This window comes from Arvicanthis niloticus, chromosome 19, assembly GCF_011762505.2.
Source record: "Arvicanthis niloticus isolate mArvNil1 chromosome 19, mArvNil1.pat.X, whole genome shotgun sequence".
Lineage (NCBI taxonomy): Eukaryota > Metazoa > Chordata > Mammalia > Rodentia > Muridae > Arvicanthis > Arvicanthis niloticus.
In genome coordinates this window covers 38,643,342-38,715,430 of record NC_047676.1, presented here as the reverse complement: position 1 = coordinate 38,715,430, position 72,089 = coordinate 38,643,342, and the positions used below count along the sequence as shown (strand labels likewise).

General features: G+C 36.0%; 1 long non-coding RNA gene across 2 annotated transcripts; it reads left to right on the top strand.

Moving 5' to 3' along the window:
- The first annotated feature begins 28,525 nt into the window (after positions 1-28,525).
- On the top strand, positions 28,526-65,526 carry LOC143435081 (uncharacterized). 2 transcript variants are annotated; one of them, XR_013105061.1, is made up of 4 exons: positions 28,526-28,606; positions 29,378-29,473; positions 31,818-32,279; positions 56,878-65,526. It is a non-coding gene; the product is annotated as an uncharacterized LOC143435081 (long non-coding RNA). The 2 variants fall into 2 exon arrangements; XR_013105060.1 differs by lacking the exon at positions 56,878-65,526 and having other exon boundaries at positions 31,818-33,689.
- Positions 65,527-72,089: the final 6,563 nt, after the last annotated feature.

Sequence of the window (72,089 nt, the reverse complement as noted above, 5' to 3'; positions counted from 1 at the left end):
ACTCCCTCCCCCCACACACACACACACATTTCCTCATCCCATTCTTTCTTTTCCTTGCCAATCTTTGGACAGCCCTTTCTTCAGTCTCTTCTCCATTTTTGTCTCTGCAGTTCTTTTAGACAGGAATAATTCTGGGTCCAGAATTTTGACTGTGGGTTAGTAACCCTGTCCCTCCACTTTAGGTCCTGTCTATCTACTAGAAGTGGACTCTTTGAGTTCCCTTTCCCCAGTGATGGGCATTTTGGCTAAGGTCATACCCAATGAGTTCTGAGAGTGTCTCACCTCCAAAGTCTCTGGTACTTTCTAGAGAGTTCCCCTAATTTCCACTCCTCAAGGCTGCTAATGTCTACTCATTTTCTTGGCCCTCTGGGTTTCTCTCCTGTCCCCTCCCACCATATCTGATCCTGTTCCCCTTTTTCCCCTTCCCCTTCCACCTCCCACCAGGTCCCTCCCTCCCTCTGCCTTCCATGATTATTTCCTTTCCCTTTCTAATTGGAATTGAGTGTCCTCACTTGGGCATTTTTGCTTGTTACACTTCTTACAGTCTGTAGGTTCTATAGTAGGTATTCTGTTCTACTTGGCTAATAGGCACTTTTCAGTGAGTAAGCATGTCCTGTACATACAGTAAGTATGTCCTGTTACATATGTACATATGTACATACAGTAAGTATGTACATACAGTAAGTATGTCCTGTTAGGTCTGAGTTACCTCACTCAGGATGATATTTTCTAGTGCCATACATTTATTTGCAAAATTCATGATGTCCTCATTTTTATAGCTGAATAGTATTCCATTGTGTAAATTAATCACATTTTCTAAATTCACTCTTTGGCTGAGGGACATCTGGGTTGTTTCCTACTTCTGGCAATTACAAATAAGTGTGCTATTAACATGGTGGAGTATGTGTCTTTGGGGTATGGTGGGGCATCTTTTGGGTATATGCCCAAGAATGGTTGGTGTAGCTAGGTCTTCAGGTACACCAATTTCCAATTTTCCAACTTTCTGAGGAACCCTCCAAATTGATTTCCAACGTGGTTGAACCAGTTTACAATACCACCAGGAGGAGTGTTCCTCTTTTACCATGTCCTTGACAGCATGTGCTGTCACTTGAGTTTTTGATCATAGCCATTCTGAATGGTATGAGGTAGAATCTGAAGGTCATTTTTATTTGCATTTCTCTGATGACTAAAGACTTTGAACATTTCTTTAAATGCTTCTTGGCCATTCAGAGTTTTTCTGTTGTGAATTCTCTGGCTCTGTATCCCATTTTTAATTGGATTATTTGGGTTTTTGGAGGTTAACTTATTGAGTTCTTTATATATTTTGGATATTAGGCCTCTGTCAGATATAGGATTAGTAAGATGTTTGTTTGTTTGTTTGTTTATAACTGGTTGATTTCTGCCATGAATCTGACTATTGCCTGCCTTCTTCTCCTCTTGGTATGTTTGATTCTTTCTGTTCTAGAACTTTCAGGTGTTGTTGTTAAGGTTCTTGTTTAGGATCTCTCCAACTTCTTTGTGAAGACATGCAGTGATATGAATTTGCCTCTTAAAGTTGCTTTCATCGTGTCCCATAAGTTTGGGTATGATATGTCTTCATTTTCATTGAATTTTATAAAGTGTATGATTTTTTTCTTTATTTCTTTCCTGATCAAGTTATCCTTTTGCAGAGCTGATCTTTTTCCACAAGTATGTGGTCTTTCTAGTGTTTTTGTTGTTATTGAAGTCTAGCCTTAACCTTAGTGATCTTATAGAATTCGTGGGATTATTTCAATCTTCTTATATCTGTTGGTGCTTGTTTTATGTCTGATTATTTGGTCAATATTGGAAAAGGGTCTATGAGGTTCTGAGAAGAAGGTGTATTCTGTTGTTTTGGGGTGAAATGTCTAGATATCTGCTAAATCCATTTGGTTCATGACTTCTGTCAGTTTCACTGTGTCTCTGTTAAGTTTCTGTTTCAAAGACCTGTCTGTTGTGAGAGGGGGATATCCCGCTATTGTGTGAGGTTCAATGTATGTTTTGAGCTTTAGTAAAGTTTCTTTTACAAACATGGATTCCCTTGCATTTGGGGCATAGATGATCAGGATCGAAACTTCCTCTTGGGGAATTTTTTCTTTGATGAATATCAAGTATCCTTCCCCATCTCTTTTGATAACTTTTGGTTAAAAATATATTTTATTGCAAATTAGAATGGCAAGACTAGCTTGTTTCTTGGGACCTTTTTCTTTGGAAATGTTTTTCTAACATTTTCCTGTGTAGTAGTGTTTGTTTTTCTCATTGAAGTATGTTTCTTGTACACAGCAAAATCCTGGATCCTGTTTGCATATCCAGTCTGTTAGCCTATGTCTTTTTATTGGGCAATTGAGTCCATTGATGTTGGGTGCTATTAAAGACAAATGATTGTTACTTCTTGGTATTTTTTTGTTGCTGGAGGTGGTATTATTTGTTTATTATTCTCTTCTTCTCAGTTTGTTGTCAACTGCTTAGCTGAATGTGTTTCTTTGGGTATAATTATCCTCCTTTTGTTGGAGACTTTTTCCCACTATTCTCTGAAAGGTTGGGTAATTAAAAGATATTATTTAAATTTGGTTTTGTCACGAATTATCTTGATATATCTCCATCTATTATTATTGAAAGTTTACCAGGGAATAGTATCCTGGTCTGGCATTTGTGTTCTCTTAGGGTCTTCATGATATTTGTCCAGGATCTTCTAGATTTTAGAGTCTCTGTTAAGAAGTCAGTATAATTCTGATTGGTCTACCATTATAAGTTACTTGACCTGTTTCCTTTATAGCTTTTAATATTCTTTCTTTGTTCTGTGCATTTAGTGTTTTAATTGTTATACGATGAGAAGATTTTCTTTTTTTGGTTAAATCTGTTTGATGTTCTGTACGCTTCTTGTAAATTTATGGCTGTTTCTTTCTTTAGGTTAGGGAAGTTTTCTTCTATGATTTTGTTGAAGATGATTTCTGACCGTTTGAGCTGGGATTCTTTACCTTCTTCTATTCCTATTATTCTTGGGTTTGATCTTTTCATTGTTCACTTTATTTTCTGCGGGGTTTTGGGTTAGAAACTTTTTACATTGTTTATTTTCTTTGAACAATGTGCCAATATTTTCTCTGGTATCTTTTATGTCTTAGATTCTCTCTTCTATCTCTTGTATTCTGTTGGTGATGCTTGCATCTGTAGGTCCTGATTTCTTTCCTAATTTGTTGATCTTTAGGGTACCTTCCCTTGTGTGATTTTTTTTTTATTGTTTCTATTTCAATTTTTAGTTCTTAGACCATTTTGCTCAAGTCCGTCACTTGCTTGATTGTATTTTCCTGTATTTCTTTAAGGGTTTTATTCGGGTTTTTTTTTTTTTCTTTAATGGATTCTACCTATTTGCCTGTGTTCTCCTTTATTTCTTTAAGGGAGTTCTTTATATCCTCCTTAAAGGCATCTATCATCTTCATGAAATGGGATTTTAGGTCATCATCTTGCTTTTCATGCATGTTAGGGTAGCCAGGGCTTGCTGTGGTGGGAGAACTGCTTTCTGATGGTTCCAAATTGCATTGGGTTATATTGCTTATGATGCTGTGCTTGCCTCTGGCCCTCTGGTTCTTTCTGGTGTTGACTGGCCTTGGTATCTGGAATCAGCATCCTTGGAGGCAAGTAGAGCTCTGTGACCTGAATTAGAGCTGCTGTCCTGGAGGCAGGCAGGGTTATGTCTGGTTAAAATGGGCCTCTTGTGTTTCTGCTTAAAGCAGGCTTCCTGCGTTTCTGGTTACTGCTAACTTTCTGTTCCCCTGGTTACCATGGATATTCTGTGCCCTTGGTTACTGAGGACCTCCTGGGAGGCTTGTGGGCTGTAGCTTTTGGATGGGTATCAGGCTACTGCTCTGGCCCAGCTAGGTAAGGGGGCCAGAAGGAAGGTGAAGCTGGGTGCTGGGGGTGTAGTTCCTGTGTCAGCTATTCAGTGTGTGTGTCCACAGCTGGTGTGGTTATTTGGGTGAAATTCTCCCCCGTGTCCTTAGTCACTGCAGACTTCCTGGGATGCACACAGGCTGTAGCATTTGGTGGGAATCCTTCAGTTTTCTTCTGTCTTTCTGGATTATGTTTCTTTCTCCCAGAATTCATATGGCCTAACACTATCTAACTTTATTTTTCAAAACAAAAGACAAACTTTTTGTGCCATGAGTTCAATGGATAATGGGTAGGTCATTGCAAGCTGTGGCTGGGATTTCCTACAGGTGGCTTATGCTGGGGCTTCAAGGACAAGGAGTAGGGGGACATCTGAGGATTCTGATTTGGATTAGATTTGTCAGGGGTATTACCAATGTAGATAGGGATAGATCCTTATTTTATTTCTGCTGATGCTGTTAACAGTATATACCTGGCCAGTCACTGGTCCAGTTTTCTATCAAGTTCATCACCTAGTACCACCATTTATTTGATAACCCTTGTAACTGTCACCTATTGGGCTCACTATGGCCTCGGCAAGGATAAGAAACTGGTTCTTCTAGCTGTGGCGCTGATGAGCTCTCTTTTTTAGACTTAAGAACAAAGGTCAGGTGTTCATGTTTATTCTGCTCATAAACCTGGTGGTAGTTTTAGATCACACACCTCACACTTAGTTTGGAACCTTCCGGAGAAAGAAACATACAGAAAACTGGGAGGAGATACCCCATTTGTTGAATACTTTTCAGAATTTTAAGTGAAATTATCATTCTCTACCAAGTTATTTGTAAGATTTTTAGATGAATTTGACAGAATTGATCAAGGACCAAAGAATTTTTACTCACTCATGAAAACTAGCAGCATAAAGGAGATAGCCACAGCTCACTCCTAAGCAATGTGGGAGTTGGCTATCATTCAGCCAGGCAACTATTTATATTTTATGACTTACATTTCAAAAGATTAGTTCTTCAAAATCTCTGTTCATGAGAATATTAAAACCTTTTATCTAATTAGAAAATATTTAGCAAGCATTAATGTTATCTCTTTCTGCTATAATTGTCCATATAATTGTTTCATTATTCATCAAAGCTTATATTTTGATAATTATGTGTCTCATAAGTAAACATCTTCCATCTCAGCTCCAGCTGATGTAATGCATTTAGATAAATGACTTGTTATTGAAAGGATAAACACATTGGTGATGACTGTCTGGCTTTACTTATTAATATATCAGATAAAGTGGTTTTTGACATCCTAAAAGAAGTAATTTTGCTCTTTGTTTTAAAAATTTATTGTTTAGCATCTAATAAGCTGATTTCTGTAGTGAAGAGTAGAAACATTTGCTTTGTTAATTTGGCCAAGTGTGAGAGAACATGCTTTGATAACCTACAATTGACTTTCCTAAGATTGAAGCAAATATGATGTACCTTCAAGCTATGCTACAACCTTTGCCTTATTTTTTAAGCAGAGATATTTTCTAACTCTAAAGTCACTATAGACCTGTATCAGAAAAGAAACCACATGAGAAAATGCTCATGATAGCACACCAAATTCTGATAATCTGAAGATGAACTGTGTCCTACTCAAATGAAGCAACCTCTTATTTTATTTTTTTGTAAAGAAGAGTATGCAGTCACTTGTGCATTGTGTATGAGAATACTACTTGTATGTTGGGGGATATGTTCATGCAAGAGAGAGAGAGAGAGAAAAAGAGAGGTCAGGTGCCTCCTCTATTTATATTTAGAGACAGTGCTTTTTATTGAAGCTGGAGCTTTCCATTTCAGCTAGACTGGTTAGACAAGCATAGGAATCATCCTCCCATCTTAGCACTGAGATGACTAGAACACACATGACTTTTACTGGGTATGGTGGTTTGATTAGTAATGGCTCCCATAGACTCATGTGTTTGATTGCTTGGCCCATAGGAAGTGGCATTTTTAGGAGGTGTAGCCTTGCTGGAGGAAATTTGTTAATATGGGAGTGGGCTTAAGGTCTTATATGTTTAAACTAGACCTAGTTGGGCAGCCTCCTTCTACTACCTGTGGGTCAAGATGTAGAACTTTCCACTTCTGCAGCATCATGACTGTCTGCATGATGCCATGCTTCCTGCCATAATGATAATGGAGTGAGCTTCTGAAACTATAAGCAGCCCCAATAAAATAAGACACTGGTCAGATTCAGATTCTTATGTTTGTGAGGCAATCCATTTATTGACTGAGTTGTCTTTCCTTCCAACCAAGAGAAGGATCTTATAATAGAAAAACCATATCATCCTGAGTGAGGTAACCCAATCACAAAACACACATGGTATATACTCACTGATATTGGATATTAGCCTAAAAGCTCTCAATATCCCAGATACAACTCACAGACCACATGAATCTCATGAACAAGGAAGACCAAAGTGTGGGTGCTTTGACCCTTCTTAGAAGGGGTAACAAAATGCTCATGGGAGCAAATATGGAGACAAAGTGTGGGACAGAAACTGAAGGAGGGCTGTACAGAGACTGCTCCACCTGGGTATCCATCCCTTGTACATTCACCAAATGTAGACACTGATGTAGCTGCCAGGAAGTGCATGTTGACAGGAGCCTAATATGGCTGCCTCCTTAGAGGTCTGCCAGATTCTGAAATATACAGAGGCAGATGCTCACAGCTAACCATTGAGCAGATCATGAGGTTCCCAATGGAGAAAGAAGACTGAAGGAGCTGAAAGGGTTTTCGGCCCCATGAGGAGAGCAACAATACCAACCAACCAGAGCTCCCAGGGCCTAAACCACCAGCCTGGGAACACATAGAGAGGAACCCATGGCTACAGCTGTATATGTAGGGGAGGATGACAGTGTCAGGCATAGGTGGGTGAGGAAGTCCTTGGTCCAGTGAATGCTGGAAACCCCAGTGTGGGGGAAATTGTGGGTGGAGAGGTGAGAGTGGGGGGTGGATGCATATCTTCATAGAAGCAGGAGGGGGGATGGAATAGGGAGTTCCTGGGTTGGGGGGGGAAGGGGATTACATCTGAAATGTAAATAAAATGTCTAATAAAAAATTGAAAAAAGAAAAGCCAATAACTGAGTGAATCCTGCTATCAAAAAAAATACTAATTGTGGAGAGTATATTAGTATTGTTACCAGTGCCTCCTTTCAAAGGCTGTAAGATACTGTGCAGAGACTCACTTTATTCCAGTGCTGATGGGTTTTGGTGGTACCTATTTTGTTGTCTTTGCAGAAAACTATTTATGGAAAACCTTAGACTTTCAGTTTGTAGATCACTGCTATTTCTGTTTACAGTCTATTCAGAAATAGAAATAAATTGTTTGTAGTCTGAATAGTTGTCCCCACAAAACGACAATGCCTTAATCTTAGACCCTGTAAATATGTTACTTTATATAGGAACACATCATTGAAATTCAATTAATAAAAAGAGTTTGAGATATGGAGATCTCAAACTATTATCCTAGCATTTCCAAGTATATAAAACATTATCTCAAGAACACTTATGAGAGAACAGAGGGCCCAGAAACGGTGAACACCTAGAAAAATTATGCTGTTTGCTTAAAAGAACAAAAAACTAAAACAAAGCAAACCCCAAAAAACAAAGAAACAGAAAAACAAAACAATAACAAAAAACACTGGTTAAACTATTTATTAGTCAATTGATTTGAGCTGCCTCCTAGCATGGTACAGACTTTCCCTTAGAGAATATGAAGGGAGTAACACTCCTATAGACCCATTTCAGATATCTAAAATCTAAGTGTTTTATATACCTTTGTCTTATTTTAAAACATGAAGTTTGCGGTAAAGTTATTACAGGAAAAATCTACTTCACACAGACCTTAGCAGCCAGGAGAATTTACTTTGGCAGCAGAGGCTGATTCAGTCACTATGCTGTGCGATGTGCACACTCATGTTTGCATTTGTCTGATTCACATACCCAGGTTAGCAGTTTCTGTTTTAATGTTTGTACTGTTCCACAACCGTTATAACAGCTGATATAGCAGTGTATGCTTTCCAAGCCAGAAGGGCATGGATTGATGTTCTACAAGTTATGAAATACCAAAAATGTTATCCTGGGTAATATTACGTAAGGAATCTGTCACTGATAATCAAAGGAACAAGAAAGTATTTTTATAATACTCACAGAACTAATGAACTTAGGACCACATCTTGTCAAGGATCAGCCTTGGCTAGATCTAGTTTCTGAGAGGAGAGATGTCTGTGAGAGGTAAAGACATAGGACTCAAAAGTCATATCATGAGTCAAAACTGGCAGTCTATGTTTCGCTCTGGATAGCTCTCTAGATAGATTTTGGTTCTGCAGTCTGCTTGAGACAGCATTTTCAATTGTAATCTCTCTCTCTCTCTCTCTCTCTCTCTCTCTCTCTCGCTCTCTCTCTCTCTCTGTGTGTGTGTGTGTGTGTGTGTGTGTGTGTGTGTGTGTGTGTGAGTGTGCGTGCGCGTGCTAGTTTTGCTCTAGACACATTATTCTTTGTACTCTAAAAAACTCTTTGGTTGAGACAGCTGGCTTTTTGCTAGTAAAACTTCTAAAAGCTCTCTGGATAGCTCATGAATTTTCTAACCAAATTCTTGGCTCCTCTAACCAAGTCAGAAATTCTGTTAGAAAAAATTCTAAAAGTAATTCTTGGGTTTCCCAATTAAAATCAGAAAACCAGAAATAATTTTAAAAGAGAGCTATGTTTGCTCTCTAAATAATTCTTGGGATTTCTGACCATGGTCAGAAATTTGCTTTCTAGAGATCTTCAGAGAGCTCAGCTTTGCCAGGGTGGGGGTTGGGAGGAATTGAAAGAACTGCTATTTCTTTCTGCTAGCTTATCTCATGCAGACCAAAAACCCACATTTTAATTTACATATCAATTCAGTCATTTACTCCAGGTTCTCTATATGAATCAGTATTTCATGACCTTAGCCCCCTGACTCTTAGAAGACAGCAAGCACATTTTCTTTATTATTAACATTGCAAATGAATTCAGAGATCTGCCTGCCTCTGTTAAGCAAAGATGATAAACTAGCAGGGTGGGATCCCACTTAACCTTGCTGTGTCTTACACTGACCTTACATTTAGAAATCTGCCTGTCTTCGTGTCTTTCTGACAGGCTGGCTCATAGTGTAGCTGCTTCTCTTCCTTTAGATCTGTGAAGCTCCTTATATAATTCATATTGCATCCTTATGTTTTTAGATAGTTGAGAAATTGTATATTTTCAAACCCATATTTTTAGAGTTCGTTCTTTTCCACAGTCTCAACAGCTGTCATTAGCCACACATTTGACGTCTGGACAAGTGCTGTCTGTTTCTGATTATCATGGAATCATTATTGTTAACTCGGAGGACATTACTTGAAGGAGGAATGGAAAATATATGCATTGTTATACAAACAAGTGTTTATGCACACTGCAGCCACTGATACTCATGGTGGTCCATGCCCTGTTGTCCCTGTCCCAGGGCTGGAAGCCATGTCTCTTCATCCCCATTAAGGCCATGCCAGACTAAGCAACCCCCCTCTAGTTATTTTCATAATATGAATGTGTATGAATGTATTATACACATATTTAATATTATTTAATTCTTCATTTCATAAAACAATTATAGAAACCCTTAACCAAAGGGTTGGAATCCACTAAGTTTGCTGTTGCTCACTGTTTCAAATAAGTTTCATGAATTTCTAATTTTTTAAATGCTAGTCAACTTCATTGTATTATAAGAATAAAAATATATCAATCTATCATACCTACTTCTTAAAATTTACCAGTATTTCTTAATTAGGTACATAGGTGACTGTTTGAGTTTTACTTTTGGGAACTAATGTTCATCTTAAGCAACTGTTAAAAAATTCAAATATTTTCACATAATCTGTATCCAGGAATTCAGTACAAATTGAATAAAATATCCTAAAGCACGCGTGTGTGCGCACGCGCGCGCACACACACACACACACACGTGCACCCACACATGCACCCACACATGCACACACACACACATGCATGCACACACACACAATTTTAATCACCTTTAAAATTTCTAACAGGTTTATTTAGATATTTTAATTCACACACACAAAAAAAAATTAAGTAATTCAATGAAGCTTGACAAGCTGAGTTAGTTCCACAGGATCTACATGGTGAAAGGAGAGAAATGATTTCCACAAATTGTCCCCTGACCCTGGATACTTGTCCACCATCAAAATAAATAAATAAGTAAGTAAGTAAATAAGTAAATGAAATACATACACCACGCTTATATGGCTTATATGGCATTTTTAAATCGAGGCTATAGTACAGTAATTGTTAAAAATCTAAATATGATGAAATAGAATTTTATGTAATACTTTTAAAATAGACAACAGGTCACTCCATTTTTTTTTCTTTTCATGTAAACCATGTAGTATTTTAATAGCAGACTTGTGCACACATCCAGTGATAACAATCTCCATCAAAACTAAATCATCCTACCTGATGTTTATTGAATACAAAATATCCACTGCCCATTGCCAAGATTGCTACTGCTTCTTGTCTGAATGTCATACACCGCATTTCACTGAGCCTTCTCGGCCGTAAAGAACAGACTGTGAGAATCAGTCAATATTTTGTCATTTCAATATCACTACATTTGCCCACAAAATCCTACAGAGATGGAGATAAAAGCTCTAGGACAAGCAAAGGGGACCCTTTCCCTTTGCCACAATATATTGATGAAGTACTTCACTGAGGGGGAGATCTCATTAATTATTTGATTTACAGAAAAAGAGGGCAGAGAGAAGTGAGTGGCTGCCTAATACTATGATGTACCATCTTGAGACTTAAGATCTTTTAATGTATTCATCAGGGTACATCTGAAATGGGAATGAGCGAGCTGAATGGCTCCATTAATTTAATTGAAGCAAGCTCAGACAAGAGATAAAACATCCCAGCCTGCTTCTTTTCATGAGACATGAGTGCTGTAGTAAACAGGCATAGATCCAAACACAGCAAATAGAAATAAAGGTACATGGAACACTCCAGTGACTTCAAGGCCACGGGATCTCACAGATGCAGAGATGAATTAACCCTGAAGAGGCCTCTGGGCATACCACCAGGTCAGTACTGTGCAATGCCCAGCCTCTTTGAGAAACTGAATGACTCCGGGTTACATGTAAGTAATTTAGACTTCCAAAGGCAAAATTCCTTCCTAAAGCAATATGTCTGTTTATATATTTATTTTCCTTCTATTTCTTTTCTTTTTTTCTTTTTCTATTCTTTTTATAACTAAACATATGAGAAACTGAATACTCGTGGATGGCAGAGACAGAAGAGAGACACTGGACCTGCACTGATCTTAGAGTAGATTTAAAGGATGCTCTTCTATTTCAGGAATCTATGTTTTGAAATTTAGGAGTCAGAAAATTGTTTTATTCTTGAAGAGATTGGGGGCTCAGGGCCCTCAACATCTGTGTTTCACTGGGCAGCCTGACTATGCACAGTCATTAATTCAGACTCTTAATTTATAGGAAAAAGCAAATACTCCTGGAGACATGCAGCACTGAGCAAAGACTGTCTGCTACAAAGTTTATTATCTAAAACTATGGAGTCATTAATGTTCTTACTAAAAACTAATTCAAGAATCTGTAAAGTCTTTAAATATCCTCAGAGAGAAAACCAGCATGCATGCAACATTGAGTATAATCCTAAATTGTCATAAATATCAGAAAATTAACATAAAATGTGGCTGTACTATTTGTTAGGTATGAAATGAAGTCAGACATTGGATAATATTTTCATTTCAGAGAAAGTGATAGGCTTCTTCTTTGGGGATAGTCATCATGAATTGAGAACTTGAATCTAACATGAATTTAGAACTTGCCACAGGGAAAACAACAGGGATTTTTTAAACCCAGACACCAGCGAAGTTTTAGTGTTTTATGTCTGCATCTCAGTTTTTACACTACATATTGTTAACAAGTAAATGTTAGGCAGAAGACTATAATGTAGTGGTTAGAGTAGTTGATGTTTTATACTGTTTTGTTTTATAATACCTATGGCATATTTTATTCTCCCTTTAGTTCTGAAAGTATTAATAGTAAATAAGTATTAATGAGATGCATAAGTGTAAATAAAATCAGCACTTTAGCTCATGGAATTTTCTTTTTTCTTATTTTGGAAATTGTTTCATCAATAGAGTTGATTCAAATAAAATTAGTGTGGCTTATTATCACACAGAATATTTTGAAATAATGCTTCTTACTTTTTAGTTATAAAATCTCATCTTATAAATTCAATGTCAGGCCAGGTATATATCTGAGTGCCTTTTTTTTTCAGCATGTACCAGGTCCATGGATAGATACTCAGGAGGTAAATAAATAATAAAGTTGACAATTCACTGCTACAAATGATTTCCAAAGAGCTACTTTAAAATGTATGAGTGTATGAGTTACCTTCCAAATCTCCCAAATATTTGAACTAGAAGATGTGGAAGTTAGTAGGAGGCAGGATTTGGGTAATCTGGCATTTTTTTTAAATAGCATCCCACTTCAGAAAAGATAGAACACAGTTCTCTCTGTAAACCAGGAGGAATTTTAGCACCACCTCAATCACTGAGAGACTTTTATTAGTGCTATTTAATATAATTTATTAAATTTTCTGTCTCTACTTATATACAAGGTTGTTTACTGCCCAATAATAAATTAAAATTTAAGTATAGTTCTTCAGTCACATATGATTTTTAGGGGGATGTAGAATCCTCAAATTTATGTTTCATATGTTGAAACATGATGACCAGTTTTCAACCATTCTCAGGGAGCACCCAACATCGAGAGCAGAGTTGAGAGGAGTGCTGAGAGTTTTAATGACTTACAGAGTTTTTAAAAGCTATCATTTTAAGACACTTCTGATGCAGATTTGATTTGTCTTACTTAATTTGCTCCTGTATATGCCACTTTGACTAAAACAGCAAATAAAATAGTATACAATGAATAATTCTGTGTTATTTCTCAGCAAAATAGTTTAGTTACATTGCATCATTTATTAGAATACATATTAATAATCTTTATCTTAATAGTGCAACAATGATTTATATAGCTATATCTTGAAATAACTGAGGTCAGTTTTCCATGTCAGTTGGAACCACAAGATTAAGTCATTCCATGTGATTACATTAAAAAAAATACCCTTCATTTTCTGTATCAGGGTGGCCTTGAATTTGATCTTCCTGCATCAGCCTTCTGAGTGCAGAGGATGCCGGGCTGTCTGCATGCTTGGCTCCAGTTTGGTTTTATAAGATGCAATAATTTATAACTTAGTCCTGAATCATTACTTACATACTTTGTGTTGCTTGAGACAAAAGAACATAGTCATTCTGCAGAAGGTCTCCTCAATTAGTAAGTATTTTAAAAAATGTCATATTATACAATTATTTACAAGTGCACATGACAAAAATATTAATATAGCATATATTTGATGACACCATCTAACCATCGTCATGAGAAGTATATAAAACTAAGACTAGGGAAAGCATCAACTGTGCAGTATTTTAATTTTCTTAACCAATGTTTGCTGTGCATGTTAAGTGAACTGCATTAATTCTTGTTGACTACATAAATGGCCAAGAATCATTTTTTTAGGCTTTGTTAGACCATTAATGTCATTATCATACTCAGCAGTAATCAGAAATTTAGGAAAATAATTAACTTAATATCTAAATATGTTATCTTGTTAGATATTTTATAAAATATGATAAAATAAAGTAAGCCCTTAGAGTCAGTCAACCTAAGGTGAAAGAGTACTCAAATTGCCTATTTATTTCAGTTCCCTAGTTTGTAGATAGAAATTACATTAATTATAACATTAATATAATAATATGCTATTATTAATAATTGAGTAAACAATCTCAAGTTGTTGGTACATGTCATTAGTATTTCACAGGTAATTACATATTCTATTAGAAAACTAAGGGTACTATGAGACTACCTGAATAATGCATGCTGTTAATTCATAATAACACATTTTAGTTGAAATGATTTTATTGCTGTTACTGTATGCAGCTTTATAAATTGAAATCAAAACAATTAAAATAAAAATATTATGAAAAGAAAGATATAAAACAGAAAACTTTTTAACCCCATTCATATTTATCTTTGACTTTCTCTTTTTTAATTAAAAAAAATTTAAAGGTAAATTTATATTATGTGTGTATGTATGACTATAGGCCAAAGGGTTTTGGGTGCCTGGAGAAGCCAGAAGAGGGTCTCAGATCCCTTGAATCTGAAATTACAGGCAGATGTGAGCATACTATATGGTTGTGGGGAACAAACTTCTGGTTCTTTGGATAACAGCCCTTGGTGTTAAAGACTGAGTCGACTTCTGAAAAACTCTTTGAGAAATTTTCAACATCCTCAACTGTACAAATCACCACTACTTTGAGATGTCATCTTATACCTGTCAGAAAGGCTAATATCAGGAAAGCAAGTGGCAGCTCATGAGAACAAGAATGAGGTGTCAGGGGAACACTCATCAATTGATGGAGAGAGTGCAAACTTGTACAGTCACTATTTAATTCAGTGTGGCAGTTCCTCAGGAGAATGGGAATCAAATGCTTTTTCCCTACCACTGAAACTCTTTTGTTCAACCATTTTTATTGCTGTTCTCTATTTCTGATAGTCAGAAATCAGAAGCAGCCTAGATGTACCTCAACAGAAGAATGGGTAAAGGAAATGTGGTACATTCACACATTATCAGGTAAGTGAATAGAACTAGAAAATTCATCCTGAATAAAAGATAAACACGGTATATATTCACTTGCATGTGTTTATTAGTTGTGACATCAGTGATGATCAAGCTACAGTCTGGAAAACTAGAGAGGTTGGGTATATATAAAAGGAATAAGCCAGTATAGAGAAAGGGGTTAGGGCAGGTAGATCTCATTAGGAAAAGGAAATAGAATAGTTATGTATAGATGGGGAGGTGGGCTCAAATGGGAAGGCAAAGGAAGGAGGGGTGAGACAGAGAGGCACTAGCGAGAGATGTGGGGGAGAGACTGCTAAAATTAAGGACTATCTTCCTAAAATATATACAAATATAAAATCTATTGAAATGACATTGACGTATATTGAGAGATTAAGAAGTCCAAACTGGCAATTTCCTCTCACCACATGAAACTTCTAGTACAACGACTGGGTTAGGTTTAATTGAATTTCTGCCCAAAAGAGTCCCATGGGAATGCCCAAACAACCCAGGGTGTAGCCAAAACTATAGGTTGCATTCCACAGCCTGACAGCAAGCCCCACCGATGAAGACATTACTTACATAAGGCATCAAATATAGTGAAGTTGAGCTGGTGACTACATGGAGCCTTCACACCTGCATGCTGGTGACTTTGGGACAAGAAAAGTCCCTGGATGCTGCCAAATAGAAATGTAAACACCAACTCAGCTGCAAAACCCTAGGATCAACAACAGTTTCCTGTCTGCAAGATATGCATGTGCAATAGGGGCACAATACTTGTGGGAGTAACCAGCTAGTATCTGACTTGACTTAAGGCCTGCTCCATGAGATGGAACCCATATTCAATACTGCTTGGGTGATAATGAATCAGAGATTAGATAGCCCAAAGACTTAGTGTAAAATCAAATACTACTGGTCTAAACAAATTTAGGAATTCAGTAACTCTTAATCGTTTTCTGTTATACTCAAAGTTCAGTACCTTGCTCAGTTATCAAGAGAGAAGCTTCCTCCTGCAGCAGAATGGAATACAGAGATCCATAGCCACTGAGTGAGACACCTTGGAACAATCAGCCCTAAGTGAATGTCTCCTTCAAATATCTCTCCTCAGGTATCAGAAAAACCATAGAAAGAAGAGGTAGAGCCGGGCGGTGGTGGCGCACGCCTTTAATCCCAGCTCTTGGGAGGCAGAGGCAAGCGGATTTCTGAGTTCGAGGCCAGCCTGGTCTACAGAGTGAGTTCCAGGACAGCCATGGCTACACAGAGAAACCCTGTCTCAAAAAACAAAACAAAACAAAAAAAACCAAAAAAACCCAACCAACCAACCAACCAACCAAAAACAACAACAACAACAACAACAAAAAAAGCAACAACAACAAAAAAAAGAAGAGGTGGAAAGAATACGAGAGCCAGAAAAGTAGAAGACACCAAAGTACATGGCCCTTTAAATTGTTATGAGCAAAACTCATATGGGCTCGCACAGACTGAATGAGCATGCACAGGGCTTGCATGTGTCTACACTAAATTCTTTGCATATATATTATGGCTTCCAGTTTAGTGTTATTCAAAAGTGCGATTGAGTGAGTCTTTGATTCTTGTGCCTTCTCTTGGGCTCTCTTTCTTCTGGATTTTGTTGTTGTTGCTTGTTTGTTTTTGGTTTTGGTCCAATATGATGTGTTAGTTTTATTTTGATTTTATCTATTTATCTATCTCTATCTATCTATCATCTATCTATCTATCTATCTATCTATCTATCTATCTATCTATCCATCCATCTATCTATCTACATACATTACATGTTAGTATCCATTGGAAGCCTGTTTTTTTTTTTTTTCTAATCAGAAAGAGGGAATAGATTCAGAAGAGAGGGGAAGTCAGAAGCAAATGGAAGGAGGAAGAACCATAATTTGTATATATTATGTGTGTAAAATAGCTGTTTCAATAAAAGGGGGGAAGATGAGCTAAGCCATCTCTAGCACACACGTTTTCTCTTTAATATACAAAACGCTACTTTTTCACTACATAAAATTTGAGTGGCGACCTTATTAGAAAGAAACACACAGTTGTTGCTTAGGAGTTGTGTGAGGCTATCACTTTGATATCTACAATGATTGGTTGTCAACACTTGTTCTATCTTTCTAAACAGAGAGCCAGGATCTTGGAAGAATACTACCCAGAGAAGTAAATCAGCATCTTAGAACTGTGAATACTTAGGTATCTTCAGACAGATATATAAACAAATTAATGAGTCCTGAATAAAATTTGTTAAGTCTTAAAGTAATGACCAATTTCAGTTGATATCTGAGTTAAATATTATACAATTCAGCAGAAGACAGGAATTTGATAAGAGGTACTTTATAATGTACGAATCGGAGTCCCCTATGGCCTTCTAGTTTAGAAAGATGTAGTGAAAAATATATAAAAAAATATAAAAAATATATACAAATTATGGTTCTTCCTCCTTCCATTTGCTTCTGACTTCCCCTCTCTTTCTTCTTTTATTCTTTTGTGTGTAAACACAGAAGAAAGAATTTATAATATAGGTAAAATATATTTATGTGATTGTGTGTGTGTAACAACTAGTATTTGAAATATGTACATTCATAGAAACAAATCTTTAAATGAAAAGGTTTATTTCAATGTACTATACATAATTTCACAATTATCAAAGGAATACACCAACTTAAAACAAAAAAATAAAAGCTATTTTAATTGTGGTATTGTTAATTACTATTCAATTAGTCACTATGATAACTCACCAAATAGAAATAACAATAGTTGAAAATATAAATAGTAGAGAATATGTTTAATCAGAAAAAGAGAGATATTAATTTTTGCATTGTCCAGACTATAACATATCACCAGTGCTTAATTAGCAGTGTATATATTGTGGAGTATGATTTATTTTAATAGTCTAAAACATTTTATATGATGCACAATTTCTGTGGGATTCTCAATGTGTTGTATATGGCAATAGAGACATGTCTATCTAATGGTAAACCTTGTATAAATCTATATTGAAAAGATGTTTTATGGTGATAATTCTCAGAATTCTTATTGACTTGGTGAGACATCTTTCTAAAAGAGAGAGAAGGGTTTCTTGATTCACAAACATGTTTGATAACCAAGAGTTCTTCCTTCAGGAACCTGAGTGTGGTCATTGATTGTCCACACAGAAAGAAGTGTTAAGCAATATCTATCATTTTCCATGTGAAATGGAGTTAAATAAAAATGGGCAAACAATAAGAAAATTAGATGACAATATGACATCAAAGTGTTTATTTAAGAATAAATATCTTGAAAAATTACATATTATAAAAAAGCAGTTTCTACACAAGATGTCAAATATATCTTTAAATCTCTAATATTTTAAATCATTTTCATAAAAAACAATCAAGAAAATGATCTGTTAGCAGAAAATCACTCATATGTTAATTAAAAATATTAAAATTATTTATAATGTCATTAATTCAATTCTTTAAATGTTTAAAAAACTTTATAATCTCTGGCCAATATTCATGATAATCATGAATTTCACATAAAAATTCTGGTAATGAAGATCCAGAATATTTTAAAGTTACATCAGTCTTTTGAAATTAGAGTTAATTAGTCATTTACTATTATTGTTACTTCAATAATATACTTAATGTTTTTGTAATTATTTAACTAAAATTAAGATAACATATATGTATTCAATTGTTACTTTAGCAAAGCAAGATCATACTACTCAAGAAATTTAAACTTTTTATTTAAACTCAGAAATACGGTATCTCATAGTAATTTAGTCTGGGTAAAATGATAAAGCACACGTGACAACAACTTCCTCAAAGCATTGCTCTAAATTATTCTAGAAAAAAAAAATCATGACTGGCCCAAAGAATTTCTTCCTCATTTTGTAAAGTGCCTTTCAAAGATAAGAGGGAAAAACAAGAATCGTAATGTTGAAATGTGAAAGCAAGTGCCTACATGCTGGCAAATTCCCCTCTTAGATATGTAATAACCCTCTCATTCGGCATTTAAGTTTTTACTTTTCTGTCTTCAATTGTTACTCTATCTTCATATGTTGCACTGTTCTGAAGGCACAGTGGGTGCTCTGAAATACATGAATAGCAGAAATAAGCAAGCTAATAATATAGCATATTTTCCTACAGGTTCAGCTACAAAAGTAATATTGATATTAATCAGAAATCAAAAAACTAGAATTGTAAACCCTTATGTTTAGGACAAGAAGGAATAAACCAAGACTGTAGTACTTGGGCCATCTTACTTAATACTGGGATTGTAGGAAATTGCTCATATAATGGTGATTCTGTTTATTTTCCTTTGTAGTCTCTACTTGAGGTCATGGAGTTAAGCCCTTACGTTAGTATGGTAGGTATGAACAAAAAATCTTGAGGTTTTCCTAGTCTTTTCGGAAAAGACAAAGACACACACACACACATGCACACACACACACACACACACACACACACACACACACACACACACACACAAAATCACACTAAATTCTATAGAACTTGGTTCACAGAATCACTTCTAATTTGTATTGTAGTTTCTGTCTGTATGAGTATATTAAAAGTAGATACCAGAAGATATATACTAAAATTTATTACTAGTAACTTGAGCTGAGCAATTCATATATATACATATAATATATGTATACATATATATATATATATATGTATACATATATTATATATGTGTACATGTGTGTGTATGTGTGGGTATGCATATGTGCTCTCTCTCTCTCTCTCTCTCTCTCTCTCTCTCTCTCTCTCTCTCTCTCTCTTTCTGTATGTGAATCGTAGTGAAAAGTCTTTTATGAAGCCTTTCCCAGGCAAGGGTTGAGACAAATCCATGAATAAGAGATGGCAGAGAGGATACCTCCTAACTGCACAAAAGCTTCCTATCAAGACTTGAGTCCAGTGACCAAAGATGCTATTTGCTAAGGGCTGGAAAAGGATAACACAACCATGGAAATGAATATCTACCCACAAAATTGCCCACATCAATTTTCCTTGTACTTATATGTGACTCACCAACATAAGATATTTGAGTTCTCTTAGATAACTGTAGAGGAAGTATGATAAAGTCAGTTTTAGTGAAAGTGGTAGAGATTTCAGTTCTTTGTCTAAGGTTTCTAGCTTATATTTAAAAATGTTTTTGTGACATCCAAGGATAACTGTGCATAGTATTTTATTAAGGAATTAGAAGAGTTGTGTGAGTTATCCCTTGAGTAACGAGTCGCAAGCAATCCTTCCCAGCATTCATTTCTGTGCACTCTCTTAATGAACTACATGAAGTTTGACTGCTTGGTTCTGCAATTTCTCATTGGTTTACATGATGAGCTTATCACTAATGTGAATCCATTGTCCTTAGAGACAACGCCCTTGAGTTGTTGAACTACTGATTCCACTAGACATATTTTACTTGGCTTTTCTGAAGTGTGGCATTTGCTCTCTGTGTGTTTGTGTGTGTGTGTGTGTGTGTCCACGTGCATGAGTAATTAAGTTAGGATCATCTAGAAGAAAGTTCCTTTGCGAATTAACTCCTCTATTGTCTGGTTGAGATGCATTTCCTTACATACTCTCAGACAAAAACTGTCATGTTCTAGAAACCAGACTTTGCTTTAAGTCTAATTTATTAAACTAGACTTTAAGCAAGTCACAGTGCCCTGTTTTAGTCACGTATATAGTCACCGTGATGATAGGTAGGTTGAGAAAGTCCTGTTAGATGTGACGCCCACATGTTTCAAATCTTACTCTGATTTCTCCTTAATATTATGAGATGGTAGTTTTAGTTTTGGCATTTTTTTGTGTTCCATTTTCCTCCTGCTGGAATATTTTTCCATCAACATAGATGTGTTCTAAAATTGTATACTGAATGTATTTGCAATTTTAAAAGAGTAAACTGTTACCAAAGGAAAACAGTTTGCATTCAAATAAATATACATACCAATCAGAGTACTATGGACATGGGCACAGTGTTTTAACACTTGCTCTTAGTGTCCTTCAAAATTTAATGTGATAAATTTGAAATTTCAAAACCTTAAATGAATGAAAACTTTTATTATGTGAGATAGAACAGAACTGATAGATATGAAACAGATGAAAATTCTTAAATTCTATCATGACTATTAACATTAATGTGGCATAAAACAAAGTAAGTTGCATTTATTACATGAAATATTAAATTTTGTCTCAGTCTATCTTGGTTTTATCAATAATAAACATATTTAACTCATGTTTAATAACTAAAATTAAGTATGTATTATGTATAATTTAGAGATTTCTTTGGGAAGACAATATTGCTATTAACTCTGAAATAAAAATAGTATTTAAAGGCTTATGAAATTTTTATTTTTTATACATGATAATCTTTAAAGATCAATAAAAGCAAATTGACGAATACAATACAAATTAGTTAATTTTGAGTCATGGTTTCACTATTTAGATCAGTAGGGTAATCAAACTTGTAATCCCTCTGGCCTGATTCATTATACCCCTCCATTCGCAAGCATTGAAAAGGCTATGAGGCACTTGCAGACTAGCTGAGCGGCTTAGTAAAGACTCTAGGAAGCTGCCTGGAAGAAGCAGAGATGAGCAGAGCTACCTGGAAGAGACATCACCTTCCTGTTGCTTCACCTCAAATTTATGCAGGATACTGCATGTTTTTAGTTTTCCTGAGCTGTCACCTACCCATTCTGGGGTAGCATTTGATGATCCAGATGTCTTGCAGTTACTTCTGCTCCTGTAAGTAACCTCTCACCCACATTCCTACAAACAACACTCAAAATATTGGTCTATCAAGATGAATTTTGAGGTTATCCTTACTTTGGCCTGTCATTGTTTCCCTACCTAGGGTGAATATATGCTTGCCCATTACTCCCCGGGAGTAGGGTCACATAACAAGGCAAAATAATATTGAGACATGAAGCTCAGAATATCCACAATACAACTCACAGATCAATCGTATGAAGCTTAACACGAAGGAAGACTAAAGTGCTGATACAGCTTTATTTGTAACAGCCAGAAACTGGAAACATCTTAGATGTCCCTCAACCGAAGAATGGATAAAGAAAATGTGGTATATTTACACAATGAATTATTAGCTATTAAAAACAATGACTGTATGAAATTTTCAGGTAAGTTGATGGAACTAGAAAACTCATCCAGAGTGAGGTAACCAAGACCCAGAAAGATAAACATAGGGGAGGGAGGTTTTTTTTTTATATATCAGTTGTTTGTCAAGAATTTAGATTGGTCCCAGAAGGGTAGGTGTCAAGCTGTGCTTTAGAAACAAAACTGAGCATCCTAAAATATATGGGTAAAACAGTCTTCAAAGAAGGAAGAGATGGAGAGAGAGAGAGGACAGTAAAGATACTTGGGAAAGGAGTAGAGCTCAAGAGTGAGATATATTTAGAGAACATGGAACATTCTCCCTGTAATGACGTAGCTTACAAAATGTAATCTGTGCAATACTTATGAAAAGAATGCTGTCAGGTTGTCAGCCTGTACTAGAAATGTATGCAGAGTTCCTGCAACAAACATTTACATGGAAGGCCAACAGGACTGAAATCAGTTTTGACCTGTCATATTGCCTTAGTGTTTGGGGGTGTTTCACTCTGCCTTTACTTGATTAGTATTAATTTTTCCACATATATAAGGTTTCATTAGAAACCTTAGAAATGACCGTGTTGAGATGAGCAAAGTGAAGTTAAACTACAATATATGAAGTGGAATAAAAAGATCAATAAGGTACAAGAGAAATGCACTGTGGGAAAGCAAGCTGTAAACCTATGAAAGTATACAATCATAAATTAGGGTCACATTCATTACTGTTGTATAAAAAATCATATTTCACATTAAGTGTAAGGAATAGGAGAAAATTGAGTATATGTACAAAATTATTGTTTTCTCTTCCATAAATACATATTTTAAGCTACAAGGTACTAAATAGTTTTAGAACAAGTTCATATAAATAACATCTATGCATTTCAGGGATTTCATAAAGATTTTATGAGGTCAATAAACTACTTTCTTAATTATTAAGTCTGTTTTCTTTTCGTAGTAAGGTGCCCTAGGAGGTAAATTAATTGCTTCTCTCTATAGTTGTTCTCAGTGAAGCCACCGATCTGAAGCTAAAACAGATTATGCTAATGCCTTTAGGACATCAGGTATCTTATTTGATCAAATACAAATACTTTGAATAACAATGTTTCTTTAGAAACTTCATTTCCACTTTAATTTCACAAAACTAAACATAATAAGGTGGCTTTTACTATGTGGTGCTCAATGACTCCATGAAAATTTAATAGGATGAAGAAATTAAGCAATAAACAGGCAAATGATTCTTTATATATGCATTACTAAAGCAGCCTTCTGAAATGTATTTTCAGAAGACAACATGATAATTTAAATATGATGTTTAAAATATGTTTAACAGGTGAAGTAATATATCTTCACTTTTGTTGAATATGTAAAATGTATTATGTATTAAACCTATACAAACCATATTTCCACTATAATTTAATCTCATAAAAATGTATTGCTATTAGAGTACCCAAGGTCTTTTTATAAAAACATTTTTTAGTTTCTCTTTGATTATTATTACAATCGGTTGCTATGAAATCAAAGATTTCTGACATGATTATCAAAACACATCCTTGGATAATATAAAGAAAATGCATAGAACTTCAGTATAAAATTAAAGGCTTAAGTGAAAATTCTTAGTAGACTTTTAACTGGTAGAATGCATGAGGCTCTGAATTAATTCCATTCACTGCCAAAATAAAGACAAAATGTCTATAGAGATTATTTACAAACACACACCATACGCACATACATGTACATGCACACATACACACAATCATTTGTTTAATATTTGTGTGCTGCTGTGCATATGTTGTGGCCCATAAGTTGAGGTAAATCAGTTTCTGTTGACTCTAAGGTCACCTTGGAGAAAAGCACTTTTGTATGCTGTATGCTCTCACTGACCCCAACATTTTTCATAATACAAATAAAAATGCTGTGATATCTGTCTTTCAAACTGAAATCAAGAATACATATTATTTAAATATAAGAAACCACAACTACACACAGTACAGATTTTTTTTTGTCTTTATAGAGAAGTTAACTGTGTCACTTTAAACACTTCTATAAATTTTCAAAATTCATCAACAGAAAAATTGGCCTTAGAGGAACAAAATAAATTATTGTCCTTATAGATTTACAGAGAAAAATGATTAATAAAATGTGAATAAAATTAAATAAGCCAGAAAACTATGTAACTGGAAGGGATATTGATTCATTTACTAACTAATGATTTACGATATTTATAAAAATTTAGAATATAATGGTTGTATAAAATGTCTTATCTTAATATAACTTCAACTTGTTCATATGATTATCTGAGTCATTCAAATGAAGGGACTGTGTGCTTACATGATGTATCCTAGGCTAATAGTTTAAATTTTACTAAAATTCCAACTGAGAAAAAGTTAATTTGAGCTAACTTTAGTTCAAGGTATATGTTCCCTAACTACAATAGAAACACCATAAAAAATAACAGAAAAGTAAAATAAAACTCTTTAGGCACTAGAAACATAAATAGATAGGTCTTTGTAATAGTGGCTTCAAAGAAAAAAAAGTAAAATGTATTACATATCAAAAATAAATTAGTTACTATTAATTAATATTAATCAACAGAAGAGTATTAATACTAGACACTGTACTTTTCAATGTTAACATCACCAGAAACTGAATGATATGATACCTTGATCCAGAACTTCCTGCTTTTCTAAGTGTAAGAAAATTAACTCCTGTTATTTAATATGCTTAGTGTATGGTCTCTGTTTTTGCCATTGTTGTCAGTATGGCAATCCAACATGATAAATAATGTCATTAATAATAAAATGTTGGAAATGAGCTGCATAAAGTGTCTTACCCCTAAAATCTCATTGTTGGGGAATTACAGAGAGGCAAGTTCCAGTTTCAAAAAAATAAAAACAAAATAAAATATTAACCTAGGGAGGAAGTAGTGAAATGATAGCATCCATGTAGATACTACTTAATATTAGACCCAGGAAAAGTAAACAAACAAACAGACAGACAGACAGACAGACAAAGTAGACTCCTTTCTAGACTGTTACACAGTATAACTCTAGAAATATAATGCCTAATGGAGAAGGGAAAAGTCAGCCAAACAAACACAAAAGCCAGAACTGAAAGCTCTATATGTGACATGGATTCAGGGAAGAAAAATCTCAAGAAACCTATTTTTTAAAACTTGCTAGAACTAATAAATGAATTTGGTGTATGAGCTGTAAATAAGATTAATGCAAAATTAAATTTAATTATGTATACTGTCAATAAACCCTAGTAATAAAATATCTTACAAATTATAGCTACTGAAATTCCTGTCTATCAAAAATGTGCAGAGAACTAAATTAAATTTTCAAACTTCCTGTATGAAGTCAAACTAAATCAAATGGAATGGCATGTACTCATGAACTGGGAGCTAACACAAGAAGGATATCAATTCTTCTACTACTTATGTACAAACAGGTATAATGAAATAATATTTTTTGTTTTCTTATATATTTTTCTCATAGATTTTGTAAAGGTCACTCTAATTTCTTTTGTTGTTGTTAAAAAGTAAACGATTGTAATAGCAAAATTATTCTTGGGGCAAAACTTAAGAGTTGGTCTTCCCCAATTCAAGAGCTGCTGCTACTGATTAAAAAATCAATTCATAAATCATTGGACTGTAATAAAGAGCTTAGATCACATAGCTATGGATCAAAATATCTCTTTAAAGTTGCAATGTAAGTTATAACTGGAAAAGGAGAACAAGAATGCACATGAGCAGGAGAGAAAAAAGAAGAAATGTACCTTGAATGTATATTCATAGTTAGCAAGAACATTGATCACAGTAAATTCAAGGTTTTAAAATATTAAACCATGTATGGCACTGTTCTGCATCTACAATTACACCAGAAAAAAACATAGAATTGAGATTAAAAGATATTTTATGTGTTATTAGGACATACAGATGGTTAATAGGCATATAAGCATATAATTCATTAAGTATGAATTATTATCAAATAATGGCATATGTAGTTGTTTTAAGATAAATTAAACATGTATTTCTGTGTACATTATCAAAATGGCTAAAACAAACAATTCTAAAAAAATCAGAAAACATACAACTGCTTGCAAAAGACATTCCCAAGGTTAAGTTAGCCAAAATCATAGCACGGGTGAAGAGAAAGGAGCATGAAGTTCTGCTCTATCTGGAGCAAGATTAAGGTTAGATGGTTGCAGGTGGTGGGAGAATCAGTTTTCTCCAGGGATTAAACCCTTAGAATCTACCCATTGTTCAGCTGATGGTCCGATGTTCATTCCCATGCAACAGCATTAAGTCTATTCAAGGAGTTTAAATAAGTATTCCCCAGAAGTTGAGAGAAGAAAGTGATGGAAGATAGAGGAGTAGGAGAGGAGGGAAAGCAGAATAGACTTGATTAAAATCATTTAAATGTGTGTGTGTGTATAATATATGTACATTTATTATATGTATATACATATATGTAAAATATATACACATTATGTAATATATTATGTACATATATCTACATATATACAGGTTATGTATGTACATGTATACTATACTTATATATAGTATACATATAAATGTATATGTATACAGTTATTAAACAATAAATAGGTTATTGATAAATACTAGACATTTATAAAGACTGTGTCCTACAACAAAAGAAGGACACACATAAATATGCACATACACACAATGCACACATGCAAGCATGTGCATGCACACACATAACACATACAATGCATACATGCAAGCATGTGTGTGCGCACACATACACACACATGCACACATACACACACACACACACCACATACAATGCGTGCACGCAATCATGTGTGCACATACACACCCACACACATACACACCCACACCACATACATAACAGAGAAATAGCAACTGGATCGGTGGATAAAAGGTCTACTGTCAACTAGGATGACTTAGTTTTATCCGGGGACAACATGGTGGGAGGAGACAATTCAGCTGTATAATGTGTCCTCTGAATGTCAAGCATCTGCCATGCTCATGTGTGCCTCCACTCACAGAGAGAAAATGAGACAGATGTCCCCCATCTTTCCATACCCACAACAATAGGGAGGGATGGAGAAAGGGAGGGAGGGAGACAGAAGAGAGAGAGAAAGAGAGAGAGAGAGAGAGAGAGAGAGAGAGAGAGAGAGAGAGAGAGAGAGATTAAATAAATGTATTTGGATTAAGAATATGCATCCATGGTTATAGATCTTCAACAAAGTTGAAGAAAGAACTATGCATAGTATGATTAATCTGAATTCATGAAGATCAAAGAACAGAGGAACAAACATTATATGCCTCATCGAGATAAAAACATGTATGACATATGATGTATGGTCTGTTTTATGGACAGCAGCAGTAGACTTACCTCCTAAGAAGCCACACTGTAAGACAGCAAGCGATGTAATATTTGTGACTTTTGCTGTTGTAATAAAACATCATGACTAAAGCAACTTATAAAAGAAAGAGTTTGTTTGGCTATAGTTTCAGTGGAAGAGTTCATAATTGAGTGGTATTATAGCAATAGGCAGTTGTAACAGAAAGCTGTGAGATCCTTTTCTCTACCATACACAGGAAATAGCAGCCAGTGAGGGAGCTTGATGTGAGCTGAGGCTGTAAGGACTCAAATTCAATGTCCAGTGATGTACTCAGTCCACCAAGGATACAGCTTCTAAAACCTCCCCCAAAAGATTGTTACTAGTAGGATATCAGATGTTTAAATACATAAGCTTATAAAGAATAACTCTCACTCTTACTACCATAAATCCTACACGTGTACCATGAAAGATTATAATGTTCAGTTGATTGGACAAGTTAAACATGGTTTCCCTTCAATCTATTAAAAAACAGAAGTTTTAATCACATAGAACATTTTACATAAAGGATAATTCTGTACATGAAAACGTGACACATATATTTACATATGTTTAAAATATATAGCATTTAAGGAATGTAATATCCATATTTCATACATCACATAATAATTCTAAGACACACGACAAGCAAAATTTGGTTAGTTAGTTTACCATTTGAGTACGCTGAGATGAGAATTTGACCAAATTCAATAATATTTATGTTATGAATTATTTAGTCAGTGAGTCACAATTCTTGTTATTAGCCTCAATTCGGGGGATTTATGGAAACATTATATGATAATTTTATTTGTCTTCCTAATGAGAAAGAACATTGAATGTTGATATTAAGCAAAATTTGAGAAGTGATTAGTGCTTGTTTATCATGTAAGCAGGCCATGCATGTACTGACTTTGCAGGACGAACAAATAACCCAAATTCATGCTATCTCTGGGTTATAATAGCTTACTTGGTGATGAATATTAAGAAATTAGAGACACATATGGGTTGAAATAATGAAAGGATTATGTATTGTCACTTTATTTACAGCCTGAGCTGCAATAGAGGAATCTTGCTGGCCATAATGTAACATATTTCCATAAAATCAGCCTCAGAATTACACTATCTTCAATGCAGGGGAACTGAAGGGTAACAAGTCAAGCTTGAAATAACTTCTAATGCCTTTATGAGCAATAAGGAGGACATACGTGAATCAATGATGGGAAAGACAGAAAAGGAAGACTGTTTCACAAAATTCAGGAGATTCTTAAAAGGATTGTCTGACACTATGACTAAAATGCTCATTGCTGTGGCTGTCTGCCATCTTCCCCCACCCACTCTGGCTTTCGTGTTTTGGCCAGTACAATCTTACATAATTCTCTTGTCCAAAGTCCATCTCCAGGACATTAATGCATTGTCCCTTGGGCTGCAGTTGGTTGATTTCATTTCCTGTGATGAATTATCCTGCAAGTTGTCACCAGGTATGACAGCTTTTTAAGTTTGTCATGGACTATCCTAATCTAAGTTTTACAAATGCTGCTTCATAAAAATTTTGTAGGTATTAACATACAGCATAGTTAGTTAATATAACAAAATATTCTATCAAGCAGTTAAAACTATGTTCCATGCTTGTATCTGGACTGAGACATACATAAATATTTCATAAAAAATGTACAGTTACTATTTACATTAAGACAGTTTGTGACAGAAAAAATAGAGTTCTAGGGGGTGAAACACATTTGGTGAAGAAAATTTTCTCTTTTATTGACTTGAAATGTGCACAACTCATTATTACACAGAGAAGTTTAAGCAATAAAATGCTTTCTAACATAGAGTTTTTGAAATTTTCTTTATGGTATATAAACCATTTTAGAGAATGCCTATAACTAAGTACTTACACATCACTTTACAATTTTATTTCTGTGAAGTGTGGGTGTTACTGCTTTAGTTAATGAACACTTTAAAGATGAAACATCACATAGTTTTGAGTGAGTTGTTGTTGACAGACCCTGCTTAGGCTCATGATTTGATATAAAACAATTGTTTTCAAATCCCATTTGAAAGGTTGTTTATATTTTAGACAGAAAGAGTGGCTCATTTCAGAATCATCCTGGCTGTTTTCCCATGTTTTTCTGCTTTACTGAAGTGTAATTGCAAACTCAGCCCTGATGAGGCATACTGTTTACACTTTCTCTGACTGGCCTCCCTTTTCTTTCTTTCATTGGGCAACACATGGACTTTGTCAAGTTCAGTTACTGTCATGACTCCACTAACCAGAAGGCACTCATGAGAAGTGAAGAAATGGTGTTCTCTGGAATATATAGCTACAAAATCTCATGAAATTTAAAGTGGGTTTAAATTCACACACATAGATATTTTGTATATGTATGTGATATAATATGATTTAGTGGCTCATTGGTAATTTTAGTGGTCTTATATTGAATGGGAGATTTGTGTACTTACATATGTTAGGATACTGATTTGAATTGCCAATATACATCAAATTTATGAGATTATTTATTCAGAATTGTGAGAATCTATAACTGAGAACATCATTACAGAAATTTACTATATTTGCTGTAAAATTTTGTTTAGCTCTACTGTATGTGAGATTGCATAAAAATATTTTGGTAAAGAGCATAGCTAGGTGTGATTTATTATAATGCCGACTCTAATGCTTTGCTTTACTGATTAATCATTATTATCATAACCATATAAATACAAAGTAATTCTATAAAGCATTTGATGGGAAGCCAATTTTTTTTTAATGTTTTGACAGAATCTTGCTGTATAGCCCAGGCCTGCCTTGAACTTGTAGTTCACATTTTTGTCTCCCAAGTACTACAATTACAACTAAGCCATCTTAGTAACAAAAAATTTTAAATAAAAATGGTTCTGCTTATTCTTAAATATTACCTATATTCAGAGAAAACATAATTAGTAATCTCATTTGAAATACATAGATTCAGTGATAACACATTTGTGCTGAAAGCACACAAGTTGAAAGTTGCTAGACAGAGGCTGTTAAGTACGAACATAAACTCAGGTGTATAGTAAATACCTAAGCTAAGTTTGATATAATAAAAGGCACACATAGCACAGATATTGCAGAATAGACATTTCACTTGATAAGTTTCATTGTTAGTAGATCAGCTGTTCGTTCATTTACTCGTGTATTTATCATGAGTCTCCTTGGGCTCAGGCCATGGCTAAACACTGGTGAAACTGTAGGTAGCCACAGCCAACTGATGTCTTACAATATAGTTACACTGCAATAATAAATATTAAGAGATTTCATGTAGTTTCTTTGTACTATTTATTTATATGTGAGTTATAGGACAAGACGTGCCACCCTTAAATCCATACTATAGAAGAAACACAGAATGTGAATGTCAGAAGCTAGATCAAAGTTTGTAAGGATGCTCATTTATGTAATATATGACATGATAGTATATTATTTCCTCATTTAAAAGATTCAAAGAGAGAAGGAACAGATCAAATGACTCACAGATGATGGATGGCCCATTTCAAATGACAAAAATAATGACAGTGAACAATGTCACTGAAATGTATTCGGACTGCATGCCATTATATAATCATGAATAACCATATTTTCATTAAATCATTCCTTCATGTACCCTGAGGCAAACCACTCTTCAAGTGTTTCTGGAAAATGAGTGCATGTTCTAGAGGCTGATATATATCAGTTTGTAAAATATAATTATTAAAAGGAAGTACATATATAATGTATTTTAACTATATTTAAAATATGTAGGATACAGTCTTTTTGGACTTCACTGCACAGTGTAATTTTTCCTGCTTCTAGCACAACTCAATTGGATCTAGCTGTGCCCCAGGTTCCTTACTTATCACATGCCCAGCAGCTTGTAGGCTAGATATTAAAGTGTGGAGAACCGCTATGCCCCATGCTTGGGGGCCAAAAATGTTGCGGCCTGCTCTATCAGTATTTGAACCCGCACTGCGAAAAGCCTTGGGGGCTAAATTGTTAGAGCCCGCACTGCCCCACGCTGCTCCAGTCCACAGGTTGGGGTTCAGCAAGAGAGAGAGTGAGGATGAACTCAAGGAATGGAGACCAGACAGAGTGTGATTCAATCCTGTTTATTCTTCAGTCTCTCTTCTCTCCAAGTCCCAAGTCTTGAGTTTCTAGTCCCTAGTTCCTAGTCCCTAGTGCCTCCAAGTTCCAAGTTACTTCTTCCAAGTGCTAAGTGCCTAATCCCTAGTTGCCTGTCTAGAGTCTCAAGTACCTACTGTCTAATGCCTAATGCCTACTAATTATCTCTCCTGTCTGCTTCTCACCTTTTATATGTCTCACTTCTAAGCCACGCCTTTAGGTCACAACTTTAAGTCATGCCCTTGGGTCTTGTCCCTAAATCTGATCTCTAAGTCACATCCTTAAGTCACACACCTTTAAGTCTCACACACCCAAAGGAAAATCCTGGGTATCTAAAGCAAGATGGTATCAGAGTGTGCTCAGCTGTTGTAGGCTATTGTAATCAAGTCTTTTGTCAGGGTATATGGCTCAAGATAGTTGCAAGGATGATAGCCTCCTTCTGTCGGCTCCCCACACTAAAGCTCTGAAAGGTCTCTCTAAATTTATGGTTTCCTGTAGGTTTATATTTTTTCAAACCCTACTTTAAAAAGGGTTCTTAAATGCTTCAATCTCCCTTATAGCCCACAGATCAAAGGTGGGGAAGGAAGATGGATCTGTTTAAAAGTTGTTGTTCATGGGGATTCCAATCTTCACTGCCAGCAGTCCAGTCCACTAGCAAAACATCAAACATGAATCAGCAGCAACAGCTCGACTTAGAAGTAAATTTGACACTCTGCTGACTGGCACAAGTCTGAGAGTCCTCTAAAATGGCAAAAAAGCATCTGGAACACTACCAGTTCCTTGGTGTGGTTCTCTCAACAAAGTTACAAGAAGAAAAGATCAGAAAAGAAAGCAAGGCAAAGTGATGCTAGAGCATCCTCAGTGAAGATCAGCATCAGCAAAGCCCAAGGAAGAACAACAAGGTGGACCAATGCCAGAGCATCGTCCATTATCTGTTGAGTTTCCAAACATTACCTGTCTTCTCAAGTGTCCTCTCCAGAAAAACATAATGCCATTTCAATCGGCTTCCAGAAAAACACCAGGTATCTGTTCTCAGTAAAACATCCTCTCAGTGTCTGCTTCCACAAAAACATCCTCTCATAAAACAGTCTGGAGAAAAGCATCATATGACACAACCTAGTTTTCAACAAAACTAGAAATTTACACTTTAGTTTCTGATTTATGTGTTTACGGGATTTATGTATGTGCAAATATATATGTCTTTGTACCTATATATGCTTCTTGTTTTTATTTTTCTTAGTTCTTTTTATATCCTCTTTGTTTGTTTTTTCCTGTTCAGGTTTGTTAACTTTTACTTTATCTTATTTTATTAATTTTTCTTTCTTGTCTTATTTTAGATTCTTGGTTCTTTTTCAATGGGAGTGAGGAAGAAAGGGTATGGATTTGAGGAGGTGGGGAAGCAGAGATCTGGGAGGTGTCAGTGAAGGAAACCATAATCAGAATATATTGTATAAATCATTTCAATTTAAAAATAATAACTTAAAACATCCTAAAATGAAGCTTTTTTATTCACAAGTTACTTTAAACTTTTGTTAATGCATATTTTTAAGAAAAGAAACATGAGCAAATGTAGGATGAATGGAACATCAGGATGTGAATGTGATTTTTTTTTAATGCACGACACTTTTGCTTCTCTTTAATTTAAATCAATGAAATGATCCAGTCTTTTACTTTTATTTACTGCCCACAGTCTCACCTTGCTCTGTATCCTCACTGTGTCATTGATGTTGACAGCAGACACATACACAGACACTCAACTGAATGTAACCTCAGTCCTAACATTTTAGACAATGTAATGTTTCCCAGTTGAAATATTTTTTTCCCTTGGTAACTCCAAGCTGATTTCATTACTCTAGGCTTTTCTCATATGTCCTCCCATCTCTCATTTGTCTCAGAAAGCTACATGTAGTTTACATGAGGTAGAGAAGGCAAGGAAGAGTTCCTTTCTTGTTAATGTCCTAAGCTCTTGCAGTCTAGTAAATTATCACAACAGAAATCCATGTCTCTATTTGCTTGTTCTGTGTCTCAGCTTTTGCTGTCATCATGCTTTTGATGGCTTGTACAACTATTTAATCATTTATCTTTAGGTGAGCCTTAGCTCCGGTAACAGTGATTCTCCTGCTGACTGGATAGTAGTCCAACAAATTCTTATCATTCTTGTATGTAGCCTCAGAATTATACCTGTCATATTCAGACTCAAAAGGTTAAAGGCACACTTTAACCCAGTTGTATTTGAACTGTCTTCAATTACTTCTTACACACTCATGTGCAATGTACAATCAAATATCTTCTGAACATTCCTCTTTCGGTCAAAGAAAAAAAAGTATACAGCATGGTGTCTAAAAAGAACATTGTTCTGTAATACAATTAATTACACAAGAGTAACTATTGGGTAGATAAAAGTCATTAAAATTCATTTTTATTAATTTTGATATCAATCTTTTTAGTTTTATTTTAAATGTAAATGATATGTGATTGAATCAAGTTTAAAGAAAAAAACATCAATTGGGAGGGGAGAGGGAGAAAAAAAAGAGAAAGCAGAAGCAAAATTTCTCCTTTTGATACATGCTTGTAAAGGTCTCCATAGCCTCAAGTCTTTTGAGGCTGTGAGAAGACCCTAACATTTTTCTTAAATGAAGATCTTCTCCCATCTAAATTACCTTTTAGTGCTAGGGGACAAAAATAAATCAATCTTTCGCTATAATAATTTGAAGTCTTTGAACTTTTCAAACTGAATCAAATGTCAGATGAGTTATCCTTGCGTCTCAGTGCTGTTATTTAAACGCAGTTCACTTTAATGATGTGCTGGCCACAATGGCCACCATTACTTTACCCCTTTGACATAGAAGTGACTGGGTTTTAGTCAGAAAACTATTTACCCTTTCCTGAATGATCATTTCAGACCTCATATTTTCCTTCCTTTAGAATTCACTGTGGAGTTCTTTACCACAAACTGTTTCTAGCTGTAACTATGTTTTTGCCTCTCAGAACCTGACAAGCTTCAGAAGAGATTCTTGATAGAGAAATCTGAGGTGTTTTAAATAAAAGCTGCTTCATACAAAAGCTTTGAATAATTAATTAAATTTGATTTGATATCACTTATTACATGAATCAGAAGTAAAACTCAAAACCAACCAACCAAACAAACAAACAAACAAAAAACCAAGTTGGCTACCAAGGAGCCTGCATGAGTCTGACCTAGGCCCTTTGAATATATGTTGTGGTTGTGTAGCTCGGTCTTCTGGGAGTCCCAAGAGTGGAAACAGGGACTGTCTCTGACTTTGTTGCCTCTCTTTGGGATTCTTTCCTTCTACTGTGTTGCCTTTTCTAGCCTAAATAGCAAAGGAAGTACCTAGTCTTACAGCAAGTTGCTATGCCTTGGCTGGTTGATATCTATAAAGCCAACAATTTTCTGAAAAGAAATGAAGGAGGAGTGGATGGGGCATGGTGAAGGAGCGGTGGGGGGAGGGGCTGTGGGGGCGAGCTGGAAGGTAAGAAGGGAAGGGAAACTTTGGCCAGTATGCAAAAATAAATAAAATAAGATTTAAAAGTTCTCTCTCAGCCAGGCGGTGGTGGCACACGCCTTTAATCCCAGCACTTGGGAGGCAGAGGCAGGCAGATTTCTGAGTTCGAGGCCAGCCTGGTCTCTCTCTCTCTCTCTCTCTCTCTCTCTCTCTCTCTCTCTCTCTCTCTCTCTTTCTCTCTGTGTGTGTATATCTCTGTCTATCTGTCTTTCTCTCTCCATCTCTCTCTAAATAATATTGTAAGCAGGTTTTAATCATATGTCATTGCGACAGAGTCTAATGATGAGATGGTTTGCCAGACATAGTATCAATAGTGGAACTTATGGGACAGTTGTTCTTACATTATATATGCAGACACAACATCTGCACATATAAAAACTGCTGTCTAATTGTTAAAATCTAGGTAAAACATTAAAACTTGAATGACATATTAAGACCTATGTGAGATGTTAAGGCCTAGGTAACTGTTACATGGCGAGCCTGCCATGTTGTGCTGTTACAGATTATAAGGAAATGTTCTCCTAAGTTTCTGGTGCTACTAGGAAACTTTCTCATGCCCAAGTTGATGACATATTATGTTGTATTCTGTGCCCCTGGAAACCAATCATGATAAAAAATAAGTAGAACTGCTTTGTATAGTTACCCATAATAATCTTGAAGCCAAACCAACCACCCAGCTGCACTTCCTGCACCCCTATATAAACTTTTATGGTATTTGGTTTTATAAGCTACCTCTGGTGTATCCCAACATAAGAGCTACGTGCAACAATATAAGAAACTATTTGGAGTAAGGCTTTCATTTTGAGTAGGAGTCAAGTAAAGTTTAAGTTCCCCAAACCTCCCTGGGAATTGACATCCTACTTGGCACAAAGAGATATATAATGTATGTCTATAACTGATATCCTGACTGACAAGTTAAGATATGAATGTGAGACAAGCTAAGCCCCCTGCCACACTTGAATACCCCAACCAATGACAAAGGCATGTTCTTAAAAAAAAATCACCTATCCCTACATCCTTATTGGTGGGAAAACTTAACACAGATGTTTGTGGATTTTAGGCTTAAAACACTGATTTAGGCTCTTAGCTCAATGTCACAGTTCAGATCTAGAGCCTGGACCTTGGCCTTGATAGATCAGGCCTGGGGTGAATGCTCAATAAACTACCCAGTCTGACAGAGATTGGTGTTTATGTAGTTTGTGAGGTGACTCCTGGACCCCAAGACTAATTACTTAGATAACATCTGTTTAAGTTACTTGGCAAGGTGAAGGCAAGTAAAGAAGCAGAGAACAATGCATTTTGAGTTTTACTTATTTTGTAAAACTGGTGTCTGGAAACATCACAGCTCAGAGAAAATGTTTTAAAAGTAACTAAGTTTTCAATCTCAACAACAATGGGCATGCCTTAGTGGGCAAGGAAAGAGAATGAGGTCTCAATTCTATATGAGAGACTAAAGGCATCTAAAGAATGCTGAAAGTGGGTAAATAATCTTACCAGGGAAGAACATACCAAATGGTCATCTGAAAACATAAAAACATTAAATAGAATGAGCAGATAATATTTATGAACATGTGTGTGTGTAAGAATAATTAATAAGAAAAAGAGGACATGAATTTGAAAGCCAGTAATGAGGGGTATATGGGAGGAATGAGAGGGAGGAAAGAGAAGGAATACATTATGTAATTATAATCTCAAAAATAAAAAAAAAAATTGTTCCCAAATTAAGGTTTTTCAAGCAATTGACATATCTTCTTACAACTCACAAGTTTATAATTGTTTACTTAGCTGTTGTCAGGCAACTATAAAACTTTATTGCTCTTTTGAAGTATGTTATCACCTCTTTCTTTGACAATAATCAGACTAAATGATTCAAGTTTTATTATTGTTGCATCATATGCAGGCTTTTGTTCTCTGACAATCACTGTTTAAATGGGACTTCATGCTTCTGCTGTTAATTTTGGTGTTAATGCCCTCGGGCATTTAATCCTTGAAAGTAAAAAGCTTCTGCACAAGGTATGTAGTTAACTACTTCCTATAATCTTTGCCAACAGTCTGTCCTTTACACTTCCGGGTTCAAGTGAGACTCCCTGGTGAAAGTTTACAATTACAGGTTTTTGTTTTTAATAAAAGGGAATAATAATGTTATTGCTACTGATGTGTTTATAAAAAGATAAAAAGAGGAGTGATATATTCTATGGAAGTATAGTCATGTATGGGGGAAGGGACTGCCTTAGCAGGCTCATGCTAAGGCATCCGTTCCCCATGAGGGACCAGTCACACAGTAGAGAAGTAGAGGCTGGCCATGAGCACCTGGAGAGAAAGGGGGCAAGGGAATGGAGAGAGAGTGGGGAAGGGAAAGCAAGAGCAAGATAAATCAAGAGAGCAAAAGAGAGAGAGAGGAGGGGGCAGGCAGCCTCTTTTGTAGTGAGTCAGGCATACCTGGCTGTTGCCAGGTAACTGGGGTGGAGCTTAGACAGAATGCTAACAGATACCATTCTGTATTATATTTAAAGTACCATATATTTTTGTGTGTTCTTACAAATATAACATTCCTCGTCTATACCATCTAAAAGCTCTGTTTTTTCAGAAGGGAGCCAATCTTTTCTGTACTCTTGACTCACAGGCAAAATCCCTTTACCATTTTGACTCCACAGTAACTAAGTTATCTTCATTTATCATTTAATATAAATACTTGCACCATTCTCTATGTCTACCATGCTTTCCTTTTTAATGTTTTAAATTATTCTTTCAGCATTTCACACAATTTCTTATGATCATATATTTTCCCCAGTCATGACTCCTTCCTACATACACAATTTGATGTTCTAGAGCTCTTTAAAAACAAAACAAAACAATGAAAAAATAAACAAACACAGAATCCAATTTGTGTTGGCTAAATACTCAGAAGCATGAGGCCTGGAGTGTGCATGATATACTCAGTATCACTCTATTGAAGAAAACTGATTTCCCTCTTCCAGAAGCTATGCTTCTTTGTCAGGGAAGGAAATTAATTCCAGTTTCCCTCCTCTGTGCTCAGAATTTTTTCTAGATTGAACTTGTATAGGTCATTTACAGGTGGTTACAATCTCTGTCCGTTCTGAGTCTGGAAAAATGTTTTCCTTGAGATCATCCACAGTCTTTGACTTTTAAAATCTTTCTTCTACATCATTTGCATATGTCCCTGAACCTTGACTACAGGGATGCCATGTAGACAACCCCATTTAGGTCTGAAGTACTGCAAAATGTCGTCTCTGCTATCTACTGCAAGAAGAGGGTTCTTTGATGAGGGCTGCCGATTCTCTGATCTGTGAGCGCAACAATAAGTCATTAGGGGCTGTTTATTTGTTGTGTCCACTTAACAGAATAATACTCATGGGTTTTCCTCTAGGACCCGCTACCTATCTAGTTCCATGTTACTGGCCTCATTGACAGTGCAAAGTATGGGTTCTATTAAATAGTTTAAATTCAATCAAAGTGTGGTTGGTTGCTCTCATGACATCACCAGGAAGCTAGTTATTGTACCTTGCTGAATGAGACTGATAATTTCTTTATTATCTCTGGTACCAGCCACCGTGCTTTCCAACACTAGGAACCCTAGCCAGTAAGTGTGAAATACCCAATGAGTGCCAGCTAGAGTTTTCCAAGTTCTATGGTATAAGTATGTGGTATCTTAATCAATAGGTGTTATCATCAAGTTCTGGTGAGTAGTTAGTAGCAATGGACTGATTTGTTTGTTTTTTGTTGTTTTTCCTTTGTGTGTGTGTGTGTGTGAGTGTGTGTGTGTGTGTGTGTGTGTGTGTGTGTGTGTGTGTAGGAGTATCTGTGGATGTAACCCATTCCTGGTACTAGGGTTTTCACTTGGTGGCATACTGGAGAACCCTGTTGTTGAGGTCAAAGTTCTCCATGTCCGAATGGCTGTCTGAGCTCAGTGAACAATGAAGGACTCCATTTCTCATCATGGAATCCCTTTCTCTACCTGACCTTGTCTGGAGAGTGTCCCTAGGCACAGGTGCCTGGCCTTGTCTGAAAAATGACCTTGTGCAGAGTTCTCTGCAAGGCTGCATAACTCAGCACATAAGTCCCTCACTGGCATCCCTCTTGCATGATAATTAGGTACTGTGCTATGACCAATTTGCCCTTTCCACCTGTCCCCCTCAAGTCCATTATCCACCCTATTCCTGGAACAATAAAATAATGTTGTCTTACTGCAGTGGTCTCCAGAAGTTCTTCCATCATACTCAGAGGTGGCTGACCCCTACTCACTGCTTTTGCTCCTCCCTTTATACTCACAGACTGGTAGCAGATATCTCCCACACCACCCCCCAGGAGAAGAGAGACCCACAGAAGCATATGGTGTCTCTTGGAGTATTGCCTATTTGTTATAGAATGTGTTGCTTAGGGTTTTTTTCTTTGTTTTGTTTTTGTTTTAATTTTTTTGTTTTGTTTTGGGGGGGTTGTTTTGTTTTGTTTTTTGGCCAGCTTGACACAAGCTAGTTTTATCTTGGAACCTTAATTAAGAGCTTCCATCAAACTGGCCAGTAGGCTAATCATAAGGGCTTTTTATTTTGTTTTGTTGATTACTGGTTAATGTGAGATGGACCACCTGCTGGGGGCAGTGCTATCTCTGAAAAGATGGTCATATAATCGAGGGTAGTACAAAAAAAAAAAAAAAAGAAGGTTTATCAAGACATGGAGGCAAGGCAGTAAGAAATACTCTTCCATTCTCTCTACATAATTTCCTGACTCTAGCTTCCTGATTTGGTCTCCTAATTCTGGGTTTTCTTCATGATGAATTATAAAGAGTAAGATAAAACAATCTGTTTCCTCTCCAACTTCATTTGGTCATGGCATTTATCACAGCAAAAGAAAGCAAGGTAGAGCATAGTACAATTCCATTTAATAATTTGATATTATAAATATATATATATATATATATATATCACAAGATACTAAAGTGTTGAGTGTGTATATGGCTTTCTCAAAAAGCCTACTGCTAGTTTTACTTTTGGGGTCTTGCTTTGATTAAAAGGCCACTGAAAAGCTTTATAGGGTAAGGTGTTGTCTTTTGAAAATAAAAATATTATATATATTCTGGATATTTGGGCTTCAAATCAAATACTCAAAATAGAGATACCAAAAATCCTCCCTTCAGGTTTTCTAAGGGGGGGGGGATGGAGAAAGGGGATGGCATCTGAAGTGTAAATAAAATATCTAATAAAAAAGAAAAAATCCTCCAGGCTATTTCATATAGTGATGCACAATATTGTTATTACATCAATCGTCTATTTAATGAGTTATCTAAACCTACTACATGTAGTTTAATATGACTCCTTAGTTATCGACTGATCCTTCTTCATTGTTTTCTGTTACTGAGTCCTAATGTCTACAGCACACTCTTCTGTTTTTTGCTTTGGCATGTGAGTAAATCCATGTAACACCTGTGACTGGCTTATTTTACTTAACGTCATGACACCCAATAGCATCAGGCTCTCACTAATGACAGGATGTCATCATTCTCATGGTTGCATGGCATTCTGCTATATAAAAGTAACACAGTTCCAAATAACAGCTACTATGAACACTGCTACAATAAATGTTCCTGTAGGTATCTCTTTAAATACTCTTAAAATAAACATATGTTTAGGTATGGGTTTAATTTGTTTTGATTTCTTTGTTCATATGCTAAAAAGTAGAATTATTGTGCAACATACATTTTCTATTAGTTTTTACATTTGCTTATTTGTGTGTACATGAATGTGTCTATATGCATGCACCTCAGCCAGACTGAGAATGTCAAAGGACAGTTTTTAGAGAGTTGGTTTTCTTGCTTCACCACATGATTTGATGCTGAACACCTTTAACAACTCAGCCATTTGTGATTCTAATTTTAGCGTGTGTGTGTGTGTGTGTGTGTGTGTTTTAGTCTTCATACCATTTCTCTTTATGGTTGTTTAATTTGCATTCTGGCCAACAGTATAAACAGAAGAGAGTTTTTTACATTTTCATCAGCATTTGTTACTTTTTTCTCTTTCTTACAATAGTCATTGTAGCTAACATGGGAGAATACTCTCTTTGGCTTTGGTTTGTATGTATTAACCGTTGCTGGGTTAATAGCTGACAGTTCTTCTGTTCCAATAAACCATTTCCACACAGAATTTATTGTTTTCATGGCTGTTTAAGAGTACTATATTCTGAACCAATCTGGCTTTTTTTTTCTTTTGATTTGATATTTTTTGTGAGTTTGCTCAAGAAAAAAATCACAGCTGAGGTGAGTATCATAGAGCACTGCTGTACTCAATTGGCTTCATGGTTTCTCAATTTTCATGTGAATCTGATGCAGTTTGAACTGACCTTTCTATTTTCTAATAATGTACCACTTGGAGAGAAATGAGAAAGCAGTCTTATTTGCAGTACATAAGAATACCAGGAAATAAATTTAAATAAGTATGTGAGGAGCATTATAGTGACAGTTATGAGATACCAGGATATGATGATGTATCATCAAGTATGAATTTTACCACCAAACCTGGCAATGCAAGTTCTATTCCTGGATGGCATGAGGTAGAAGAAAGAACCAACTCACAAAAGCTGTCCTCTGACCTCCATTCATGTCTTATACTCATGCCTTATTAACATGCACAACACACAAACAAGTATACAATAAATACAATGAAAACTTTTACATAAAATTAATGAAACACTAGTGAAAAATTATGAGTGACACAATAAAGGAAAGATGTCTCCTGCCCATGCATTGTGAGTAGTATTCTTAAAATGTTTATACTACTCAAAGGGAAATTAGTTTTAACATAATGCTTATCAAAATAACTACATCATGCTTTACTAAAACAGAAAACATAGTCTTGTGGTGACATAAAAGACTTTACTAATCTTGAAAAAAGGCAAAGCTAGGGATATTAGAATAAATGATTTCAAAATGTACATCTATAGCTAACCGATCAGCATAACTCTGGTATAAAAATAGTACATAAACAAATGAATCAGAATATAGAGCCCCATTGTAATCTCACTTACCTGAAAACAAAACAGTTGCGTATACTTCTGATTGTAGAAATCTTTTCTATATCTACATAAAATGCTTTTGTTATTTTGGTGCATGATATTTGGAAATGTTTCCTAACATTTCTCTACTTAAGTTTTCACTATTACATAAGGAAAGATGTATGGATTGGTAATTGTTTTGAGATTTAAGCATGTGATGGTATATATAAAGGTTCACTCCCAATTCCCTTTCAATACTCTATTAAACCAGAATGAATCTGTGGCCCGAGTGGCAGCTCCTTTGTCTGAAGTCTGATCTATTCCTGGGCCAACATGCATTCAGTAACTTTTCAGTGGGTTTATTAAGGTTTCATTTTTTCTCGATAGTCAGTCTCTTAAAGACAATTTATCCTCAGATAGTCCTTGTGGCATTGGGCAAAACTGTCCTTGGTTCCATGTTATATCACTTCTTTATCAAACCAATTATGCACATGTTCTTCCCTGCATAATGCATTCAGCATCTAGCAAAATCCAAGTTCTGTTTGGATATACACAAAATGTTCATGCAGTGAGATAGATACTTAGGGAATACATGACATTAACTTTGTGACTTATTTCTCCTCCCAGAATATAAAAATTAAATATGATAGGTCTTTCTCATAGACTAAATCTGGACTGAAAAGGTAACCTAGGCAGGGGGTATATGCACATTCTAGAATGCTTGGGAGCTAGAATCTAATCGATTATCTTTACAAAGCTCACTTATGACAAAATATGTTCATTCTTCAAAAGTGAACCTATTTCAAACTTCAGTAAACCAGCCAGCAACAGATCTTCAGTATTTTACAGTCTTAGAATGATAAATTAGCATTCAAGGGCTTTTCCTTTCCAGGTTTCTATGGCAACCCCTGCACCACATACTCATTAGAAAGAAGTTCTGTTTAATTGATCTACTAATGTATTGCTTAATAGTAACTGTTAAGCAGTCTTTTGTTTCCAGGTCATATTTAGGGTTCACGTATTTGCATAAAAGCATTTCGTTAGCTGAAACCAATCATTACTAGCAATTTTCTTTCTTTAGTTTAAAATAACTAAACCCTCATTGAGATTTTCTGAATAGCAAATATTTATATCTTGGAGAATAGGCCTTCTGTACGAGCTTGGCTGGCTTGTTTCTGTGAGCAGCAAGAAAATTACAGAGCTTGAAAATGTTAATCAGTGAAGACAAAAAGAAGGTGTCTTTTTCTCCAGTTGAAATGCAAATTTACAGTGACGCTAACTATAGGCCATATCCAATATTTGATGACAAAGTTGTAATGGATAAATATAATTTAAAATGCATAGTAGTTATCCACTGCATAACTTTCACTAATTAGAATTTTCATACATTCCAGTCAGTGCAATGGAGACACTTCAGCTGAGCTGTTCCTTGGGCATCTAGCTTATCTGAAGGATCAAGCGTAAGAAGCACTTGTCAAGGCTTCAAATTAGCCTAGCCTTAAACACTACTATGAGTGAAGATTCCTTAAGTTCATTGAGAAAATGTGGCACTGTGGCATTTTCAAATAGATATTGAACTATATAACCAGATGCATTCTGTGTAATAGAAGTAACTAAATATCTCAAGTCGTCCTTTCATCAATAACACTATTGCCAGTGTAGTGGTGAAGTCAAATCACATGTTTACGAACTTGTAAACTGCTGAGGAGACTCACTTGCTATCACTCATGTACATGCAATATGACAATAGACTCTAAATATGAGATGATTTTAAGAAAATAAGTGACAATGTTGTGTGTAGCGGGTGTTGATTGTGTCATGTTTGTGTGAGAGTCTGTGAATGTGAGAGCCAGTGCACTTGAGAGTAATTAGTAAGAATCTTCCTCTACCCCACAGAGACTTGATGATGTACCAGGGTGGGGAAATGCCCAGGGGCCCCCAACCTTTCAGAGGAGAAGGGGAGGGGTGGAGGAAGGACTGTGGGTAGGGCGATCATGAGGCAGGCAGTGAGAGGGTTGCAAAGTGAATTTAAAAAATAAAAGACTCTTCCTCTACTGCTTTCTGTCTTACTGTCTTGAGATTGTCTCTCATCCCAAAGGTTATAGCTTCAGCTAGGCTGGCTGCAATCTGCTTTCTCGGGATCTGCCTATCTCAATGCCCCAGTGATAATGTCACACGTGTGCACAGATATTTATGGCTTTTGAGAAGGATTGTAAATATGATTCCAATTGAAATAGAATCATATCGTTTCCCTTCTCAATTCATTCCTAGTCCCTCTCAACTATTCTCCTCTAAAACTCTCCCATGTCTCTTCCACTTTTAAGTTGATATCATATATATGTATGTGTATGCATATGATGTATATGTGTATATAATATTAACAATATATATATATATATATATATATATATATATATATATATCCAATTTCCATGTTTGTAAAATACGAGCACACACACCTTACTGAGTCTGATTTTGATGTGTGTATATAGTTTCAGAGCCGCTCATGATGCAATGGACAAACAATAAAGAGACTTATCCCTGAGCCTGAGACACGTTAATTTGTCCTCTCCCAGAAGTCATTTATCTGCCTTTAGTTCTTTGCCTAGAGGTAGGATTCTGTGAAACTTTCTCTGTTCCACATTAACATGTCTGTTGATATTGTACTGATACAGTATTGCTTATGCAGTCATTTCTAGGAGAGACTGTTGCACAGCAGACTTTCTGGGATTCTGGCTCTTACAATCTCTCCAACCCTTCTCTAAGATTTTTCATAGCAATAGACCCAGAACTATAGTGTAGCCAGGCTCCACGTAATCATTCGACCTCATCTGTGGTTCTCTATGATGATCTCGACATACTGTAAAAAAAGAATCTTTGACAAGCAGTGCTAGCTACACTTATCTGTAGATAAAAGTATAAGATTTACAATGTAGTAATGACGTATGCTCATTTAGCAGAGTGGCAGCTGTAGACTCTTTTCAAAGGTCCCTGGCTTCTCTAGACCTGGGAAGCTGTCTAGGTTTCCAGTATTAGGTATGACTTCACTCCTATTCAGTAGATATTAAATGTGAGTTTCACTTAATGTGCATTTCTTTCTATGATGATGATTGTCTTGAATCATAGAGATTCTAGCTGGATCGAATTGTACATTTGCTTCCTTCTCCTAGCACCTTGCATAGTGTTTTCTAGAACCATAAAACCTGGATGGTAGAAAAGAGGCTTAATTATCTGTCTTGTGCCCAGAGTGTGTGGTATTTAACTATAAAAGCCCTTAACTTCTTAGAGGGATCAAAGGGTTATGAACAGTACACACACACACACACACACACACACACACACACACACGTTCAAATGGTTCTTCAGAGTAGCCCAAGTGACTCTCAAAACAGTATAAATGCCATGCATAGCTTTTTATGTGTTAACGGTTGACTCAAACTCAGATTCTGACACTTAAAAAGCAAATCCTCTTACACACCAAACCATCTCCAAGACCCAAATAATATTATATTAATTAAATAGACATATTAGTTTCTATTTTATAAAAGATTCATTAGGAAACTATTTGTACATGACTATGATAATTGACTTTAAACTGTGTTCCATACTGAACTTTTTAACTCCAGAGGCTACTCTCCAGTCTCTCTGGTGTGTATCGATTTCTATTAGTATTTGGGTCAATTCTTACATGGATCTTACCAGCTGCCGCTCATTTTCCTGCCACCATTTAAAAAACACTTTCCCTTGCAAACAAATTTTATACATTCTTAGCTCTAGTGTTAGTAGTTGGTTATATAGAAGACAAATATAAAATGTAAAGAAAAAGAAGTCACTTTACATGGACATTGGAGATGAATATTCCTATGATCAATTGTATATGTACTAGTTTTAGCAAAACAGAAATTGTCCAATTTCTTTTAATTTATAAGACAATAAAAACCATTAATTGTATTTATGAAATAGCATAAATTGTGCACTACACATTTGTCACCTTGCTATATTTTCTGACATAATTCTTACCATTAGATAGAAATTACTAATGAGAGTTCTATAATACATAGAGAAGCATTTTCAATATCTCACTTTCCTTCAGTAAAATATAGATAAAGAAGCATATCTTTAATAAAATGATTATATAGAGCAAGGTTGAGAAGTGAATGAACGATATATTTACCACACTTAATGAACATAATGAAAAATAAACAAACAGCATTCTTCAGGTCAGAAATGAGGGTACTTGAGTAAAATGGGGCACTTAAAATCAAGGAAATTATTCACTTTTACTCATTAAAAAATTGTATATAGCCACTGGAGTGCAATAATTTTTTCATCAATTGAATAAATGAAAAAAGAATTCATGCACTGTTCAGTAGCCATTATTGATAATATTTTTAATGGATCCCAGAGAAAACTGGTGTGATAAATATTTTGATATCCATGGCTGAGGTTAGTTATTTACATTTTCCGTGATATATGATGAGGTTAAAGAAAATATTAACTCTAACAGAAGGACAGCATGTTTATTTTGATTCTTTTAAATTGTTTTTAAAATTTAATTTATGAATGACAATGAGAAACCACATACCATCTACCCTGCTTATCAGTATTTACATTTTGGTTCATAACAGTAGCAATATTGAAGCTATAAAGTAGTAATGACATTTTTTTAGGGTTGAGTCACCAAACAGGGAAAACTTTTTTAAAGGATTGCAGCATTAGGAAGGTAGAACACCACTAGTTTAAATCATACATTTAAAGTTAAAGAATAAGTCTTAGCTTAAAAATGGTATACATATAAGAAGGACACACTCAAAAGGTTAAAGTAACAGATACATAGAGAATAAAATAGATCCAAGCACTGCATACAGAATAACTTCCATAATGATAGGCTTAAAAATTCAGGAAATAAGAAGAAGCTGTGAATGTATAGACAGGGAGCAGAATATTAGTGTCTAGAAGCAAGTTTAAGGATATGTAGGCATTAATGCTGAAGGAGAAAACACGCACTTCAAAAGATGTTTTGTTTGAGTGGTTTACAATGTTAGTAGAAGACAGAAGAAGGGTTCACATTTGAAACAATTAATGATGATTCACAGGACTCAGATAACTGTTTATAAAGTAAACACACATAGGAATTTGAAATTGTCAAACTATCAAATAAATATTAAAAATATAGTGTCAACCTATTCTAGTATAAAATGTCAGCTTGATAAAATTTAGAGTTACCTAGAGACATATCTATTGGGCATACCTGTGAGGGACTATCTAGATTTGGTTTGCCTTTGGATATGTATATGAGGATTTTTTTTTTTTATTAGATTAATGGAGGCAGAAGAACCACACTATTTCATAGGTTGGATACTGGAATAAAACAAAAGGGAGAAAAAGAAAGAATGCCAACATCCATCACTGTGATTCCTGAGTGCAGATGTTGTGTGAGCAGTTTTTTCAAGCTCCATTAACTTAACTTCCCCGGGATTTTATCATTAATCATCTAGTAATGATTGAATATTAATTATTCTTCCCATTGCTAAGAAAAAAAGTACATGATGAAAGCAACTAAAAGAAGTGAGCGTTTCAAAACTATATGTTCAAAATGTCATCCAAAATAATAAAACACACATACACACACACACACATTAGGGCATTCGTGACTCAATTGGGCTACTTCTGTTTCAGTTTACATTTGCTTTTTAAAGAATATCGACCTTTCATAATAAATACAGGTAAAATTCAATATTTCAAAATAAAAAAAGCTTTTTCTATTATGCTTTTATGTTAATATGTGCATCTATATCTATCTGAGTAGCAATATTTCATTTTCATGGTAATTAAAACAAAATCTCTTTTTATTGGATATTATATTTACATTTCAGATTTTATCACCTTACCCCATTCTCCCCACCAGCAAGGAACCTCCTATCTCATCCCCCCATCTCATCCCCCCTTCTCATGCTTCTATGAGGATGTACCGCCACCTACCCCTACCACACTCAAATTTCCCCCCACTTGGTGTTCAGCCTTCATGGGACCAAGGAGCTCCTCTCCCACTTATGCCCTAAAAGGACATCCTCCCCTAAATATACAGATGGAGTCATGGGTCCCTCCCTATGAGCTCCCAGGCTGGTGGTTTATACCCTGGGGAGCTCTGGTTGGTTGGTATTATTGGTCTCCTCATGGGGTCACAAACCCATTCATCTCCTTCAGTCTTCTCTCTAACTTCTCCATTGGGAAACCCTTGATCAGATCAGTGGTGAGCTTTGAGCATCTGCCTTTGAATGCATCAGACTCTGGCAAACCTCTAAGGACACAGCTATATCAGGCTCTTGTCAGCATGCATTTCTTGACATCCATATCAGTGTCTACCTTTGGTGACTGCACATGGGATATATACCCAGGTGAAATGATTGCCAGACGGCCCCTCCTTCAGTTTCTGTCCCACACTTTGTCTCCATATTTCCTCCCTTGAGTACTTTGTTACTCCTTCTAAGTGGGACCAAGGCATTCACACTTGGTATTTCTTTTTCATAGTCTTCATGTGGTCTGTGAGTTGAATCTTGGCTATTTCAAGCTTTTGTGCTAATATCTGCTTATAACTAAGTAGATACCATGTGTGTTCTTTTGTGATTGGTTTACCTCACTCCGGATGATATTTTCTAGTTCCATCCATTTACCTAAAAATTTCTCAAATTCATTATTTTTAACAGCAGAGTAATACTCCATTGTGTAAGTGTACCACATTTTTTGTATCCATTCCTCTGTTGAAGGACATCTGGGTTCTTTTCAGCTTCTGGCTATTATAAATAAGGCTGCTATGAACATAGTGGGGCATATGTCCTTGTTATATGTTGGAGCATCTTCTGGGTATATGCCCAGGAGTGGAATAGCTGGATCCTCACGTATGCTATGTCCATGTTTCTGACTAACCGCCAGACTGATTTCCAGAGTGGTTGTACCAGCTTGCAATCCCACCAACAATGGAGGAGTGTTCCTCTTTCTCCACATCCTCGCCAACATCTACTATCACTTGAGTTTTTGATCTTAGCTGTTCTGACTTGTGTGAGGTGGTATCTCAGGGTCGTTTTGATTTGCATTTCCCTGATGACTAAGGATGTTGAGCATTTCTTAAGGTGCTTCTCAGCAATTCGAGTTTCCTCAGTTGAAAATTCTTTGTTTAGCTCTGCACCCCATTTTTACTAGGGCTATTTGGTTGTCTGGAGTATAATTTCTTGAGTTCTTTGTATATCTTGGATATTAGCCCTCTATCGGATGGAGGATTGGTAATGATCTTTTCCTAATCTGTTGGTTGCCGTTTTGTCTTGTTGACAGTGTCCTTTGCCTTACAGAAGCTTTGCAATTTTATGAGGTCCCATTTGTCAATTCTTGATCTTAGCGCATAAGCCATTGGTGTTCTGCTTAGGAACTTTTCCCTTGTGCCTAGGTATTCAAGGATCTTCCCCACCTTCTCTTCTATTAGTTTCAGTGTATCTGGTTTTAAGTGAAGGTCTTTTATCCACTCGGATTTGAGCTTCGTACAAGGAGATATGAATGGATTGATGTGTATCCTTCTACATGTTTACCTCCAGTTGAACCAGCACCATTTGCTAAAAATGCTGTCCTTTTTCCACTGGATGGTTTTAGCTCCTTTGTCAAAGATCAAGTGATCATAGGTGTGTGGGCTCATTTCTGGATCTTCAATTCTATTCCATTGATCTTCCTGCCTGTCTCTGTACCAATACCATGCAGTTTTTATTATTATTGCCCTGTAGTACAGTTTGAGGTCAGGGACGGTGATTCCCCCAGAAGTTCTTTTGTTGTTGAGAATAGTTCTCACTATCCTGGGTTTTTTGCTGTTCCAAATAAATTTGCAAATTGCTCTTTCTATCTCTATGAAGAATTGATTTGGAATTTTAATGGGGATTGCATTGAATCTGTAGATTGCTTTTGGCAAGATGGCCATTTTTACTAATTTAATCCTGCCATTCCAGGAGCATGGGAGATCTTTCCATTTTCTGAGATCTTCTTCTATATCTTTCTTCAGAGACTTGAAGTTCTTGTCATACAGATCTTTCACTTGCTTGGTTAGATTCACTCCAAGGTATTTTATATTATTTGTAACTATTATGAAGAGTGTCATATCCCTAATATTTTTCTCAGCCTGTTTATCCTTTGAGTATAGGAAGGCTACTGATTTGTTTGAGTTTATTTTATATCCAGCCACATTGCTAAAGTTGTTTATGAGGTTTAGGAGTTCTCTGGTGGAAGTTTTAGGGTCACTTATGTATACTATCATATCATCTGCAAATAGCGAAATTTCGACTTCTTCCTTTCCTATATGTATCCCTTTGACTTCCTTTTGTTGTCTAATTGCTCTGGCTAGGCCTTCCAGTACTATATTGAATAGGTAGGGTGAGGGTGGGCAGCCTTGTCTAGTCCCTGATCTTAGTGGGATTGCTTCAAGTTTCTCTCCATTTAGTTTGATGTTGGCTACTGGCTTGCTGCATATTGCTTTTACTATGTTTAGGTATGGGCCTTGAATTCCTCATATTTCCAAGACTTTTAACATGAAGGAGTGTTGAGTTTTGTCAAATGCTTTCTCAGCATCTAGTGAGATGAACATGTGTTTTTTTTCTCCTTTGAGTTTGTTTATACAGTGGATTACATTGGTGGGTTTTCGAATATTTAACCATCTCTTCATTCCTGGGATAAAGTCTACTTGATCATGATGGATGATTGTTTTGATGTGTTCTTGGATTAGGTTTGCAAGAATTTTATTGAGTATTTTTGCATCAATATTCATAAGAGAGATTGGTCTGTAGTTCTCTTTCTTTGTTGTGTCTTTGTGAGGCTTAGGTATGAGCATAATTGTAGCTTCATAGAACAAATTGGGTAGTGTTCTTTCTGTTTCTAATCTGTGGAATAGTTTGAAGAGAATTGGTACTAAATCTTCCTTGAAGGTCTGGTAGAAAACCATCTGGTACTGGACTACATTTTTTGGTGGGGAGACTTTGAATGACTGCTTCTATTTCTTTAGAGGTTATGGCACTTTTTAGATGGTTTATCTGCTCCTGATTTAATCTTGGTACCTGGTCTCTGTCTAGAAAATTGTTCATTTCATCCAGATTTTCCAATTTTGTAGAGTATAGGCCTTTGTAGTAGGCTCTGATGATTTTTAAAAATTTCCTCAGTTTCTGTTGCTATGTCTCCCTTTTCAGTTCTGATTTTATTAATTTGGACACTGTCTTTGTGCCCTTTGGTTAGTCTGGCTTATCTGGTTTATCTATCTTGTTGATTTTCTCAAAGAACCAGCTCCTGGTTTTGTTGATATTTTGTTCTTTCTGTTTCTGCTTGGTTGATTTCAGTCCTGAGTTTGACTATTTCCTGCCGTCTACTCCTCTTAGGTGTATTTGCTTCTTTTTGTTCTAAAGCTTTCAGGTGTACGGTCACGTTGTTAGTGTATGCTTTCTCCAGTTTCTTTTTGTAAGCACTTAGAGCTATGAGTTTTCCTCTTAATACTGCTTTCATGGAGTCCCACAAGTTTTGGTATGATGTGTCCTCATTTTCATTAAATTCTAAAAAGTCATTCATTTCTTTCTTTATTTCTTCCTTGACCAAGTAATCATTGAGTAGAGCATTGTTCAGTTTCCAAGTGCATGTGGGCTTTCCATTGTTTTTATTAGTCCTTAGTCCATAGTGGTCTGATAGGGTGCAAGGGATTATTTCAATCTTTTTGTATCTGTTGAGGCCTGTTTTGTGACCAATGATATGGTCTTTTTTGGAGAAGATACCATGAGGTGCTGAGAAGAAGGTTTATTCTTTTGTTTTAGGATGAAATATTCTATAGATATCACTTGAATCCATTTGGTTCATAACTTCTGTTAGTTTCATTGTGTCTCTGTTTAGTTTCTGTTTCCATGATATGTCTGAGAATTGGGGTGTTGAAATCTTTCACTATTATTATGTGAGGTGCAATGTATGCTTTGAGCTTTAGTAAAATTTCTTTTATGTATGTGGGTGCCCTTGCATTTGGGGCATAGACGTTCAGAATTGAGAGTTCATCTTGGTATACTTTTCCTTTGATGAGTATGAATTGTTCTTCCTTATCCTTTTGATTACTTTTGGTTGAAAATTGATTTTATTTGATATTAGAATTGCTACTCCAGCTTGTTTCTTGGGAGCATTTTCTTGGAAGATTGTTTTCCATCCTTTTACTCTGAGGTAATGTCTGTCTTTTTCACAGAGGTGTGTTTCCTGCATGTAGCAAAATTCTGGGTCCTGTTTATGTATCTAGTCTGATAGTTTATGTCTTTTTATTGAAGAATTGAGTCCATTGATATTAAGAGATATTAAGGAAAAATGATTGTTGCTTACTGTTATTTTTGTTATTAGAGGTAGAATTATGTTTGTGTAGCTATCTTCTTTTGGGGTTGTTGGAAGATTACTTTCTTGTGTGTTCTAGGTTGTAGTTTCCCTCCTTGTGTTGGAGTTTTCATCAATTATTCTTTGAAGTGCTGGGCTGGAGAAATGGCTCAGCCATTAAAGGCTAGGCTCACAACCAAAACAAAATCTCTTTTAACAAATTCCCATATTGTTATTTTATGTGTTAAATGATACATCCAATTAGCTTTTCTGAGATTTAGTCTCAGTTATTAAATTTGTGTTTTCTTTACTTAAAGAATACTTTTATCTATTTTGTATGACATGTGGTTCAGTAGTGTCAGAACATGGGCAAAAGAATGAAGCATGGTGAAGAATGCCTTTGAGAACTGTAAGGGAGAGTTCCAGTGGAAAAAAAGCAGAGGACCTTTTACCTCAGGTGTATTTTATTCCCTTGGTTGTGATTAATGCCTCCTGTGACAAAGATTTACACTCAATTTAGAAGACATGTTTATTCTTGCTTGATGTCAGTTCATAGCTATAGAACTCCAACTTGGTCAGTGTACCCTGAATATGAATATGGCTTTCTGTCTTGCTTTTGTGCTTTTCCACATAAAATCTATAGTCCATGCCTGGTAATTTTGTTAAACTTGCTTTGCACTGAGAAAGTTCTGAAAAGGGGTAATCTGCTAATATTTAGTATATGCTTACTGACATTTGTTTAACATGTTTTCCCGACCATGTTTTTCTAAACTCAAAGAAGCTTCTTCTGATCATTGCTTTCTTTTTTACATTTGTGTATAAAAGCACACTGCATCTGAAGGTTGCCCACCCCATTCTTTTAGGCCCTCAGGTCCCAGATTCAGCCGATAAAATCAAAGCAGGGAAGTTAAAATATTGACACGCTAGCAGATTGATATTCAAACCTTTTCACTTATACTGTCACTATGGATGAGGTATTTAAACCATTCAGACAGTACATTTCTTATAATTTCTATTATGGGGAAACAACATAGTATCTTAGAATAGTCTATTTTAATCTTATAATTAAAATAAGGTATGAAGCATCATTGTCAAAAATGGCAATGCCCCTTAGTGTACAGAATTGATCAGATTAAATAGTGAAATTTCATCCATTACAGGCTGGATCTGAAACAGATAACAATCATTTTAGTTTGTGACAATATCTCTCTCTCCTTTTTGTCTATTGTTTTGATATTCTGTATATGTCTGGTGATTTGGTAGATTCCAGGTACACAGCCTAAGCAAACCGGATAATGCCCTTTATACCTCTTACCTTCTGTATAGCTCCAGCCCCTCAGTGGTACAATACTATAACCACTGTTGTTTTGAAATAGTGACATATAAGGAACTACTCAGAAATCATTTCCTATGGCTTTTTCCTTTTTTTTTTTTTTTTTTTTTTTTTGTAACCTGTTTCTTCAACCATCCCACTCCCATTGTGAGATAAAAGTGAAATATGCCCAATAGCAAGAGCTAAAAGAAAGGCTTTGCCAAGTGGTTTCTGGGTTCGCTTGCTGGTACTCTTAGAGGGTTTGCATGGAGACTCTGTAACCTGATCAACAGAAATCACAATCTAGGTCACAGCTTTGCAGCTGCTGCTGGCATTAAGATATTGATTCTCAACTTGTATGGCCCTTTGATGTCGCCTAGTACATTGATGCAGAGAAAGAAATTCAGCGACAGCTTGTGCCAGGCATACAATAAAAGGTGTATTTCTTTGTGGTAAAGATGTGTGCAAATAGAATTAATTTTGATAGCATTTAGAAGAGATGGTCTTTCTATTCTTTATATTTATTTTAACTTAATGTTCAGATTATATGAACTGTAAAAATTTTTCCACAGTGTTTAAAAAAGCTCCCTGGGACACATTATATGATTTTTCTTTCTTATTTTCTAAACTATTTAACTCAGTTGGTATTTTTGCCTCTATAGGTACTTTGGCAGTGAGCATAACATGCTTATTTGAGTCTGGATTAACCAATTTTTGGCAAACATTCTCTACAATTTATGATTTTGTTTTCCCCTTTTACTAATGACCAGGGTAAAGTTTACTTCCTGAAAATATATTCATGTACTTTAAGAAGGATCAAGATAGTTTGAGAAGAGCTATTGAAAGTTTGAAAAATACATGAGATAAGACACATTACCACTTTGCTGGAGATACATTTCCACTTCTGAGATAGTTTGAATAAAATGACTCCCAAAGACTTAGGGGTTTGAATGCTTGGTCCACAGGGAATGGCATGATTAGGAGATGTGGCCTTGTTGGAATAGGTGTGACCTTGTTGGAATAGGTGTGGTCTTGCTGGAAGAAGTGCGTCACTGTGGGGGCAGGCTTGGAAGTCTCTGATGCTCAAGCTACTTACAGTCTCCTTCTGCTGCCTGTGGATCATGATGTAGAACTCTCAGTTCCTTCTCCAGCAGCATGTCTGCCTGCATTCAATCATGTTTCATGCCATGATAACAATACAATAAGCCTCTGAAACTATAAGCCAGACGTAATTAGATGGTTTCGGTTTGTTTGTTTTTAATAAGAGTTGTCATGGTCATGGTATCTCTTCCCAACAATAAAATCCTAACTAAGTCAGGTTCTTACTAATTTATGTAATTTTTTTTATCACACTTAGTTTTACTTCCAAGTACTCACATATAATTTTACATTTAATAGAAAATATTTTGTCTGAAGGACCTGAGAATATATATGTATGGGTTACTTTTCATCCACAGTTTACATCTTATTGTTTCGGCTTCACTACAGGGTGCCATTACTCCATGGCACAATGTGATTTCTCTTAATGAATTTGCATTTTCATCAAATTAACTTGCTATACTGTTTATCCTTTAGTTTTTTTGGTTAGCAAAATTATTGTACTAGTATATTTGTTTTGATTAAACAAGATAAGTATGACTAATCTCTAACTTTAATCTTTAACTCTCTTAAAATAACATCAAAGATTGGGAAATATGTAAGTAATATTGTTCAGTTTAAGAATTAATTTCACGTGCATCACATTCTGAATAAAACTTGTACTCTTTTGAGGGGTCCTCAATTTATTTACTTGAAAATATAACCTATACTTGCTATATAGTTTTTTAATTTTCTTCTATTTATTGCTGAAAATTATCTTGCCATATGTATAAGTTATATGTGCCTCTAGAACAATATTTATAGGACATAGGTTTTCCACATAAGATTTAAACATAAAGTATTGTTTTAATAAAATACAATTAAACTGGTTAAGGTGATTGACTCTAAAATCCATAACAGAAGCCATCTCCAGGTTCCAAATGGTGGAAAGAGACATAAATCCAGTAAGCTATACTTTGGTCTCCACCTGCACCTGATAGTGCACACACAAACAAAAACACATGAGCACACACACACATACATACACTGAGAGAGGAAAAGATGGAAGTAGGAAGGGATGGGGGAAGGGAAGGAGCAGAAGAAGTAAAGAGGGAGAGAGACTTAAGATGTTTTGATAATTTCATATATGAATATTATATTTTGTTATTATCAAACTCCCTTGTACCTTCTAATCCTTCTGTGCTTCTCCCATTCCTTCTGAAATTTATGGTTTCTTATTCTTTAATTATAAATGTTACATATACATTTATGTATATAAGTTTATAAATACAAATTCTGAGCCCACTTACTGTTACTCATATGTATTTAAGTCTGATATCTTGGGATTGGATTACCTACCACCAAGGGGCAAGTCTATGAAAAACAGTTTCTTCCTGTCTCAGACACCATTGATTTTTCTGTAGCTGTGGGAGTAAAGTCCTCTAGGACAGGGAAGTTGGCTCAGATACATTGGTCATCCTGATAAGCACTTAGAAACAGTGATCACAGGAGTATTCACGTAATTGGGCTTAAATGCCTTGCTTATTCTTTGACTATTTGTGTTTATTGTCTTGCTGGTTCCTTGCTTATTTGCATCTATTGTATTGCTAGATCCTCAACCTAGAACTGACCATAATATATGCATGTAATTAAAATGGTACAAAAGCAAAAAAGAGGAAGAGACATGGGATAGGGGGTTCTAGGGAGGGAAAATGGGGAAAGGGGATGACATCTGTATTGTAAATAAATAAAATATTCAATAAATTTTTAAAAAAAAATTTCCCCATTCTTAGCAGCATGTCAATTGGTGTTTAAAATTTTTAGTAACAGAAAATACCACCATGACAGAATGTTGTAGTTTGCTTCATATAATATGTTTTGATGTGTTTTGACATCAGAAACTATTTATGCCTGCCTTCCAAAACCATGAACATCATTTCATTATAATAAGACCAGCAGAATGAATGGAAATATGTAGCCTCTACGGTGGGAGGTGGGGGGACCCTCTAGGAAGTCCTAGAGACCTAGGAGGTGAGAAACTCTCTGGATTCACTGGATGTGACCTAAGCCAAAATGCCCAACAGTGGGGAGAGGGAACTCATAGAGTCCACCTCCAGTAGATAGGCAGAGCCTCAAGTGGAGGAATGAGGTTGCCAACCCGCAGTCAAAATTCATGACCCAGAATTGTTCCTGTCTAAAAGAACTGCAGGGATAAAAATGGAGAAGAGTCTGAAGGAAAGGTGCTCTAGTGACAGGGCCAATTTGGGATCCATCTCAAGGCTGGGAGAAGGGGGAGAGCAGGCACCAAGGCCTGGCACTATTACTGATGTTATGATGTGCTTACAGACAGGAGCCTAGCATGGCTGTTCTCTGTGAGGCCCAACAAGCAGCTGACTGAGACAGAGGCAGATACTTACACCCAGCCATTGGACTGAAGTCAAGGACCTCTGTGGTTGAACCAGGGGCTGGTTTGAAGAAGCTGAAGGGGAGGACAACTCCATAGGAAGACCAGTCTCAACAAACTTGGAACTCAGGAAGCTCCCAGAGATTGAGCCACCAACCAGGAGCATACAAACCCAGTTAAATGCCCCTGGTACTTATGTAGCAAAGGACTGCCAGGTCTTGCCTTAGTGGGAGAAAATGAACTTAATCCTCCAGAGACTTGAGTCTCCAGGGAAGGAGGATGCCTTATGGTGGTGCTATGGCGAGCACCTTTTCAAAAGTCAAGGGGGAGGAGGAATTGGATGAGGAACTGTCTGAGCAGAGAGTTCTACATTTTGATCCACAGGCAGCAGAGGAGACTGCCTTCCAAAGGCAGCAAGGAGGAGGTTCTCATCTGCACTGGATGGGGGGTGGGAGGTGGGGAGTGGGGGATGGAGGATGGGGAGGACTGAGCATAGGAGGAGACCTTAAAGCATCCCTATAGAGTAACACACTTCCATCAACAAGGCCTATAGAGTAACACAGTTCCATCAACAAGGCTCACCTATTCCAACAAGGCCACACCTTCTAATAGTGCCACTGTCTATGGGACAATCATATTCAAACCACTACAATGAATAACAAGATATATGTTACATATTGCAATATAGCATGGGTTCAATTTCACATGGATTTGGGAAGACATGTTACCTTTCTGGCACAACTACTAAAATTATGGGAAAGAAGAAACAATGGACTTAAAATGACTGCCTATAAGAATTTTCCCTGAAATTTATACCAAATCATAACTATGTAGTCCTTATTGAGGAAAGACAATTTAGTTGATTTGTTAATTGTTGTTTTAGTAGGTGTTTCTGGTAGTCTAGTTTATTTTAAACACAGTCTGACCTCTAAGCACCTATGAAAATTGAAAAGGCAAAATCTAAGATTATTTTTTTATAGTGAAGCTTATGACAGTATTTTTCCAAATAATTTATTTTAAAATGTAACAAAGGGTAGACCTATCTGCTATGTTAAATAATGCCACATTTTCTGAATGTTCCTTAAAGATATATAAAAACTAATATAAAATTTTTGAATTGAAGTATTTAATTGTGTATTTAGATATACTAGAAAATAAAATAATGATCTATATGTACACAACAATGACACTTTTATATCTATAAAACCAAACATATATAAGATTTAGAAAATATTTTGCAGGTATAATATAAACAAGAACTAGGAAAGGAGTAATCTAAATATAGTTATCTAAAATAGTTGGCTGATTGTCTTAGTTTTATATTGCTATGATAAATCCTGTGACCACGAGCAACTTGGGAAGAGAAAAAAATATTTCACCTTACAGTCCTTCAGGGCAGGAATCTGAAGACAGTAACTGAAACAGAGGCCACAAAGGAAGGCTTCTTACCAATTTACTCAGTCTGTTTTCATGTATAATCTATGATCATCTGCTTAGGGGTAGAGCTGCCCACAGTGAGCTAGACCTCCCCACATCAATCATTACTCAAAAAAAAAAAAAATGTCCCTCACACTACCCTAATTGCCTATAGGCTAATCTAATACAGGCAATTCCCTGGTTTATAATCCCAGTTTTTAGATGACTTTATCTAGTGTAAAATTCCTACACACACACACACACACACACACACACACACACACACACACTCAAACCCCAAAACATAGATCCATTGCATAATCAACTTAGAATAGTATGCATTTTCTTTATATCTTTACTATAAAGGTTCTAATTTATGCAAAGCCAAATAGAGAAATTTTCAGTGAGGAGCATAGGGCATGCGTCTTACAAATATACTGCTTTAGCTCATTTACATCAAGACACTTGAGAAATTGCTGACACCAAAGGGCAGAAAATATAAATTTAGATCTAAGACCATGAGAGAAATATAATGAGAAAACTAGTTGACATGCATGGAGCATGCTTATGTTCATAGATTTTCAAAGTTATAAGATAATAAGATAATAATAGAGACTGGAAATTGTTGGTATGTTTTGTGGAATGTTTTGAATATAATATGAACAACTTATTTTTTATATTTTCATAAAACACACAAAATTCTTTCAAGTAAACTCATTAACCACACCTATAAAATCAACTTGTTAGATTGTCTGGGAGAAAGCCATGATTTTACTATCTATTCTGTAGACAATAGTTTTATCATTTGATTTTATTTGTTATCCAATTTTATTACTTTAAGCTGACTTTGTATTTACCTTTAACAAGAGAAAAATCTTTAACATCAAAATCTTGTTACGGATTTCTCCAATTTATTTATTTAAAATTATATTATATCCATTACAGAAAATAGTAACCTTAGTGAATTATCAAGTTTATTGGTTAATTCAATTTTATTATGCTAGTATAAGCATGAACTCTAAAAGAGTATGCTCTAAGATCAAAAATAGACAAATGGGACCTCATAAAATTACAAAACTTCTGTAAGGCAAAGGACACTGTCAGTAGGACAAAACGGCAGCCAACAGATTGGGAAACGATCTTTACCAATCCTACGTCCAATAGAGAGATAATGTTCAATATATACAAAGAACTCAAGAAGTTAGACTCCAGAGAATCAAATAACCCTATTAAAAATGGGATACAGAGCTAAACAAAGAAATCTCAACTGAGGAAACTCGAATGGCCGAGAAGCACCTAAAGAAATGTTCAGCATCCTTAGTCATCAGGGAAATGCAAATCAAAACAACCCTGAGATTCCACCTCACACCAGCCAGAATGGCTAAGATCAAAAACTGAGGTGACAGCAGATGCTGGCAAGGATGTGGAGAAAGAGGAACACTCCTCCATTGTTGGTGGGATTGTAAGCTGGTACAACCACTCTAGAAATCATTTGGGTGGTTCCTCAAAAAATTGGACATAGTACTACTTGAGGACCAAACTGTACCACTCCTGGGTATATACTCAAAAGATGCCACAACATATAACAAGGAAACATGCTCCACTATGTTCATAAAAGCCTTTTTTATAATAGCCAGAAGCTAGAAAGAACCCAGATGCCCTTCAAAAGAGGAATGGATATAGAAAATATGGTACCTTTACACAATGGAGTACTACTCAGCTATTAAAAACAAAGACTTAATGAAATTCTTAGGCAAATCGATGAAACTAGAAAATACTATTCTGAGTGAGGTAACCCAATCACAAAAGAACACGCATGGTATGCACTCACTGATAAGTGGATATTAACCCCAAAGCTCAGAATACTCAAGATACAATTCACAGACCACATGAAGCTCAAGAAGAAGGAAGACCAAAGTGTGGGTGCTTCGGCCCTTCTTCGAAGAAGGGAACAAATTACTCACAGGAAGAAATACAGAGACAAAGTGTGGAGCAGAGACTGAAGGAAAAACCATCCAAAACCTGCCCCACCTGGAGATCTATCCCATATACAGTCACCAAACTCAGACACTATTGTGGATGACAAGAAGTGCTTGCTGACAGGAGTCTGATACAGCTCTCGAGAGAGAGACGCTGCCACAACCTGACAAATACAGAGGCAGAGGATGCTTGCAGCCAACCATTGGACAGAGCATGGGGTCCCCAATGGAGGATTTAGAGAAAGGAATGGAGGAGCTGATGGGGTTTGCAACCCTATAGGAAGAACATCAATACAACCAACCAGACCCCTCAGAGCTCCCAGGGACAAAATCACCAATCAAAGAGTACACATAGAGAGACCCATAGCTTCAGCTGCATATGTAGCAGAGGGTGGCCTTGTCAGGCATCAGTGGGAGGAAAGGCCCTTGGTCCTGTGAAGGCTCAATGCCCCATTGTAGGGGAAGGCCAGGGAGGGGAAGCAGGAGTATGTGTCGGAGGAACATCCTCACAGAAGCAGGGGAAGGGGAGATGGAATGGGGGATTCAGTGGGGGAACCAGAAAAGGGGATAACATTTAAAATATAAATAAAAAATATTTAATAAAAAAAGAATTATTAGCATGATCAACTTCTTAAGTTTTTAAAAAATAAAATATAAAAAATTATTTAAAATAAATGTAATACCTTATGAAATTTAATTAAACATATTAGCTGTTAAATCCAACTATATGGATTGCTACATGACATTTTCTATGTAAAATAACAATGTATCCTAAGACAAATTCAAAAAGATAGGAATGTGGTAGGCAATTAGTGAAACAGATTCTTAAGGTATGGACATACCCCACATCAACAACAATAATGTAGACGAAACAAAAAGAAGATAAGAGTTAACACATTGTTCTTATTAATCAGTGATGAACAATTTGAGGAAGAAATACTGTTGGATTATCACCCAATCATAAAATAAATATTCATTACTCTAATATAAAATGATTTTGTAATAAGACAGAAGGCAATAAACAAATATCTTAGACATGAGAATTTAAAATATTTTTTGTAATTATTCTGTGTTCCTCAAGAAGTAGAACATAATTCCTCCTATATTGACCTAAATTGAATTTCTATTGAAAATTCAGGATCATAAGAAAAGGGAAGCCAGGCAGTGGTGGTGAACACTTTAATTCCAGCACTTTGGAGACAGAGGCAGAGGCAGGTGGATTTCTGAGTTCTAGGCCAGCATGGTCTACAGAGTGAGTTCCAGGACAGCCAGGGCTACATGGAGAAACCCTGTCTCAAAAAAAAAAAAAAAAAAAAAAAAAAAAAAAAAAAAAAAAAAAAAAAAAAAAAAAGAAAGAAAGAAAGAAAGAAAGAAAAAAACAAAAAACAACAAAAAAACAACAAAAAACAAACAACAAAAAACAAAAACAAACCAAAAAAAACCCTAAAGCAAAAAGCAAAAAACAAAAAAAAAAGCCAAAAAAACTAAAACAAAAAACAAAGACAAAAAAACCCAAAAAAACCCAACCCCCACAAAACTAAAAACAAACAAACAAACAAAGAAGGAAAGGGAATTGCTCAGGCTTTAATGTAGAGAAATTTCTCAAATGTTTCCTTAAACCAGTTTTTAAAATCTCATCCCAATAATGATAACTCATAGCTACAATAATTATTTGTAATAAAAAGTGAAAAAGAATAACATCTCACCTTTAAGGTCCCCAGATGTTCCATAATTAAAAATCAATATCATAAAAAAACAGTTAAAAATATTGGCTATGTGGCCATTGGCAGACATTCTATAAAATACCTGGTCAGCTCTCTGAGCACTGATGACTGTCAATACAAAACAAAGACAAAGAAAAAAATTCAGAGCATGGAGGAGACATGAACTTGAATGCAGTTTTGAATTCTGGATGAGATGCTGCAACAAAGGAGGAGCATGAGTCTAAAACTGAAGAAACCTGAATAATGAGACGATGAGTTCCCACAATGTAATGGCCTTGACTCTTGATTTTTGGTTGCCTGTGTGTTCAGTTGGGCAAGCAATGTGTTAGACAATAGTTAACTAGTACCAAATTGATAGTTACCACTGATTCAATGTTTAAAATCTATGTAAAAGTTCTTTCCTGATTTGTTGATTCTGTAAAAATAATTTGAACATATATGGTATTAAGTATGAAATTAAATGGTATAATACTCTAAGCCAGTTGTTTTCAACCTTCCTGATGTTGCAACATTTTAATATAGTTCCTCATAAGTGATGACCACTAATCATAAAATTACTTTTGGTGCTATTTCACAACTATAACTTTGTTATTGTTGTGAATTGTAATGTAAACATCTGTGTTTTCTGATGATCTTAGGCGAACCTTGTAAAAGGGTCATTTAACACCCAAAGGGGTCAAAACCAACAGTTGAGAACCACTGTTCTAAGTTATGAAGTAATTGTGATGGTATTTTTTCTGTAGCATATGTAACCGAACAGTTATTAAAAATGACAAACATAAAATGAACAACTAAATGTAGAAATAGAGCACTTATCAAATGTCAAGTCCACGGTTATTAGTAGAACAAATTTAAAAGCGAAATAAACACTTTTTTCTTTTAGATTCATCTGTACTCATTCACAAATGAGATGAAAACAGGGCACAGTCAGTCTTGGAAACGAAGCTTGGAATCTCCTTATTCTTTTCAATTAGCTCTCATCAATTAAATTCATGTTACTCTGGGGATGTAAAATAAAAAGAATATATGCTAGTCAGTTAACCTTCCTAGTCCAACTCTTCCTATTATTTCTTATAATGAAAAAAATAAAATTAAAGTACAAATTATATGTTCATAAACAGAAAAAAGTAAATATTAAAACTTTCAAAAAAAATCTTATAGCATTTAAAGGTGGTGCAGATTCATATGACTTCAGAGGAACTTTTGTTTTGAATGAAAAGCATATATTCCAGAAAAGTCCTTAAAGATAAATATATGTGTGTATATAATAAGTCATCCCAACAGAGCAAATCTGAGCATAGAAATATAATAAGTTCTAGAAGGGGAGACACTCAGTTACCCTTGAGGAAATATAGAATTAATTCCAAAAACATTTTGAGAGAGCTCACTTTTGAATGTTATATTTCTATTTTTAATAAAGATAGGTATAAAATTATTAAACTGTTTATATCTTAATATTTGAAAAGTGTTTTCTTGTGAATGTGCAGCTAGTAATGCAATGAATACAGTATTTATTATTGTGTACTTTCATTCTATTTTTTCTGGATAATAATAATTAATATATAATTAAGGGATGCACAATAAAATTTTGCTTATACTGATAATAATGTAGGTGATCAAAAGAACCATATTAGCTTATATTGCATATCTGTTTTGATTAAAAACCTTATACTCTAAATATTAATGAGCTGCAGGAAAAAGGCCATTTTTATTTAAAGTAAGAGGTTTTTATTTATTTTAATTTAAAAGAAAAATCTGGTTTTCTGTCAATCACATTCTGTTAAAATATTTTCAATTTGATCCATTTACTTTTAAAAGTCTGTCCAAATGACTTACGTTTTTACAGTCATTTCCAATAGTATATTTTTATGGAACTTTAGCAAATTACATGGATATAAAATTTATATGCATTTTAAAGTAATTCTGCCACTCTTAGTTTACATAATTAAATATTTTCTACATGAGATAATAACTTGATAATGTGAATTTTTGTTTTTTTATTCTGGTAGACAATATGATGTTATGTAGTATTTCTAATAATGAATCTGGAAATGGGATTAAAATTGCAAATTCTCAAACTGTCCCCTTAGTATTTTAAAGCACTTTATTTGAAGACACTTCCTTGCATTAGAGATAAATTTTTAATGTGTTGGAAAAGCTCTTATATCTTTAAGAGTAGCGAACCCCAAAATAGCATGAGCTTATGGTCTCTCCCAAGTACGCTGGGGGAAGAATAGAACATCTGTATCTTATGTGCTATTAAAGTAGGCTCCTTTTTCCATTCAAGATTCTTTCTAATATTAAATAAATTATGAATGTACATGCAGTATATGAGTTATCTATCATCACTGTAGAATCTTGTCAATATAGCTCACTAAGGAAAGCAAGTGATAAATACACGAAGACTAAGAGAAGACACATATAAAATACATACAAAACACTTCATGCTTTAGATTTTGATTTACTGACAGTTAAGAAGTATTGATGCTAGCCAAGAATGAATGTACACTCTTAGTTAAAACATCTTTTGAAATTAAAAGCAGAATGACAAAGACTAATAGACAATAGACAGAAGACATTACTTTTGAAATCTGAGCTAACTTATAGTTATCTTGATAATTTTAGTAAGGGGCACTGAATCAATAGCTCAATGATTTCAGCTTTTTGGAGACTGTACAATTTTATCTTACATGATCTGTAAAATGCCCAGTGGCAACAACTTATAATATAAATGCATGACTGTGAAGAGCTTGGGTAGAAAATCTACTAAAATGATAAACAACTATTAGTTTGTATATGTTTGTTACGTGATTTAGAAGTAAACTTCTAGATGGATTCTCGGAAGTTATTCATCACAGTATGCATGGACATCCATCAGTGCGTCAGATGCTTGCCTTCCCTGATATCAGAGGTGTTCAGGAATGTTAGACACACTTTTATTTGGGATTTTAAGATGATGACTGGTTATTCTTGAAGCATCAGCATATACTTGTACTGCTATAAATGTAGTTTACAATTATAATTTGAGCATTACTTATATGCATGTTCCCAGATTCTGAATATATTTCTCCTATACTATTTTTATAGAGATTTTGCTTTCACATTTCAAATCTCTCATCTTGACCACACTGACCACATACTCACCTGAAGCAATTATTGATATATGTAATTAATTTAGTTTTGTGTTTATTTTTTATTTATGAAATGTTTGTTATTATAAAGTAATATTAATTACTCCTTAAATATTAAAAAGTAGAATAAGAGAAACAGGTATAGCTTACTCAAAGAATGCTTGTCTACAATGAACAAATTCATGATTCCTAACTTCTAAATTCTGAAAATCAAATAAGCAACATGTGATACTTAAATATTTATATTGGGAGTGTATTTTAAGTATAATTTTTCAAACTAAAATGTAATTATTTTTACTTCTACTTTTTCAAATAATAAACGATAAGCATTTATTTCCAAATTTTGTAATAATTTATAGGAAGAAACATTGATCTTGATGACAAGCTTATCTTCTTACAAATATTTCCTATTCATATACACAGATTCTTTTCACAGCAGTCAAGAACTGTTATAGAAATCTCAACTGTTCAAATTGCAGAAAATATCTGGTAATGGGGTGCCCACCCTCACTTGACACATCTCAATAAAATCCAATCACGCAAGGCTCAGAGTTCATCACAGAAGAAGGGGTAGAAAGATCTTAAGAACCAGGGGACCAGGACTTCTTGTGCTGTAGTGTATATTCTATACATGACAGAGAAGCTGTACCTCTCTCTCCCTTCCTCCCCTCCCCTCTGTGTGTGTGTGTGTGTGTGTGTGTGTGTGTGTGTGTGTCTGTACAGTTATGTGTGTGTGTGTCTGTGTATGTTAGCATTCTGGTCTCTCACCTAAATGTTCTCCCCTCCCAGACCATCTACTCACTCCATCACTTTGTCACCTCTATTCTCTCCTATAGAAATTTACAGACCACCATCTACCACGACCACACACTGTCTCCTGTCCACTGTCTGTCAACATCGGAGACCATGTCCTCCTATCCCCTCCAGACCATCAGCCCTCACCCTTCTCCCCTAAATGGCAGGGCCCTTTTAAGGTAATTCTCACGACCCCAACAGCTGCTAAACTCGAGGGACTCTCTCATTTGGTCCACCTGTCTCCTCTCAAGTCTTTCATTCCTCCACCTAAAAATGACACTTCTTCAGACAGGTTGACCCTAACAGGACTGTGCTCTGTTAAGCTCTAGAAGACACTGAGACCACCTATCTTGTCTCCAATCCCAGAGAATCAGACTCCACTCTGGCAGCTGTGCTTGACCTCACTGGATTAGTCATGGGTTTCTCGTCCTCCCCCTGCTGTTTGTTTCCATCCAGGATAGCCCTTACATCTGGAGATTCGAGGTTCAAGAAGCACACACAGATAACAGTCTTTCTAAATAGATCCAGGAAACTGCTCCATAGCCAGATGCCAGGAACAGATCCAAATTGCTGTCATCCCTGTATACGTTATCCCATCTAAATATTATGATCTCTATACTTTCTTTCTCTTTAACCAGACAAAAGAGTATTGTAGAAAATGGTCAGACAAATATGGGGACTGCCCATATTGGTCTTGTCAGATACATATGCTAGGATCACAGACCAATCACTTTTCTTTCAACACCGCAAGACACTCTTTCTCTACATACAAGACCCATGGAATCCCAGGTGGGAGACAGGAGTTGTTGGCAAGCTCTACCGCAAAAATCAACTTGGGTCCCCAGTAAGTACTATCCGCATCCAGAGAAAATATGTCTCAATTACCCAACCTCTAGATATTGGGAAAGCAGGAGAAGTAAGCAAACACTCCTCCAAGGTCCTTTCTTCTTTGACATCACCCCTCATAAATGGCATTAACTTGTCATTTCGCCTTTTGCTTCAGACCTTGACCTCAGTGTACCAACTACTTAATGTCATCAGACCTGGTCGCTTTAAACATTGCTGGCTATGCGTATCCCCTGGAACTACTCACAAGTGCCATTTACAGCCTCTCTGGTGATACTGCCAAGTAACCTTACCTCACCATTTGTCAGCTGCCCTGACTCCAATGTTGCCATGACTCCATACCTTTCCTCAATCCCTCTCTTTGGCACGGCAAACTGTTTTAAGACCTCTGGGACATGTTCTGTAAGGAACGCTAAGCTCCCTAGACTGCAATAGAACCACAACCCTTGATATATCATCTCTGCCGCAATACCCTGCACTCCAAAACACGTCAATTCTTTGTGGCACTCAGGAGTTTGCACGTTAGCACTCCTTTCCCCTGAACTAGGAGTAATCCAGGGAAACGAGCCCCTGTCAATCCAAGCTGTATATGTGATAGCTGCCCAACGTAAGAGGGCAGAGCAGGTTGCTCCACTCTTGGATGCTGCAGGAATAGCCATAGGTGCTGGTACTGGAATTGCAGGGATAACGACTTCCATGACTCAATATGGTAAATTCACTTTCAAGTTTAAAAGCGATATTCAAAAAATGTCCGAAACAGTGCTTACTATCCAGAAACAGATAGATTGTTTGGCAGCTGTGGTGCTTCAGAAGTGACTAGATGTCCTGACAGCTAAAGAAGGTGGTCTTTGCCTGTTCCTTCAAGAAGAATGCTGTTTCTACATCAACCAATCCGGGGTAGTGAAAAATAAAATCCAGGAGCTACAATCAGACATTCAGAATTTCAGGGAACGTGAGTGAGACCTCCAGTTCTGGGATTTTTCGAAAGCCCTATATGGAAGTGGATACTCCCTTTTGTAATGCCTTTCCTAGTAATCTTCCTGGTGTTATTTGCTCTCTGCCTCATTAATCTTGTTTCTACATTCTTTCAACAATAAATGCAAAAAAAAATCTAACCAAATTATTAAACAGTTCCTTATACAGGATTACCTGCTGCTGTCCACAGGGGAGCCTGATGTGAACATCTACCTAGTGGACCTGAGGGTGAAAGTCAGCTACACCCCAAAATTGACAATGCCCCTAGACAGCAGGAAGCACGTGTCTAAGAGACAGGACATCCCTATTCCATTTTCACCATCGGCTTCCCCCTCCCCTATTTTTCCCTTCTCTTTATAATAAGAAAAAGGGATGTATGTTGGTATCCAGTACCAGCTTGGCAAACCAGCTCCAAACTCAGAAATGTCACACATAGGTGACATCCATTGCTATGACAACCCTGCAGACCTTCTTGGAGCCCACTCCTCACACTCCTGGGAACCACCTAAGTCACAGCCTAGATAAAAAGTGAACCTTTTCCCACCTTCTACCCATTTTTCCCTTGTCTTTTCTCTCTCTCTCCCCTTTGTCCCTGTTCCTTTCTAATAAAACCTCTACCATTTGGAACTGCTTTGGCCTGGTGTGATCTATCTGGACTCCAGCCGCCATCCCAAACAGTGTACGAATGTGTATATAAACATAAATATAAAGGTATGCAAAAACAACTTATAAAAACAGAGGCCACGAGTTTGAACTAAGGATCAAGAAGGGATATATGAGGAGGTTTGAAGGGAGGAAACAGAATGAGGAAATGAAATAATCATAATCTAAAAATTTTAAAGGAATAATCAATAAATGGAGTGCAATTGAGCTACTTAGATGACTGTCTAGTTCTATAAAAGCCCACTGAAAGATGCCCTAGACTCTAGGGTCTACAGATTTAAGAAAATGTAAAATGTCTGACAATTTTGAATCCAATTATTCATTTTTTTTTTTTTAAAAAGACATATAGCCAAAGTGCTAACTCTAAAATCACTTTGGAGATGGCCTGAAACTCAGGGATAAATATAACCCATTTTCTATGAAAATCTAGATATCTAGTCTGAGGGCTGTTCACTTAAAACATTTACTGTCTGGATTGGAGGAGCTTTGTCTCCACCTTAAAATATAAAGGCCTTTAGATGCAGCCTTTAGACAGGGGTTCTCTTTTAGGGGAGGTAAGAAACCAGTGCTCCCTACTGGCTTTTCTTCCTGCAGAATCAAGGGCATTTGTATAACCTCTCTTCTCAATGCCGCTATTCTTGGCTGCTGTTCTAGTTTTTTGTTTTGTTTTGTTTTGTTTTGGTGTTTTTACCCCCTCTACCTCTCTCTATTCCACAGCCATGAGCAGTAATCATAAATTCATTTTGGCATCATATCAAGAATTAAAGCCCTTAAATACTTCTGGATTTTCTCACCTGCATTGAGAACACTGCCAAGGAAATCTCTAGCATTTAGCCAAAAAAAAAAAAGGAAAGAAAGAAAGAGAGACAGAGAGAGAGAGAGAGAGAGAGAGAGAGAGAGAGAGAGAGAGAGAGAGAAGACAACAAGAAAACTTACAGAGTCAACTAACTTGGGCCCATAGATCTCATGGAGATTGAATCACCAACCAAAGAGCTTGCATGGCACTGGCCTCTGCACATAACAGTTGGGTAGCTTGGTCGTCATATGGGACTCCTAACAGCAGAAGTAGGGGCTGTCTCTGACTCTGTTATCTGTCTCTGGGACCCTTTTTCCTTACTGGGCTGTTTTGTCTAGCAATAGAAGAAGATGTGCCTAGTTTTACTGCAACTTGGTACGCCAAGGCTAGTTGATATTCATGGGAGGCCTCCCCTATTCTAAATGGAAGAGGAGAGGATGAGGGACCAGGAAGAGAAGGTGTGGGGGAAAAGTTGAGAGAAAAAAAAAACTGTGGTTAAATAATGTTTTTTAAAAAGGAAAAAAAAATGGTCACTTTTCTTTGAGATGTTTACCCTAAACTATGGCCAATTTCTATTTCCTGTCCTCATCAATTCACCATTTCCTTCACTGAAGATATAACTCTAAACTATTATTACTCATTTGGGGCAATGAAAGTATTAGGTGTGACATTGGGGTACCCCTCCATTGAGCCTGTCTATAAGACCTCAAATGGGCATTAAATGTGTTATTTGTACCACTGCCAGGAATGGAGGGGAAAGGAAATCTTCGATTTTCACTTGGGAATAGACAAATAGGGAAAATCAAAGTCAAGATTTAATAACATTACAAACCCAAGGCAGAGACCCTGAAGAAGCCAGGACAGAGGATATGTTTGTTTAATGTTTAAATCAATGTCTATTAGAATCTTTTGATTGGCTTACAAAAGCATCCATCTCCTGGGCTCCTTCTCATGTTTTACTTTTGCCTTTCAAACACATATCAAAGAGTAATGAACCCAGGATCTGCCCTCAGAAATTTTGAGAGCAGTTGGAGTGATTAGAGTCATACTATGAGTTCCATCCCAGATGAATTCTGGAGAGAGACAGAGATAGACGTAGGGGTAGCGGGAGAGAGAAAGAGGCAGAGAGCGAGAGAGCGAGAGAGTGAGAGAGAAAGAAGAAATTTATTCACAATTAAAATTATAGCACATCTTTCTCTCTTGGTTGTAGATATATGGTTGCAATATTGAAACTGAGTTAAGATTATTATAGTTTATATCAGGGCAGTTTTTTTATCACAAAGAAAATCATATAATTGTCTAAATAACATTGCATATGTCTGTGCATACTAAGGAAAGTGCAATTCACTATATTGTTTAAAAAATGGCAGTCATTTGATTCTTTGGTCGAACTTTCCTGCTGAGTACTTAAAAGCGTGTGTTCACCACAAATAACCATGTTTTTAAAAAACATGTGTGTGTGTGTGTGTGTGTGTGTTTTCATGCACGTGCTTGCATGATTTTAGATGCACTATATGTGTGCAAATGCCTGTAGATGTCAACAGAGATTGTCAGGTACTAAGAAGTAGAAGTATAGATAGTTGTGAGCACCATGTAAGTGCCAGTGATTGAATCTGGAAGAGAAGTAAGCATTATTTGTCACTGAGCTAACTCATCTCCAATCACTTTCTTTTTTATTATCAAGACCAACTGGAGATCTGGTGCTCAGGGGTCATTTAGTCATGAATAAGACTTCTGGATCCTTGATTCTCTCTTTTACTAGTTGTCCCATCTTTACAGAATAAGTCAATGATCTTTTTTAACCAATGGATTATCTTGAAAGCACTGAGGAAAATTTGCCTCTGCGTTTATTCTTTTCATTACAGAAATGGGTACAGCTTAGAGTCCACGTGTTGGAGAGCTGATAGACCCTCTGGACAGAAGAAGGTTTAATGATCTACAGGATACGTCGAAAGGGAACCATAATTTCCTGAGACTTAATTGACCTTGGACTGCAAGGGACAAGATATTATCCCTTTCAATCACGTTAGCAACCTTAGTGCAGTCTCCAAACTTTATTATGCTCACAGAAGGTAAACCATACCAATCTTTTCCTTTATATTACTATGTCATATCTAAATACGGTATGGAAAGAAGTCAAACTTTTATTTTTTGTTTTAATATTTTATTTTTGGGAGTTGCAGCAAACCTTCATTGATGGTATTCAATAGAGTAGGGAGGGCTCCCTATGCCCTTCCAGTTGTTATGAGGGTCTATGAGGGAAGGAGATGATGAGTCTTTTGGCTCAACCCTTCAAGTGGGCCACATCCTTTTCCACTTTGATGAAGATGCCACTCGACTCCATGACATACTCAGCATCACTCCGTTTGATGTTAGCGGGATCCTGCTCCTGGAAGATGGTGATGGGCTTCCTGATGGTGACAAGCTTCCCATTCTCAGCCTTGACTATGCCATTGAATTTGCCATGGGTGGAGTCATACTGGAACATGTAGACCATGTAGTTGAGGTCAATGAAGGGGTCGTTGATGACAACATCTCCACTTTGCCAGATGCAGAGCAGAAGGCAGCCCTAGTAACCAGGCGCCCAATAATGCCAAATCCATTCACACCGACCTTCACACCATCTTGTCTAGTGGATGAGTCTGGCACTGCAAAAGATACAGCTGTCTCTGGAACAGGGTCGGGGAGAGAGCCAAAGTCAAACATTTAAATAAACATTAACTAAGTATGCATGTTGTTTCCATAAGCTGAGTGGGTCCATATCCTGGTTAAGGGAGTGATCACCCTCAAGAAGGTGATACCACACCTATGAAGTGAGGTTCACTTTAA